General features: G+C 34.9%; 2 protein-coding genes across 2 annotated transcripts; both read right to left on the bottom strand.

Moving 5' to 3' along the window:
• Positions 1–17,742: 17,742 nt before the first annotated feature.
• LOC142622909 (protein RSI-1-like) lies at positions 17,743–18,673 on the bottom strand. The gene is made up of 3 exons (XM_075796473.1): positions 18,497–18,673; positions 18,303–18,324; positions 17,743–18,179 (listed from the first exon to the last, which is right to left on the bottom strand). The coding sequence occupies exons 1-3, from the start codon at positions 18,572–18,574 to the stop codon at positions 17,998–18,000; spliced, it is 282 nt and encodes a 93-aa protein (XP_075652588.1). The 5' UTR covers positions 18,575–18,673; the 3' UTR covers positions 17,743–17,997.
• Positions 18,674–37,964: 19,291 nt separating this feature from the next.
• Positions 37,965–44,854, bottom strand: LOC142615369 (uncharacterized). Its single transcript, XM_075788124.1, has 10 exons — positions 44,125–44,854; positions 43,853–43,990; positions 43,227–43,415; positions 40,217–40,354; positions 39,974–40,095; positions 39,701–39,833; positions 39,487–39,616; positions 39,299–39,378; positions 39,056–39,190; positions 37,965–38,541 (listed from the first exon to the last, which is right to left on the bottom strand). Exons 1-10 carry the CDS (start codon positions 44,653–44,655, stop codon positions 38,311–38,313), a joined length of 1,827 nt encoding a protein of 608 aa, XP_075644239.1. The 5' UTR covers positions 44,656–44,854; the 3' UTR covers positions 37,965–38,310.
• Between the last annotated feature and the right edge of the window lie 20,133 nt (positions 44,855–64,987).

Below are 64,987 nucleotides of genomic sequence, written 5' to 3'. Positions count from 1 at the left end.
GGTCAATATGCAATTAAGGAAGAATAAGTCTTGTGCCACATAAAGTGGCACAACAAATGCCACATAAAATGGCACAACAAATGTCACAACTTGCTCATGTAGCGAGTTGTGATTGGTGGAGGGGTGAAATTATAAGGGATATTTATAAAGGATATTTGGGGATGATCAATATGCAATTAAGGAAGAATAAGTTTTGTGCCACATAAAGTGACACAACAAATGCCACGACTCGCCCATGTGGTGAGTTGTGGTTGGTGGAGGGGTGAAATTATAAGGGATATTTGGAGATGAACAATATGAAATTAAGGAAAAATAAGTCTTGTGGCACAACAAATGCCACAACTCGCCCATGTGGCGAGTTATGATTGGTGGAGTGGTGAAATTATAAGGGATATTTAGGGATGACCAATATCCAATTAAAGAAGAATAAGTCTTGTGCCACATAAAGTGGCACAACAAATGCCACAACTCGCCCATGTGGCGAGTTGTGATTGGTGGAGGGGTAAAATTATAAGGGATATTTAGGGATGACCAATATCCAATTAAAGAAGAATAAGTCTTGTGCCACATAAAGTGGCACAACAAATGCCACAACTCGCCCATGTGGTGAGTTGCGGTTGGTGGAGGGGTGTCTCACATGGACCCACCAGCATCCTCCACCAATATTGATATGACTTTAATAAAAACTTACTATAATTTATTTTTCATATTTTGGTTAAATTATTCTTAAAAGTGTAGCAATATACCTAGAAAGTTGTATATTGTCGCATTGACTTGATTGCTCTTAAGAAATTATGTAGAATTCAACTTTCTTCTTCTATTATTTTAATTATTTACAATTTGAATTCATGCTAAAAACCTATGATTTGAAACTATGAAAGAGTCAAGTATTAAAGGAAAAAAGATTAGTAGAGGGATTGAGCATTAGGAATTTAATGTCATCAGAAAATATTATATATATTAGTTATTTAAATTTAACCGGTTTTTTGGAGTTTAAATATCATTAGAAAAATAAATTTGATTTGATCTTAAAATTCACCATGAGTTAAGTTTCAAGGAAATATCATATTTATCTGTGTTTTTTTTTTCTTCAAAATTTAATGTTTAGCTCCTTTTATATATATATATATATATATATATATATATATATATATATATATATATATAACATATTTATCTTTTTTCAAGGGGCAAATTTTTTTTTTTTATTAATCAAGGAGGATAAACTAAACTAAATACTTATTATTATAATAATAGGTACGAGCTTTAGGGGAGGTTGGGGCAATTGCTCCCCAACCTCTGTCAATGGGCATACCCACATAGTCATCCATGCACAACGCCTCTTAAATATCAGTCTTTTAGGCCACCTTTTGAGTCTTAAAGCATGTCACTCGAAAGATTTATGATCGATCTACACAATGCCAAAAGAATCAAGCAAAGCAAAGCCTCCACAAGGCTTTTGCGAGTATCATATTTTGTCCGTCATCATTTTACGTGCAAAAATTCCAATTTCAATCTAAAACTGTAAAAAATAATTTAATTTCTCCCAATTGAATGTTGGATTAATCAATTTTAAAGGTCCAGAGTCAAAATAACCAAAATGCCCTTTGTTGACCTAACTTTGACTAAGTTAACTGATGGTCAAACTATTCAAAATCTCACCCTAATCACTAAGGGCTCGTTTGGATTGGTTATCACTCAATACTCAGTACTCAAAACTCATCACTCAAACTTAAAACCCATAACCCATAACTCAAACCTCACTTTTTCTCAAAAACTCAAAAACATCTGTTTGGTTTAACAAGCCAATCATATATCTCACCTTTTTAACCCAACTTTTTGCCAAAATTGTGGACCCCACCCACTACATAGTGGTTCACTAACAGCTACCCGCGTCCCCTACTTCTATACTACACAGTGGTTCATTTTATCCCATAAAAAAACCCATTAAACGCATCTCACAGTACCCATTCATCCAAGGTTCTTCCCTCACCTCCCACATCATTGCACGCGTAAATCATCCAAGGTTCTCTTCATTTTAATCTTCTTTCCTTTTTCAATTTCACTTTCCTTTTTCAACTTCACAATACCCATTTAAGGCACCTCTTTCAATTTCACTTTCCTTTTTCAATTTCACAATACCTATCTGCAGAAAACAGAGAGACCCATCACTTATCTCCTTATCAAGTGATGAGGACACAATTTACTGTTTAATTGTTGTAATTTATTATTTTTGGTATTTTTATGTAAAAACGTTATTTTAGGTTTAGGTGATTTAATTCCTTGTTTTTAGGTGCATTTAATGCTTTTTAGGTCAAACTTGATTCCTGATATGGTAAGGTATCAATTAGGAGTTATTTCAGAATATATTTTCTTGTCTGTCAAGTTTTGTGGAGTCCTTAAATAGGCTCTGAAGTCTGTAAACGTTTTTGGAGATTATTATTGAATAAAATTCAGAAAAGGTGAGGCTTTGCTCTCTTTTGGTTCTTCAAGAACTGTGAACTTATCAAGAATTCTTCCTTGTGGCGTTCAAACTTTATACCTTTGGTTCGTGATTCTTTATAATCATTGGGTCAAGGTCAACTTATACCTTTGGTTCGCGTTTCTCTTATAAACGTTGGGTCAGGGTTTCTATCATAAATCTGATTTTTAGCTTTCCTGGGTTAAATATTCCAATATTTTTGTTGGGTCTCAAAGCGTGTCGATTGAGGTTCGCATCATTTGGTATCAGAGCACAGGTTCTAAAATCAGTTTTCTATCATTTTATCTTTTGTTTCCTGTTATCATCCAAAAAAAAAAAAAAGTGAAAAAAAAAAACTTGAAAAAAAAAAGAGATGGTAATTATTGAGAGCATTGTGGATGATTCAATTGAGGTCAAATATGAGGATGAGTCCACAACTCACAATCCTCAAGTCTCAGTTGATTTGTTGAAGATGACTATTCAAATTGTTGATTTTCTTGGAGTAGAAAATTTTAATTTTATTATCAACCCTTTGTTGATTGATGTTGCAAATAAATTGAAAGTAGATGAGAAGAAATTTTCTGCTACACTTTATGAAGGATTCAAGTTTCATAACAGGATCAAGTCATTAAAGCATTCGAAGTATTTGTTTATTTGGAGTGGAAGATTTCAAATTTCAAAGATGAACTCGAGGACGAGTTTGTTTCAAGTGGAGGGGTCTGATGAGGACACAATTTACTGTTTAATTGTTGTAATTTATTATTTTTGGTATTTTTATGTAAAAACGTTATTTTAGGTTTAGGTGATTTAATTCCTTGTTTTTAGGTGCATTTAATGCTTTTTAGGTCAAACTTGATTCCTGATATGGTAAGGTATCAATTAGGAGTTATTTCAGAATATATTTTCTTGTCTGTCAAGTTTTGTGGAGTCCTTAAATAGGCTCTGAAGTCTGTAAACGTTTTTGGAGATTATTATTGAATAAAATTCAGAAAAGGTGAGGCTTTGCTCTCTTTTGGTTCTTCAAGAACTGTGAACTTATCAAGGATTCTTCCTTGTGGCGTTCAAACTTTATACCTTTGGTTCGTGATTCTTTATAATCATTGGGTCAAGGTCAACTTATACCTTTGGTTCGCGTTTCTCTTATAAACGTTGGGTCAGGGTTTCTATCATAAATCTGATTTTTAGCTTTCCTGGGTTAAATATTCCAATATTTTTGTTGGGTCTCAAAGCGTGTCGATTGAGGTTCGCATCATCAAGATTGCAGACCCATCTTCAACAAAGTTCAAAACTTCTATTCTTCTCTAGCAAAAGTCAAAGACCATCTCTACCTCCATCACCACCACTAACGGCAAACCCAAAATTGACCACCATAAACACCACCAATAGCCACACAAAATTCAACCATCAAACACACTCATAACCAAAAAGCCAAACCCACCAACATACAAATGTACAGAAAACCCAAAACCAAACCCAAACCCACAAACATAGCAAACCCAACTCAAATCTGAGCCTTCACAGGTGGAATTTGAAGCTGGAGACACCGAAGTTCGTTGTGAGGAGTGGTCGAGATTCAGATTGCTGGAGTCATTCAGATCGAGATTCGTTCTTCGTCATCGTCGGGATTCAGATTTAGGTTTGAGGTTTGAGGTTTGAGTGGTTCAGTGATGGCTTGTGGTAGCAGTTTGTAGAGGAGTAGTGAAGGCTCTGTGTAGAAGAAAAAATGAAGAATGAAGAGATGAGGAGAATAGAAAGAAAAATAAAAAGAAAGAAAAGAGAGTCTGAGACAGAGAGAGCTATTGGGTGCAAGCTACTGGCATGACATGACAAGACAAAGATGTGGGTCCCATAAGTTGAATGAAATTACCATATTGCCAATGAGTTTCAGTTTTAAAGTTTTGAAAAAACCAAAAACCTATTTTCATTTTCCATCACCCACATCCATTTTTTTGAGTATATGAGTCTTGAAAACAGTGATTCAAAACTAAGCCAAACAAATGGTCATCTGTGGGACCCACTCGGTTTGGATGATAGATCATTTTCATCCCATCCAAACAAGCTCTAAATTTCATCATTTTACATCAAAATCCATATTGCAAAACATTTTCCCAAGTTTGATCACGGTCAACTCGGGTTTGACCAAATATCTGATTGTTCAATCATGATCAATTCAAGTTCATATCAAAGATATTTTGAATTCAATTTTAAAATGACTACTTAAGAGATCATATCAGACTTAAAATGAGCACTATGTCACGAAAATACTAAAAAAAGTGTTCAACACTTAGGGTGAGTTTGGTTGGGCTTTTTGAAAAAGTGCATAATGAAAAAGTTGAGTTTTTAAAAAGTGCATAATGAAAAAGTGATTTTTCAAAAAGCTGAGTGTTTGGTAAAAGCTGTTAAAAAGTGCTTTTTAAAAAAGCCGAGTGTTTGGCTAGCATTTATAAAAGTTACAGTTTAAGAGATAAATTACCAAAAAGGACAATGTATATATAAGGGAGTTTATTTCATACTTAAATCAACTACTTCATATACTTAAATCAATTTTACTCTTTCTAAAAAATTTTGTTTTTTTTCTCATCAATATTAGCTAATAATAACTTACTACTTAAGATTTATTGTGAAAGTATTGTGAAAATATTGTGATAAAAATTAATACTGATTAAAATTTGAACGTACTATTAAAATTATTTTTTTCTCTTTCTATAAAAATTATTTTTTTCTCACCAATATTATTTAATAATAACTTACCACTTAAGATTTATTGTGAAAATATTGTGATAAAAATTAATACTGATTAAAATTTGAACGTACTATTAAAATTATTTTTTTTTCTTTCTATAAAAATTATTTTTTTCTCACCAATATTTACTAATAATAATTTACCACTTAAAATTTATTGTAAAAATATTGTAATAACATTCTCTTCTTTTTCTTTCCTTTTTTTTTATCTTTTTTTTCTCCTCCACATGTTACTGCATTTCCTTATCTTTCCCTTTTTTTTTTCCACTCTTTTTTTCTCCCCCACCCACGTATAACTCCTTTCCTTTATTTCCTTCTTTCCTCACTTTTCCCAACCACTTCTCCCATTCTCTAAAGCATTCCACAGAGCTCTCCAACTTCCTCTTGTATTTTTTTTTTTTTTCCTTCTTCTTCTTCTGCAAGAACTCATCCGTCCACAGAGGTACTCCCATCTCTTTTTTCATCTTTTTTCTTTATTTCTTTATTTCGTATTTCCTTCTTTATTCTTTTTTTTCACACTCCATAGAAGATGATGATGAAGAAGATGAAGATGAAGATGATTCAAACATAAGGATTTTGGGATTTTGGGTTTGATTTTGAGTTGATTTTTTTTTTTAGTTGATTTTGGGTTTGATTTTGGATTTTGAGTTGATTTTTTTTTTGTGGATTTTGGGTTTGATTTTGAGTTGGGTTTGGGATGGGTTTTCTAATGGGATTTGAGTTGATTTTAAGTGATTTTGTGTTGATCATATTAGAGAAATAAATTTTTTTTTTTAAAAAAAAACTGAGGAAGAGGTAGAACGCGCACTGGCTTTTGGCAAAATGGACCGGAGGAGCTCCATAAGGGATTGCGCATTTTATGCCTTAACTGAAAACGCAACTTTTGAAAAAAGTTGCGTTTTGGGCTGAACCAAACACGCATAAAGGTCTGACTTTTTGAAAAAGTGGCGTTTTGGGCTCAAAACGTTGAACCAAACGGGCACTTAGTCAGTTTTGAGAATAGGTGATCATAAGTTTGATAATAATTTAATCTTGATTAAATTATAATCAAGCAACCATCAATTGGCCCAAAGAAGGAGTCATTTGAAATATCTCATGATGAATCCAAGTTTGGCATACTTGGATTGGAAAATTTTCCACTTGAACAAAAAGAATTTGCAAAAATATCAAAATATAATCTGTGAATAAAAACTTGATTTTGACACTATATCCAAAGCATCTAGTTTGCCAAACATGAAAATTGGAAACAGAAAGTGGATAGCTTTAGAAAATATACATCATGATATTTTCAACAGGGCCTCATTTGAACAAACATAGGTGGAAAAGACAGAAAAGTAAAGTCACTAAGATAGGAAATTTTTTGCAAAACCCATGAAAATTGAGTAGAGGTGCTCTCTTTATGTTTGGATTTTTCATGGCTCATGAAAATTGGATACAAAATGTTGGTACTTTCATGAAGTAGAAGTGATTATCTACATCCTTGAAGAAACAACATCTTAAGATTAGGTCCAAATTTTGGGAAAATGGGCATTTGCCCCTAATTTATAAACTATGAAGCAAAATGCCCATATTTTGAAATTATTTAGTAAAATGCTCTTATTTTTTAAACTCAATATCCTTAAAATCAAAGTTTATGCATATTTTTAAGTAAAACTCGACATTAGCAATGTCGAGTTCCCCTTAAATTTTCAAAAAAATTGAAGTGGCAAAATATGCATAGAACTTGATATTGCCACCTATAACTTGACTTTATTAAAATCAAGTTTCAAAACAGGGGTATTTTACTAAATAGTTTTAAACACATGGGCATTTTGCTGCATAGTTTATAAATTAGGAACAAATACCCATTTTACCCCCAGATTTTAAGATAATACTTGTACAAAATTGATAAAAATCAACTTTGAGGACCCATTTCATTTGAACCAGCCAACATTCCAAGACTATTAACTTTTTGCACAACGCACTAAATGAGGCCAAAAATGGCCAAATACCACCATTTTCAGAAATTTGTAGCAAAAATACACTATTTTGGAACTAAATAGGGAAATACCACTTTTCTAGAACTCGAGTTCCAAATGGTACTCGAGTTTATGAAACTCGAGTTCCTCATTAGTTCTGCCACCGTGGCACTGCTGAGCTGGAATTTGTGCGATTAAAAAAAATAATATGGAACTCGAGCTTGGTAAACTCGAGTTCCATGCAAAAAAGTATTCGAGAATACCAGGCTCGAGTACCCATTATAAATAAAATTATATTTATGTTTATTTCTACGGTACTCGAGCTCACCAAACTCGAGTACCTTGTAAGGAACTCAAGTTTAGTAAACTCGAGTTCCTTATAACTTTTTTTTTTTTTTGGATAATTGACAAATAAACATGAACATAAAAATAAGTAGCCTTTATATGTTTTTATTTATTTAAATAGAAGCATTGTAAAATATAGATATTTTAATTTCAAAATATGAATTAATTTCTACATTAATTAAAATTGTTCATTGTTTTCTCATAAAAATTGTTCACTGTTTTCTGCATAAACTATTTCTAGCATTCTGCATAAAAAAAATTTCTGTTCAGCATTATTTAAAAAATTGTTCACTCTCTTTTTTGCGTAAATTATTCTTTGTTCACTATTTAAAAAATTGTTCACTGTTTTCTCATAAAACACCTAGTAAAATCGTGTTTTCTAAATTTAAACGCCAAATTTGAATGTTTTTTTATGTATGAGTTTCACAATAATTGAATCTATTTTTCTGTATTGATAAAATATATTTCTACATTAATAAAATTTGCTCTCTGCACATCATGTTTACTGTATATTCGAATCTGCTTACTGCATTCATAAAATCCGTTTTCTGCATTAATTAAAACTGTTCATTGTTTTCTCATAAAAATTATTCATTGTTTTCTGCATAAACTATTTCTACGATTTTGCATAAAATTATTTTCTGTTCAACATTATTTAAAAAATTGTTCACTCTCTTTTCTGCGTAAATTATTTTCTGTTCACTATTTAAAAAATTGTTCACTGTTTTCTCATAAAACACCTAGTGAAATCGTGTTTTCTAAATTTAAATGCCAAATTTTAATGCTTTTTCATGTTTGAATTTCACAATAATCGAATATATTTTTCTGCATTGATAAAATCTATTTCTACATTAATAAAATTTTCTCTCTACACATCATGTTTAATGTATATTCGAATCTGCTTACTGCATTCATAAAATCTGTTTTCTGCATTAATTAAAACTGTTCATTGTTTTCTGATAAAAATTGTTCACTGTTTTCTGGGGAGTAGTGACCTTAAAATCACCCGGTGGGGTTTTTACCGTGTTAGTTTTCCCCATTCGAAAAAAAATCATCGTGTCAATTTAATTTCCGCTGCACTTAGTTTAATTGGTGATTTGTTAGTGCTACCACGCGTTTTGCATGTTAATTTGATTAATTAATAAATTTGGCGAATTAATCAATTAATTAATTACTATGGGTCAATACATTTTTGGCTTATCACATTTTGTTAAAAGTACAAAATCGTGAAAATTCATGAGAAAAATGTGTACATTAGATGTACAGATCGTTCAAATTTGTAAAAAACAAAATTTATTCGTTGAATGTATAAAATCTGGAAAGTACAAAATAAAATTGTGTAAATTAGATGTACAGATAGTCTGAATTTGTTGAAAAGTTTGAATTCGTTAAATGTACAAAATTGTGAAAATTAAATGGAAAACTATGTACTAATGTATTGATCATCCGAATTTGTTGAAAAATTTGAAATCGTTGAATGAACAAAATTGTGTAAACTCAATGAAAAATCAAAGAACGTACCAAATCGTAGAGTAGCACATGCAGCACTGTGAACACCAGTGTAGCAATGGTGGACATTAACAACAACGTCTAATGTTCGTAGGTAGAAATTTTTGGAAATCATCATTACTTGAATCTGAGAAGTCTGAAATATCTCTTTCATCATCTAAACGCAGTAACTTCATTAATAGACTTGATGGCTCGCTCTTGCGCCTTCCTCTTTAGATGCTTCCTAGCTTTTTGGAATGCATGAAAACGGTCTAATCGCCTTTGCATTTGATTGTTCTCTTGTTCAAGACGAGCAAGTATGTTGGCAGGTTCATTTCTGGGTAACTCGGCTGAGCGTGCCTTAGGAACTCGTAGCCCATGCCATTGACAATACACCTCCAACTCACACCTTTTCTCGTATAGGGTTGACCGTGATGGTTTTGCTACGATGAACTCTATTGCGGTGGTATCTGTACTTAGTTTTGTAGGTTTGTCGACCATGATGTGCCCGACGCTTCCAAAACTCTCGTACGTGTATATTGGCATATTAAGGAAATCTCTCTTCTTTCCAACCCATCTCCCTCCATAGTGGTCTGTGTATGTCTGTAGTTGTTGATCTGCTGGAACTTGTGATAATCCATTTGTTGAAGTATATCCAAACTTGTTTCACATTATACGATTTGATGTTGAGGCGTTGCGACTCATAGCTTAGTCAATCTACGAAGTTAGTGGGGTAGAAATAAGATCATTATTGTGGTGCATTTATAATCTCATTTCATATTGCAAGCATTATAATTTCAGTTATTAGGGCTTGTCATGTCAATACAGGCTAGAAAAACACTACATGAACAAGATTTTAAATGTTCCCAATGTCACAGTGAAATTTGAAGATATGGGCGGTAGTTGCAGTGTTCTTGAACAGAACATCATATTTAATTGACACAGTGCTATGTCCCTGGCACTAGGGTATGATTATTCATATATTTAAGTATTCACGTGAATGTGGATGATATGACTAGACAGTGTGTGAAATCGTGCTGAGCTGTTGAGCAGCACGTGTGAAACAGTGGCGTCTGTTAGCGCATGTGATTTGTATGACTACAGTTGATGCTACAGTAGTAGGCTGGTGACATGTCTTCAAAAAATTACTCATGCCATAGTTGGTGCTACATCATGTTTACTGTTTATTCAAATCTGCTAACTGCATTCATAAAATCTGTTTTTTAAATTAATTAAAATTGTTCACTGTTTTCTCATAAAAATTGTTTACTGTTTTCTGCATAAACTATTTTTAGCATTCTACATAAAATTATTTTCCTGTTCAACATTATTTGAAAAATTGTTCACTGTTTTTTCTGCATAAATTATTCACTGTTCATTAGGTGTTTTATGATCCGGATGTTCTAATACCAATGACTACCTAGGAAAGAGCACATCAGTAATATGGAAGCATAAACAATGATAAAATAGATAATAAAGAGAGTAAATAGAAAAATAGATATATTCAAAATAAGGTTAAAATGGAGTATGGAATATGAAAATAGAAACTAGTAAAATCTTACTTGAATAAAAACTTCAGTTTTTGATAAACTTGAAAACAAACTGCTGTCTTTGATACAAGCTTGAAAATAAAACTGTCTGAAGAGAAAGGTTACAAGATTACAAGAGGGGGAGAGAGTACAAAAGTCTTTCTAAGGGAGAGGGAAGGCTATTACAAAATGTTAGGACATATGTGTTTCCCTTGTTTAGAACATATGTCACTCATTATTTATGTTATTGGCTAATTCTTTGTCAAAACGCACTTTACTTGTAATTAGGTAAAATTAGGATGAGGTTAATGCTTCAAGAAATAAGGTTTCAAGATCAAGTGTTAAAGCCATGAAGTCTGTCCAAGAAATAAGTTGAGAAGTGTTTTTCATTAAAGCTTGACAGCTGCATCTATCGAGCTTTAAGAAGCTGTTCTAGCCCCGAGGCTTGACAGCTGCTCGACAGCACCTCGACACCTATAGCTGTCGAGATTTAAGAAAAACAGATTCCTAGTTCTATTTTAATTCTAATCCGTGGATGTGTCTTTGGGCCTTCTTTTCTCCTAACCCTAGACATATAAAATGACTGTTTTAAGGGCCATCAAAGTGTGGCAAGTTGCACAAGCATTGAGAATTCCTTGTTCATGCAAATTGTAACTCGAGACGAAGTTCTTGCCCTAGTTCATCTTTCTTGTGAAGAAGTTGCTGTGTCTTTGCACCATAGGGTTTTGTGACCAAGCATCTTCTTGATCTTCATTGTGTGGATAAATTGAAGAACTTTGCAGCCAACAAATCTTCTCTAGTTGGTGATTGAAGTCGCGTACTGGGATCTGCGCAATTGGTTAGTCACGCACTTGGGAGCTGTGCATCAAAAGGAGAAATTGTCACTACAGAACAAGTCCAATTGGGTATTGCGGTAAAATTTCAATTGTAGGTTGGTAAGGTACTTGGGATTCCTTTACTTGTAACCGCTTGTTGTGATAATAGTAGAGTTTCAGGAGTGGTGACCTTAAAATCATCTGGTGGAGTTTTTGCCGTGTAGGTTTTCCCCATTCGTAAACAAATCACCGTGTCATTTATTTTTCGCTATATACTTTATTTTATTGGTGATTTGTTTGTCCTACCATGCGTTTGCATGTTAATTTGATTAATTAATAAACTTGGCTAATTAATCAATTAATCCATCACAAGGGGTCAATACGTTTTTGGCCTATAACAAAAGGCTTTCTAAAACTTGGAACTTAAAAGCTTAGAATCTTAGAAATTTAGAAACTTGTCTTCTGTCTTCATAGTCCGCCTCTTTTATAAGTGAAATGAGCCATGGTAAAGTAACCTGAATAGGTAAATTTAAGTCAAGTTAATCTGTCGGTGGTATGGACATTAATACTGATGATTAATAGTCTGTCTGCGTCTGTCTAAGAATCTTTCAGATCTCGGGAATCTATCAGATCTCTTTTTACGCATGCTAGTAAACAGTAGTAACTTTTGAACATCTGCCTGTATCTGTCTGGACTGTCTTGATTTGTTTGGAAGCTATTCACGCGTGCTGATGAATAGCGATCTGTCGCCAGTGAAATAGTGATTTGTCACCAGTTAATAGTGATCTATCACCAGTTAATAGTGATTTGTCGCCAGTGCATAGTGATCTATCGCCAGTGAATAGTGATCTATCTGTCTGTCTTTCAATTTGTATCATTCTAGGATCCTTAAAAATCTTTCTTTTCCCAAATAGCCTCCTTGCTGAAGGTATTGGACCATATACAGCTATCCTGTTTGTGTAACTATATAAGTAGAAGCCTCTGTCTAATTCTTTCTGTATCTCATAATTCTTATTACTCATGAAATTAGACTATTCTTGAGCCAAAGTATCCGGATCATTAAGTGGTAAATAAGTATCTCCTATATACTAGTTGTATTCAAGGATACAACCCCAATTATGAATAAGAACCAAAATGTGTCCTAGCCGAGCTTCCATATAATAACTATTGTCCCAAGCTGGAAGAGTACTCCAGATAGTGATCTTCATATAATTAAGTCCTTCAATCTGTGCGGCTACTTCTTGGATGACTTTGGGAAATAAACTAATCTGAATTCCAAAAGTTATGATTAATTTGCTGATAAACCCTGCTTCTAGCATTTCAGATAACCATAAAGTATCACGAATTACTGGATCTTCTATCTCCGTATTGATAAGTAATCCCAGATAGGGATTGTATTTGTCTCCTATTCCTTCATAAAGCTTCTCCAAAACTTTCATACCATATAGCTTTATGAGATAGCCATATGTCGTCTGTCATGTCTTCTGTTCTGATAAATGTTGTAGAGACTAATACTTTGAAAAGGTACATCCATCTATCATAAGAACTTGTTATGGCTTTATGGGTTAGTACATTCTGTTGGATTTCAGGGGGTAAGGTTCTAATAGCAAGTCTCGTTTTTTGCTAAATCTTAGGGTGGAGTTTTGAAAAGCTTGTTCCCATAAGATAGCTTTTAGGAGACTATGATTCTGTCTTTGTGGAGCCTGAATCTCCAACCTCCTTGCCAGGGAGTTGACAACTAGATGCTTCAATAAATGCACTGGTGTTAACAAGATGTAATTCCAAAGTCTTTCTATCAATGTCCTTTTGTAAAGTCCTTTTAAAATGTTTTATAAGAAAATCATCTTTAAAATTTAAAGCATATATAATAAAACAAACTTTTTCTGTACACCTTTGTGCTCTTGCTGAGTAGTGGTATAAGAGTAGCCATGATGATCAGGGTGACTAGAATTCAAAAACTTTACAAATTCTACCATTATTCTATCTATGTGACAATGAACAATTTATGCAGTGAACAGAGAATAATTTATGCAGAAAAGAGAGTGAACAATTTTTTAAATAATGCTAAACATAAAATAATTTTATGTAGAATGCTAGAAATAGTTTATACAGAAAACAGTGAACAATTTTTATGGGAAAACAATTAACAGTTTTAATTAATGCAGAAAACAGATTTTATAAATGCAGTAAGCAGATTTGAATATATAGTAAACATGATGTGCAGAAAGCAAATTTTATTAATGTGGAAATAGATTTTATCAATGCAGAAAAATAAATTCGATTATTATGAAGTTCATAGATAAAAAAGCATTCAGATTTGGCGTTTAAATTTAGAAAATACGATTTCACTAGGTGTTTTATGAAAAAACAGTGAACAATTTTTTAAATAGTGAATAGAAAATAATTTACGCAGAAAAGAAAGTGAATAATTTTGTAAATAATGCTGAACATAAAATAATTTTATGCAAAATGCTAGAAATAGTTTATGCAGAAAACAATGAACAATTTTTATGAGAAAACAATGAACAGTTTTAACTAATGCAGAAAACAAATTTTATGAATGCAGTAATTAGATTCGAATATACAGTAAACATGATGTGCGGAGAGCAAATTTTATTAATGTAGAAATAGATTTTATCAATGCAAAAAAATAGATTTGATTATTGTGAAATTCATACATAAAAAAATATTCAAATTTGGCGTTTAAATTTAGAAAACACGATTTCACTAGGTGTTTTATGAGAAAACAGTGAACAATTTTTTAAATAATGATCAAAAAATAATTTACGCAGAAAAAAGAGTGAACAATTTTTTTAATAATGCTGAACATAAAATAATTTTATGCAAAATCGTAGAAATAGTTTATGCATATAGTTTATGTCAAAGTTATGTCACCAAAATTAAGCTTCTGCCTCACCAAAATTTATGTCAAAGTATTACTAATTAATTATTGTCATGTTTTGATAGGATAAATGCATTTATTATCATGTATTAATTGTCACCAGGAATTTTTTTGAGGGTGTTCTTTAAGATGCTTAAATTATACAATCTAATAAAAAGAGAAATTCATATATTAACAATAACAATAATAAAAAAACACACAAATACATAAAGTTTACAATTGTCTTCTACGAGTTTTCATATTTTGAAATCATTGCATGATAGTTTCATTATCAATACTACAAGCTATATCTCTTTTAATGTACACAACCAAGCAATCATTTATCCACTGAATGTAGAACAAATTATGGAGGAAAATTTAATTTTATTGGCGTAAAAAAAAACTGAGGGTGTTCCCAAATTTTTTTTTAAGGGTACGGTAGACTTTTTTTATTTGATAAACACACACACACACACACACACACACACACACACACACATATATAGGATAAGGGGGATGAGATAAGGGAATACACTCGCACGCCAACACCAAAACTGCATGCGGCAGTTAGTGTCGCGGAGCAAGTGATAAACTCCTTTTCAATATCACACTTTACCGATGTGGGATGACTCGACAACACTGAGTATCTTTTTTTTATATTTATTTGAGAAACACACACACACACACACACACACACACACACATATATAGGGAAAGGGGGATGAGATAAGGGAATATACTCACACGTCAACATCAAAACTGCATGCGGCAGTTAGTGTCGCGGAGCAAGTGATAAAATTTTAAATTATTATATATATAGAAAAATTTCAAGGTCAGGGTGGTCCTGGGACCACCCTGGCCTTAAGGTGGTCCCCCCCTGGATTATGATGGAGTTTTCAAGCAGTACATTTACCCCAAGGCCAATGGCACAAGTGCTGGAGGGTGGCTTCTGGCATGGTCAATTATATCCTATGAAGCATGGGTGCGTTTCCAGATTCGGGTGCGGGTACCGGTGCGGGTGCGGGACTCGGCAATTTTTGAAAAAATAGGGTGCGGGTGTGGCGGGGTGCGGCGATTAAAAAATTATTAAAAATATTTTTATTTATATATTTTATATATTGCTAAGCATTCTTTTATATATAATAATAATAGAAAATTCATATTATAATAATAATAATAATAATAATAATAATAATAATAATAATAATAATAATAATAATAAGAGAAAAATAAATAGATAGTAATAAGTACACAAAAAATTTTGACACTTATTATTGACAGATCTATTAAAATAGATGAGACTTCTCATAAATAAATTTAAAAAAATGTGGCTTAATGACTCACGTATTTGGTCAGCCCAAAAATAAGTGAAGCTTCTCCTAAAAAAAAGAGAGAGAGAGAGAGAGAGAAAGAGGAAAGATGGGCTTTCACGTGTTTGGTCACTGGTCAGAGAGGCACAAAAAAAAAAAGCCCTTTAAGTTGGTCTTATCAAAAAAAGAGAAACAGAACTCTTCGAAAAGGATAAAAAAAAGAAACAGAACAGAAAAAGAAACGGAGCAGAAGACGCGAAGAAGACGAAGCGAAGAAGACGGAGAAGCAAAGATACGATTTCAGTCCACCGGCGTATCAATATCCAGTCCAGTCCACCGGTTTTTTCGGTTTCAGTTTTTTTTTTCCCTCACCGGCCAATTTCCTTTTTCCGGCCGAAACACACCGATATTCGGCCGATACGATCCGAATCAGCGCGCGTCGGAGCCGAATCGGCGTGAGTTGGCGCAAATCCGGAAACGAAAAAAAAACTCAGACGCGGCACCAACGCCCGAGCAGCCGCGTCGGTGGCCGCACCCCGCGTCGGGCCGTGTCGGACTCCGGTGCGGCACCCTCCCAGCCGCGTCGGTGCTTCCTAGATTATATCTAACATTACTTTAGATATATGCCAAGCCTTCTCACTAAATGGTGGCGCAGCCTTGTGAATATATTCAATAGCTATTGCACAATAGGTGATCATCAAGAACCAATCTGCAACTGTCTACCAGGTTATGCTGATCTGGATCCTAATAATAAGATAAAAGAATGCAAGCAAAACTTTGCTCCACAAACTTGTGATGAGGGATTGGAGCAGTTAGATCAACATTTCTATATCACAGAGATAATCAACATGGATTGTCCACCCAATGCCTATGATTATCAAATAGTCAGTAGTGAGGATGCATGCTGAAGGTGGTTCAGGAACAGAGAAAGTTGAGTGTTTTTGAGTTTTTTTTTCTGCCGGCAACCTGTGGAGGTGGTAGAGGAGAAAGAGAGAGACACATAAATGAAAGAGGGAGTCAAATGTAAACTTTTTTTTGGGTTTAAAGATAAGTTTAAAAAGGTAATAAATGAAGGTAATTAATTAGATTCTAATCGGAATATTTGTAATAATTATATATATACATATAGAGAGAGAGAGAGAGAGCTCTTTCGTATCCCATATAAAATTAAAGTTAAAAATTTTAAATTGAAGTTGAAATTTAATAAAATTAGGACACACATTTTATGCTAAGAAAGAACGGGTTCCATGCTAGTGACTCTCTCAAAACCAACTTTGATGGGGCAATTTTTGAGGATTCTGATGAGGCGGGTATCAGAGTGGTGATTCAAAATTGTCATGACGATGTTATGGCGGTCTTGTTAGAAAAAATTACAAAGTCTTCTTCTGCGGTTATCCTGAAATTTAATAAAATTAGGACACATTTCACAAGCGCCACACTACACTGTTTGAAACTCACAAGATACTTCCTGGCTAATTCAGCAATTATATCCAAAGGCACAACCGATTCGTTTATGCATTTGGAGAGAAATAAGTAATTATTTGTCTAATCACTCAAGCAACAAGTTAAAATTTTTAATTATTTTAATGTTAAATATCTGTGTTTCCTCTTTTTTTTTTTTTTTTTGAAGCCATGTTTCCTCTTTCAAATGAGATACAATATAACTGAAGTTGATTTTCAAAATATACTTGGATTATATGATAATTTCTTACAAAAAATTTTCAAAATGTAGTATGCATTGTGTGAGATATTGGCTAATAAAAATTGAGGATGGAAATAAGTTTGTTTTAAAGACATTGATTAGTAGGAGAATGTCCTACTTTGTAGGTATTTTACGTGGAGTTGGAGATATATTTTTACTAGATTATTCTCAAGTTTTTTTTCCCTATTAAACGTATTCTATGGGTATTTTTGAACCACATAAAAGTCTAGTCTAAAGAGGAGAATTCTTTTAGAAAAATGTCTTATTTTTTAGGCATTTTACATAGAGTTGGAGATTGTTTTGTTCCTATTAAATATAGGGTCTAAAGATATTTTTAAACTACATAAAAATCTTACCTTAGGGCATTTGTTAATTAAACATTTTAGGAAAGTTATGATACCATTTTTATAGAAAATATAAAAAGTTGTCGCAATTTTTTTCCCCATAAAAAAGTTTCTAAAATTATTCTTAAATCAATAAGAGTCCATTGTCTTTCCACGTAAAGGTATGCTAGGTCCAAATGTCATAGAGAAATAATTAATTAAGTCTTTTCTTAAAAAGCCAATATAAAAATGAGGCGGCAACCAGGTATACATCTTGCAATAGTGCCCCCTTCGCAACAGATGAAGGAAACAAATAACTCCCATCACTATATGGGTAAAGATCTACTACCATCAGATCTTAGGTAGCATAGATTGTCTCTGCAAGAGAACAATTGTGCCATCACTGCTATCCGATTATGCTATTACTATCGTATATAAGAATTTCAAGGGCACTTGGGTCCTCCTTCCTTGGTCTTCCAGTTATTGTAGCAAGGGCAAACTTGCTTGTTGCCATAAGTGCCAGGAGGAACACAGAGGCACTTGGAGCAGCACTTTAGGCAGAAAAACATGCATGGCTTCTTGTGTGAAGTTGCCGAGCAACGATAGGTACACTTTGGCTTGCAATCTGTATGTCACAATTAGAGAATTACTGTTCATCAGATCACTTAAAATCATGTACTTCTTCATAAGAATAACAAAATTAGTAGAATGTGTTTCATTTGAGCACAAGAACTGTACAAATATGTACCTGAAGGACGAAGCTTTGTAGCCTGTTTCATGAAATATATACACATTAGAATTTGACACAAGCATAAATAAACCATTTAGAGTAACAAAATATGAAAAACAAGAGACTGTGTACGGACACACAAGCGTGCAAACAACTATAAACGTGAGTTGAAGACACGATTTCAAAAAACAAAAGCGAGAAAAGTGTTGTACCTCAGCAATGTCAGAGAATGTGATTAAGAGAAGTAAAGAGAGCAGCAACAAGAGAGAGGTGTACGGACGTCCTGCCATATCTATAGAAGCTGCTTAAACTCTAGTGCTAAACTAATGAAGTAATAATTTTCTCACAAAGCGCAATGAGAGATGTTGTTGAAGCAATGAAATTATAAGGGATATTTATAAAGGGATATTTGGGGATGATCGATATGCAATTAAGGAAAGGAATAGAAGAGTAGAACGGCGTTATTTGAGGCGTGAAATTGGGGTGATTTGTGGGCACCTAAAAATCCCATGTGGGGGGTCCTAGAAATATTGAGCGTTATATGCGGTGTGTTTGTCTTGTTTCTTTGGTTTGCTTTTGTCAACTTTAACATGTTAGAACTGTCCTTTAAACTAATTTCTTTCCTTTCTTGATTCTCACAAAAAAAAAAAAAAATCAATCTTTCTTTTCTTAATTACTTTTATTCAAACTCCTCCATTTTTTTTCCTCTATTGGTAAAAGAATGTTTTAATTTGTATAGATATACATCTTTAAGTGGAATAATAGAATTTTTTCAACATCTTCATTTGAAACACCAAAAAAAACATTTTAACCTAAACATTATTGACTTATAAAGAGTGATGCTAAAAATAAAATATTTTTAATAATTATTTTCATGATTTATTAAATTATGATTGGAACAATATTACCCATAAATATTGTAAGCTTTATGCGATGAAACTTGTAATATCTTAATCATTTTTTAACACATTACTAATATCACTTTATTATATACTACTTACAACACATCTCATTATTCTCAAACACACAAAAAAAAATACAATAATGAATAAACCAATGAACTTATTATGTTAAAGGCAATTAAAGAGTTAGTGCTCGAAGTTTGGTTGAGGATCAGTTTGGATTGATTTTTTTATTTTAAATTTTTTAATCCATTTGTCTAAGAAGAAGGTTTTAAAACTTTATATTTTTATCCGTTTTTCAACAAATAAAAATTTCAGATTTCAGAGAACAATAAAATAAAAATTCTAAACGTGACTCTTTGCGTGTGCGAGGTTTGTTACTTGTTTAACTTTTTTTTAATAGTATGTGATGTGAATGTGATCTGTGTATCTAATGTTCGATGTCGTACGGTTGCGATGACATGTGAGGGAACGTGGCCTTCAATCCTCATGATTGTATATCACTCACCCATTAATACTGTAATCATAATAAAATGATAATTAAGTTTCTTTTTTGGGTAGAAAATGATAATAAAGTAGGGTAGCTACCGCAACACCTTTGCACTTCACCGTTTTTTTTTATTTACTTATCACGGGATCATGTACTATTATTGGATTATTATTCATGTCAGAGTCATTCTAGGGGCTAATAAAATATTTGGATGAGATTACTTAACATTAAATTGGCCAATATGAAAGTCTATCATGAAGAAAAATTGGGCAAATGTGCCAATGAAAATGTCAATGTCAACTAGCTACAAACCACAAAGTTCTCAGCCAAAAAAAGGCTACAAACCACAAAGAAACTTGATTAATTTACTTGAATTGAAAAAACTTTCAATATACAAACTAAACCATAGGATCAACAAAGAGAGTTTGATGATCAAAGATTTCACTTTTGTCACGGAAATGAAAGATATAAGCTTCTTATTTTGAATTTTTGTTAATACATAAATCCATGGTTCTTTTCTTCTTTCTCTATTTCTCTCTTTATTTTTTGGTGGGTAATTGTCGTCTAAATTCTTCTTCTTCTTCTTTATTTTTTGGGCAAATTGTTGTCGTCTAAATTTTATGCGTCCACTTCACATTGAGACTTTTCTAATTTCTATAACCAGCTCAAGTCTAATGTTTCACGAAAACAATCAATGTTTTTCTAAGAAAGTGACAACACACTTTTTGCTTATAAACGCAGTTGTGTCCAAATATGCTTATAAGTAAGCCCTTCCGTTGGGAGCATAATCAGGGAATTAAGAAGCTCAAATAGAGGGCATATGACAACCAGCAATTAAGCATGAAGTTAGGCAAACCTTGCCTAACTTCAATCCCAAATGGTACCTATTTCTTCAAAAATTGCAAACAATTTTAGGAAAAATGAAAAGAACATAATTGTCCATTTCTTGTTTAATTTACTTATTCCCACAATCAAGAACCGAACCTTATGACACATTCACACAAGACATTGTTGGGATGGGAGAACCAAGGCTCAATCACCCTCTTCCACTTGTTATAAGCATAAATAAATAAACAAATAAAAATTAGGCAGTCCCACACTCCTTACACGTGCTAGTTATCAAAACTTCATAATAGTTTAACCTGTAGTATCAAGATGAATAAGCGTGGGTTTGGATTGCGTTGGAATGAAAAAATTGTGTTTTGCTAAAAAAATGATTGGTCTCATGGTACTGTTCATGCATTTTTTAATACTATTCATGGGCCCTACTGCACTTTTTGATACTATTCATGAACCCTACTATACCATTTCAACTAACTTTTAGTACAATTAATTTTTACCTTTATCTACAGTACTTTCAGTAATAAGTTTTTAATTTTAGTAAAATAAACGGTATCCAAACACATCCTAAGAAATTTTAAAATTTTGCAAGATTTAGATATGGAGTCTCTTTCAAATATATTGATGGTGACTTATATCAACTATTACTATTAGAGATGCAAACAGAAAATGTCTACAGCTGTTAGCCAACAAAACACATTTCCTCTTCTACCAAACTTTGAAACCTCAAACTTTAGCTCTTTATTTATGTTATTTATGTTGGAAAATATAACTATGAAAAAACAAGTTTTGATTCAACAATTAGCAGTAGCAAAAATTTAAAGAAAGAGTTTAGAAAGATCTCACAAAACTATAGAATCACATAATGAAATTATCCATAAAAGTTTATTTGTGCCGCCTAGAATAGACTTAAGTGGGAATGGGTCTCTTGGCCAAACAACTCTCAGAATTAGACTATAGTAACAATTTTTAAAATGGATACACTCCCAACCACGAAGAACCAAAAATAACCTTATATTCGCCTTTCCTTAAACCCAAAACCATCAGTAGTAAATCTGTGGGAGAAAAAGAAGAAGAGCAAAATAGAGAGGTAGGGAGTGAGAGCAGAGCAAAGAACTTAAGAGAAATAAGAGATTTGTTATGGTTATAAAAGCCGAAGGGGAGGGCTAGATTGAACGGTTGATGTGCATTCCAATGGGCCAAAGCCTAATGGCTACTAAGCACAGCAAATGACCAACAAGTTAAAAAGAAACAAAGAAAAAATGAGAGGGCTGAACCAAATGGTCACTGTGCACTCCAACGGGCCAAAGCCCAAGATCCACTAAGCACAATAACTGCCCAACAGGCTGAAAATAAATTCAACAATAGAAATCCTAAAAATTATCAATAGCAAAAATTTAAAGAGAGCATTAAAAAAGGTCTTACAATGCTATAAAATCACACAATGAAGTTGTCCTTAAAAGATTATTTGTACCACCCAGAGTAAAAAACTAGATGTGAGTGACTTTCATGGCTGAACAACCCCCAAGATTAGACTATAGTGACAATTTTTAAGAAGCATGCACTCCTACTCACAGAAAACCAAGAACAACCTTATATTTGTCTTTCTGTAAACCCAAAACCAAGAGTAGAAAAATGTATAGGAGAAGAAAAAGAAGAGTAAAGGAGCAGAACAAAGAGTGAATGCAGAGCAAAGAGCTTAAGAGGAATAAGAGGTTTGTTAGGATTACAAAAGCCGAAGAAGAGGGCTAGACCAAATGGTCACTATGCACTCCAACGAGCCAAAGTCCAACGGCCATTGAGCACAACAAATGCCCAACGGGCTGAAAAGAAAGAGAGAGAAAAAGGATATGGTAGGACTAATAACTCATTGTGCACTCGAACGAGTCAAAGCCCAATGGTTACTGAGCATAATAAATGCCCAACGGACAAAAAATTTTTTTTTTTTTTTTTTTTTTTTTAGAATTGACAAAAAATAATTTTTTTTATTTTTTATTTTTAGAATTGACAAAAAATAAATTCAACAATAGAATTCCTAAATGTTAGAAATAGCAAAAATTTAAAGAGAGAATTTAGAAAAATCTCACAAAATTATAGAATCACGCAATAGCATTGTCATTAAAAGATGATTTGTGCCACCTGAAATGAGTCTTTTAGTAGAACGACTCCCTAGAATTAGACTATAGCAGCAATGTTAGAGATGGATGCACTCCCAACCACAAAGAACCAATAACAACCTCATATTTGCCTTTCCTTAAACCTAAAACCAAGAGCAGAAAAATTTGTGGGAAAAGGGAAGAAGAGTAGAGGAGCATAATAGAATGGCAAAGAGTGAGAGCAAAGCAAAGAGCTTGAGAGAAATAAGAGACTTGCTAGTGTTATAAAAGCAAAAGGAGAGGGCTAGACCGAACGATCGTTGTGCACTCCAACAGGCCAAAGCCCAATGGCCACTAAGCATAATAAGTGCCCAATCAATTGAAAAGAAAGAAAGACAAATGAGATGGCTGGACCAAATGGTCATTGTGCACTCCAACGGGCCAAAGCCCAACGACCAATAAGCATAATAAATGCCCAAGTTTAAAAGAAATTCAACAATAGAAACCCTAAAAATTATCAATATCAAAAATGTAAAGAGTAAGTTAGAAATATCTCACAAAGCTAAATTATGCAATGACATTGCCCTTAAAGAATGATTCGTAAAGGATGATTCGTAAAGGGGCGAAACCATGCTTGACATTGGGGGCACTAAGGCCCTGACAAAAATTTTAAAAATTAAGTAGTAGTAGGTAAATATATGGACTCACAAATATTTTATGAAGACTTGGCCTCCACAAAAAAATAATATTTTATAAATACTTGGCCTCCACAAGAAAAAATTGGACCCTGATATACATTTGTGGTCTCTTTCTCCTTTCCTAAATCACACTATTCTTTTTTTTTTAAGCTTTTACTTTTACTCTTTTAGCATTGGCTTCCTTTGGAAGCTTCAGCACCATAATTCATCCACTCTTTCTCCCTTTACAAATCTAAGAATTGTGTGTGGTTGTGTGTGCATATGTCGTGTGGTACTTTGAGTTTTTTTTTTTTTTTTGAATTGTGAATCAACGTGATAGTTTAGTCTCGACACCCCCAAAGTAAAATTCATGGTTCCGCCCTTGGATTCGTACCATTCGGATTAGAACTCAATGTGAATTGCTTCCATGGTCAAATAACGCCCAAGATTACAGTGGCGACGCCACTCAGAAGCCAGGGTGTTCCTAGGAACACCCTAGCTTGATTTTTTTTATATATATATATATATAATAATTGAATTTTTTTTATTTGTTTACCCTAAAAAAAAAATAGGAACAACCTCAAGCAATATTAGGAACACCCTCAAAAATTTTATGCCAAACAAATTTTGAACTAAAAGGCATGTAGAGGCAAGGGTGTGTGCACACATAAGGTGTCTGCTAATGCACAGTGGGGTGTGTGCTAGACTCCTAATAGTTAGTAAAAAAAATGAATGAAGCAACTAAACACCAATAATTAATAATTTAATTAACTTAATACATTATAAAAGACAAACAAATTAAATTATGTTAGGCTAAACAAAAATTAATAATTTAATGAAACAATAATACAACAAATTATAGTTTATAAAAGACAAAAAAATTTATAAAACAACTAAACAACAATAATTAATAATTTTATTAATATTTCAAATGAACTTATAGTTTATTGTACCGGTACCTTTGTTCATTAATTTATTTTCTTTTTATTTTTATTTTTTTTCCTTTTGAGGTTTTTCAGTGTACCGAATGCAAATTTGTTTTGGTTTTAAGAATTTTTTTTTTTAAGTACAAACTTCATGCTTGCCAAATTTTGAATTTCAGCCGATATTTACCAAAATGTTCCAAAACACCCACAATAGACCGAAATGACCCAAAATTTTTTCTAAGTGGAATAGGAACACCCTTGACAAAATTCCTGGAGTCGCCACTACAAGATTAGACTATAGCAACAATCTTCAAAATAGATGCACTCTCATTCATGAAGAACCTAGAACAACCTTATATTTGCCTTTCCTTAAACCCAGAGCAGAAAAATTTGTGGGAGAAGAAGAAGAAGAGCAGAGGAGCTGAACAAAGAGGCAGAGAGTGAGAGCAAAGCTAAGAGTTTAAAAGAAATAAAAGGTCTCTTTGGGTTATAAAAGTAGAAGGAAATGGATAGACCAAATAATCATTGTGCACTCCTATGAGCCAAAGGCCAATTGCCACTAAACACAATAAATGCCCAACCGGTTGAAAAGAAAGAGAGAAAAAATGATAGGGCTAGACTAAACAGTCGCTGCACACTCCAACGAGCCAAGGCCCAACAAATACTAAGCAAAATAAATGCCCAACAGGCTAAAAATAAATTCAACATTAGAAACCCTAAATATTAACAATAGAAAAAAATTTAAGATTTAGAAAGATCTTACAAAGCAATAGAATCACACAATGGTGTTGTCCATATAGGTTGATTCTTGTGACCTAAAGTAGAACTCGATGCGAATGACTTTCACGGCCAAACAACTCCCTAGGATTTGATTATAGCAACAATCCTCGAGATGGGTGCACTCCTATTCACAAAAAAACCAAAAAACAACCTTATATTAGCCTTCCCTTAAACCCAAAACGAAGAGGAGAAAAATCTGTGGGAGAAGAAGAAGAATAGCAGAGGGATAGAACAAAGATGGAGAGTAAAGCAAAGAGCTTAAGATCAATTAGAGGTCTTTTAGGGTTATAAAAGTCAAAGAATAGGGCTGGACCAAATAGTCACTGTGCACTCTAATGGGCCAAAGCACCATGGCCACTAAGCTCAACAAATGCCTAACAAGCTAAAAAGAAAGAAAGAAAGAAAGAAAGAAGGCAAGAGATGGACCAAATGATCATTGTGCACTCGAATGGGCCAAAGCCCCACTGCCACTGAGAACAATAAATATCCAATAAGCACCCGAAACAAAACTTTTTAAATTTATCATGTGCCCGTATTACGCCAAGCCGATCACATAAGTGTGTCATGTCATATGGACAAGCCCAAGTCCAACACAATGCCCGCTACTTCAAGCTAAAGATTGCTCACTCCTAGTCAATGTGGCACAAGAAACAAAAAGAAAAAAGTGTTTGAAACACATTCACCCACGCCAACAATTTCTAGCCCTTTCCAATTTATGGTAGCTGCTTGCACTATGATGATGCAAAGAAAATCAGTAGACTGGATGTTTCAAGCTTCAAAAAGCTAGCAACTGTTTTGAAGGCCTGAAAAAGAAAGAACAAGTAATCAAAAGTGACCAGGGTGGACTGGCCGAAAACTTCCCAATGCCAAAGTTAGTTTCTCTCTCAAATTCTGGAGTTCCAACTTTTTAGGAATTGTCAAAAACGTACCTTTGTTTGGTCTGAAGGGGAGTTTATGTAGTGCGTCCTAGAAACGATTATTGGATTTGTAACTTCCCCTATATTTTAGGAGGTTCGGGGGTTCAAGAATAACTTCCATAACCGCTATGGGAGTTATGTCTTCTTGCATAGCTGTTGTTGGAAGTTACGTGTTTAAAAAGTTGTAAAAATGAGCCTAGATCTTTCTCATACCTTGGAAAAATAGCATGTGCTTCCATCGCCAGCTTTTGTAGGCAAATCCATGTTTGGGAATTTCCAAAGTTTCGGGGAGTTGTCCAGGAGCTTTCCCGATGGACAACCCTTGTTCCATGGACGGTCATCCTGGTATGGACAACCCCCTTGTGAGGGACATTCCTTCCACTCTGGACGCCTTAAGGACGAGTTGGAGTTAGACTTTTAGTTTACCATCAGTTGCCCCCTTGTCCAAAGATCGTCCAGAGCATTGGAGGATCTACTGTTGTTCTTTGGACGCATGCCTCTGTGTTAGTGGTCATATATTATTCCATGTGCCACAATCTCAATGGTCGAATCTTATTGTCTCAGATTGTGCCACGCGTCATAATTTCATTGGCAATTTGTCATGTCAATTTAAGTTTTCGAGGAAAATGCCATGTGGCGCTTCGTGGTTGGTCACGTCGTTTCATATACCATTTTTCAACGCCTATAAATAGTGGAATTCCTCTCGTACCCTTTGCATTTCTCGAATTTTCTTCTTTGACATCCCTCGTCCATCGCCTCGTCTAGAAGTATTCCAGCGTCCTTAGCAATCCTTCTTCTAGAGCCAGGTAATCTCCTTATCCCCTTTCTTAGGTTCTTCAAATTTCGGCATGTCTAAGTTTGTCGTTTCCTCGTCTAGCGATAGTGTAGAGAAAGCTATAGACAAGTATCGTGACTCTAGCTATAGTGGTTCTAGTAGTGATAGCAGTAGTAGTAGTAGTGGGGATACCGAGGAATACACATCTGGGGTCCATGGGATTCCTTTAGAGGTCTTTCAAGAACACCTTAGGACGAGGGCAGCCTCTGGGTCTCTGGCTGGCACCTCAACAAGTGTTCCTCCATTCGATCCTGTAGACAAAGTAGAGACCATATATAGCTGTGTTGTAGGTATCCCCTCCAAGACGGACGAGAAGAGATTAATTGCCCTTAGGAGCTAGTACCAAATCCTTGATGAGCTCAACCCTAGGTTAGCCGTCCATGGGGAATGATGTTGCCAGCCTCATTTTGGGATTGACATTTATGAGGCCTATCTTCTAGGGGGTCTTAGGTTACCTTTGAATGCCTTCGCTAAAGAAATACTTACTGGGCTAAGCTTAGGAGTTTGCCAATTTAACCCTAATGCATGGAGACTTGTCGTCTCTATGCAAATTTTGTGGAGGGAAGTGTTTGAAGGGAACCGTCCTCTTACGGTGGACGAGTTTCTTTACTATTATAAGCCTTCGAAAGTTAACCAATCCCTTGGTTTTTTCCAATTCACAGCCAGAGGGAGAGATTTTAGGTTAATTAAATCCTTGGTCACCTCAGAAAGGAACTGGAAGACGGAGTTTTTCTTCGTCTCTAGTTTTTGGGCTGGACATCCTATCGAGATTGGCAAGGATCCTTTTGCCCCCTATACAAGAGAGTTAGGGACCTTCGTCCTGAAGGTATGCCTTCTATGTTTATTTTATCATCAATATTTTCTTATTTCATTCCTGCAGTCATCTGACAATTTTTCATTCTTTTCTTCTTTTTTTTTAGGTGTTAAACGTCCATCTTTGAATAAGTTTTACCTTGACCGCGTCCATAAGTCTCGTCTATATACTAACAGGGCTTTCCATTATTTAGTCAGTCTTCAATGTCTTGCCATTTGGGGACTTAGTCCCGATCGTCCAAAGAAGCTTTATTTCACGAACTCACTGTTTGCAGGCGTAAGTTTTTCATCCTTTTTTTTTAAAGGGTTCATACTTTTATTACCTCTTGGATGACTAAGTCTTTACCTTCAGGGATGGCAACCATGAAAGAGAACAAAGGCAAGGAGATTGTGGACAAGGCAAGCAAGCAGGAGGTTGAAAATCAGCCTCGTCTAGCTGTTGGTGATAAGAGAAATATATCAAAAGCTGTCGACTTGGAGAATCTCCCCAGTTGTTGTAAGGAGAAGAGGGCAAAACACAGGTCGTCCAGGGCTGGGGTTGTTACACTTGTCTTCCTATTCCCCCTCCGTCTCAACAGCTGTCCATCCAAATCCAAGATGTAGATTCGTTCAAGCTTGCTCGCACCCCATCGTCCAAAACCACTGCACCTACCTCGTCCCAGCCTCCCCAAAAGGTCCCTACGAACATCGTCGAAAACGAGGATTTGGCTTGGGAGAGATTTGAGAAGGTCGTGATTGGCGAGGATGTGGCCATATGCTATGACATGTCCTTGAGAGAATTTGAGCACTCAGGTGTTCATGATCTTTTCAAGGTAATGAAAACAAACTTCTCCTTCATTTTTACCTCGTCCGTGTTGTCAGCATCATATGCTTTACTTATTTGTTGTTTTAACAAAAATTTCTGACTACTCGTGTAGGCTATATCGAAGTTCATCACCGTGTTCAAACAAGCTACAGAGCTGGATAAGACGAGGATCTTACTAGAAAAAAGGATCAAGGAAGTCAAGGACGACTGCAAGGGTTGGGCTGAAATAGCAGCCAAGGCCAAGGACGAGACTAAAGGGCTGCGAAGGCAAAAATAGCAAATTAGCCATTACTTTCCAACTATATAGTTAGCAGTTACTGTTTACAAACTATATATTTTTACTAGCATCTCAAGTCTTGAAGGCTCGATTTTGGGCCTAAAAATCGAGTTTTTGAGGGTCGATTTTTAATGTCTAATGTGGCATTTTTTCCACGTGGAATATACCTGGAAATCGAGTCTCTAAGACTCGATTTACAAACCCAAAAAAAAAATCTAAGTCTTTTACCATTCATTCCTTGAAATACACAACAACCATTAAAATCCATCCACTACCATGGGAAGATCAAGACTGAGCAGAACCCAGCACGCACAAAAAAAAAAAAAAAAAAAAACCAATGCCCCCAGATCCACGGCTACCTGGGTCGCGCGACCTGGGCGCGCAGCGGCCTGGGTTGCGTGGCCTGGGTCTCGCGACATGGGTCGTACGGACCTAGGTCGCACGAACCTGGGGTGCGGCGGCCTGGGTCGCACGACTTGGGCGCGACGGCCTGGGTCGCGCGAACTGGGTCCGGCGGCCTGGGTCAGCGTGGGTCGGCGATGGCTGGGCTTGTGCAAATCAACGTGGAGGAGGAAGAAAGAAGCAGATGGAGAGGTAGTGAGAAGAGAATCATGATGACTAGATGTGAAGCGCAGAAAAAATAAGGAGAAAAGAAGAATAGATATATGATATAAATTGAGTCTTAGAGACTCGATTTCCAACTAGACGCCACGTGAAAAATATGCCACATCAGACGGAATTAGACCATAAAAATCGACCCTCAAAGACTCGATTTATAGGCCCAAAATCAAGTCTTTTAGACTCGAGATGCTAGTAAAAAATATAGTTTGTAAACAGTAACTGCTAACTATATAGTTAGAAGGTAATGGCTAATTTGCTATTTTTGCCGGCTGCGAAACCTCGTCAAGGAGCTAAAAGCTAATATTGTGGAAAAGGACACTCGTCTTGATCACCTCCAGAAAAAGACTGACGAGCTGAGCAGTTCTCTTGAAAAAGCCAAAGAAGGTGCCGTGGAGGAGTTCAAAGCTTCTAAGCAACTGATTAACTTGTTAGACGCCAATTATGCAGCTGGGTTTGAAGACTTCCGTATGGACGCTAAGGAGAAGCTTCCTGACTTTGACTTCAGCTCCATTAAACTTCAACTTGGCAGCGCTGGTAGCTCTTTCCTTTAGATGAGTTCTAAAGATATCAACATTGAAGACGATGCCACAACTAAGCCAGCCCAGGACGAGTCTAAGACTGGAGAAGATTCCTCAGCAAAAGCATGAAAATTTGACCAGTTTACTACTTTTCTCTTTTTTTTTATGAGGTTCGTTGTTTTAGGACCATTTTAAGATTTATTTGAGTACATTTCACTCGTCCAAAGTACTTTGGATGAGTTTCCAAACAATTGTCTTTTGAGGCTTTTACTTCGTAAGGATTTTTGGACGATGGTCGTCTACCCTTTTTAAACTTTGATGAATGAATGCCTATTTTTATCCATTATTGACTGTTATTGCATGGACAAGTTCACTCGTTTCTTTTTACGTTCAACATACTTGTTATTCTTTAATTTTTCAAGTGAAGCTCGTCCTATAAATGATTGGTTTTCCAGTTCTTTCTCTCGTCCATAGGTTGGACAGTTTACCTCCGTCTTTAGACGTGACATCTCCAGCATTCAACTCGTCCATGATGTTGGATAGCCTTGGCTAGGTACGTTCATCCATGGGTTTGAATATTTATATATTTATATGGATGCAATCCTTCATCCATTTCCTGGGCGTTCATGCTTGAGGTTAGGTTTAATTTCATCTTTTAGACGAGTATAAACTTTCTCGTCCATAAATTAGACGAGCATGCCTTAGCATATTTTTTCTTGCTTTATCCTTACTTTGAGGAAAGCTTATAAATGTTGTTTTATCCTTACTTTGAGGAAAGCTTATAAACGTTACATCTCCACGTCTAGAGATTTTCGTTCATCATAGGCCTTGGCCTTCTTGTGGGCAAAATTATGAGAATCAGATTCATGCATTAAATACATCGAAAATCCAAACCATATTTATTATATAAACATCGTCCACAAATATGGCACACGTTTAGAAGCTAGTGCCTCAGGAAATTAAAATATTTATACAAGTACACTACCTCGTCTTTCACAAATTTGCCTGTAAACAGTGCAAAAGTTTAGGAACTAGTGCACTTTTTATTTTTAAAACACGCAATAGTAGTAGTAAAAACACATAATAATAGTAAACATGAGTAAACACATAGACCACAGCTATAATCTTGTCCATAACTCTCGTCCATGGTACTTCTTGTCCAAGCTCACCCTTTATTGATAGTACCTCCTTAGATGCTCCACGTTCCAAGAGTGTTCTAACTTCCGTCCGTCCAGAGCTTCCAAGTAGTACGACCCCTGCCTCTTGCAGTTGATTACCCTATAAGGTCCTTCCCAATTGGGTCCTAATTTTCCATGAGCTGGGTTCTTAGTTGCCAAGGACACCCTTTTAAGGACGAGGTCCCCAATGTTGATATGTCTGGGTTTCACCATGGCATCATACTACTTGGCTATAAGATTTTTGTATCTTGCTGTCCTTTGCTCTGCATCCATCCTTACCTCATCAATGAGATCGAGGTCAAGACGAAGTTGTTCTTCATTTTCTTTCTCTTGGTACTTCATCACTCGAAGGTTAACCATATAAACTTCCGCAGGTATGACTACTTCACTTCCATAGGCTAGCTTGAAAGGGGTTTATCCTGTCGGGGTCCTCACAGTCATCTTGTAGACCCAAAGAACACCTGGTAACTTGTCCGGCCATACCCCCTTTGCCCCTCAAGCCGAGTCTTGATGATTTTCAACAATGATCGGTTTACTACTTTTGCCTGTCCGTTTGTTTGTGGGTGAGAGGATGAGGAATAGTGATTCTTGATTCCAAATTGCTCACAAAAGTCTCTGAAATGTGTGTTGTCAAACTGTCGTCCATTATCAGACACTAGTACTCTAGGTACCTCGAACCTACATACAATGTTCTTCCAAACAAAATTTTTAACATTTTGCTGAGTAATTTTTGCGAGAGGTTCGGCCTCTACCAACTTGGTAAAGTAGTCGATCCCTACTTCTAGATATTTCATTTGTTTGGTTCCTAGTGGGAAGGAACCTAAAATATCCAGTCTCCATTGTGAAAAGGGCCATGGGGCCATCATTGGGGTCTGGTACTCCAAAGGCTGTCTGTGAATGTTGCTAAAGCGCTGACACTAAGCACACACCTTGACATAAGCCTTAGCATCTGCTTGAATAATTGGCCAGTAATAGCCTGCACAGACGACCTTGTGGACTAGCGACCTTGCTCCCGAGTGATTTCCACATGCTTCTTCATGGACCTCCCTCAGTACATAGTTTGACTCATCTGGAGCTAGGTACCTTAAGTAAGGTTGAGAAAAACCTCGTTTGTATAGTACTTCGTCAATTGTATAGTATTTGGCAGCCCTGACCCTCAACTTCCTAGCCTCGCCCTTATCTTCTAGAAGCCTTCCATCCTTGAGTTAAGTTACTATTGGACTCATCCAATTTTCTCTCCCCTATCTGTTGTATCTCTAGAAGGTCTATGCTCGGCATGTATTGGATTTTGTCATACTTGTCCATAATTCCTCCTGTCGAAGCTACTCGCGCCAAGGCATCTACTTCCATGTTTTCCTCCCTCGGGAGTTGAACAAATCTGGTTTTTTAAACTTTTGGACAAGCCGCATCACTTTGTTAAGGTATTTCTTCATTTGATCTTCCTTAGTTTCACACATCCCATTCACTTGATTAATAACTAATTGAGAGTCCCCCTTGACTATTATTGACTCCGCCCCTGAAAACTTAGCCAATTCTAGTCCTTTGAGGAGAGCTTCATATTCAGCTTCGTTGTTGGTGGTTTAGTATTGTAGACAGGCTGTGTATTCCAACTTGTCACCCTCTAGGGACTTTAGTATGACTCCAATCCCCCCTGTGTATAATGTGGACAAGCCATCTACATTGATAACCCACCTTTGAGTCTCTACGTCTAGCTCATCCTGACTGGGAGTGAACTCCACAATGAAGTCTGCCAATGCTTGTGCCTTTATCGCACTCCTTGGTTGGTACCTAACATCGAACTCACTAAGCTCCACAGCCCATTGAATTAATTGCCCTGCGGCTTCCAACTTGTTCATTGCCTTTTTTAGGGGATGATCTGTTAGGACGTTGATAACATGAGCTTGAAAATAATGTCTTAGTTTCCTAGAAGTTGTGATCAAAACAAAGACTAGCTTCTCTATCATTGGATATTGTCCTTCCGCTCCTCTCAGCGTCCTACTCATATAATAAACTGGCTTCTGAATCCACCCTTTTTCTCTAATTAGTGCCGAGCTTACTGCATGTGGGGACACCGCCAAGTACAAATATAACTCTTCACCAGGTACGAACGGACTTAGCAGAGGTGCCGTGTTGAGGTAAGCCTTAAGGTCTTGGAAGGCCTTCTAACACTCGTCCGTCCACTCGAATGCTTTTCTAAGAATCTTAAAAAATGGGAAACACTTGTCAAAAGGTTTCAAGATGAACTTATTAAGGGCGGCGACTCATCCGGTGAGAGATTGGACCTCTTTGACATTCTTCGGTGGCTCCATATTCAATATCACCTAGATTTTGTCGGGATTTGCCTCAATTCCTCTATATGAAACCATGAACCCCAAAAACTTCCCAGACGAAACTCCGAAAGCACACTTGCTTGGATTCAACTTCATGTTATACCGCCTAAGTGTACAAAGGTTTCTTGAAGGTCGTCCAAATGCTTCTCCTCATCCAAGCTCTTTACCAGCACGTCATCTACGTAAACCTCCACATTCCATCCGATTCGTGGACGAAACATGTGGTTAATAAGTCTTTGGTAAGTTGCCATTCTTTAAACCAAAAGGCATTACCTCATAGCAGAATAACCCTTGGCTAGTAATGAAGGAAGTCTTCTCTTGATCTACCTCGTCCATCTTTATTAGGTTGTAGCCTGAAAAGGAGTCCATGAATCTCAGCAACTTATGACCCGCTGTTGAATCCACCAACTGGTCAATGGTGGCAGTGGATAACTGTCCTTAGGGCAAGCTTTGTTTAAATTAGTAAAGTCCATGCACATCCTCCACTTGGCATTGGCCTTCTTGACCATAACCACATTAGGCAACCAGTCTGGATGATAGACTTTCCAGATAAATTTTGCCATGAGCAACTTATGGACTTCTTCTTTAATGGCCTCATCTCGTTCAGGAGCAAAAACTCTTTTCTTTTGTCATACAGGCTTGGAGGACGGGTACACATTTAGACGATGGGTAATGACACTTGGGTCGATACTTGGCATATCCTCATGACTCCATGAGAACACGTCAAGGCTTTTCTTCAAAAACTGGATCAATGTCTGCTTTGCCTTCTTTTCCATACTCGCCCCAATTCTAGCTAACTTTTTGGGACTGTTCTAATCCAAAGGAATGTCTTCTAGTACTTCGGTAGGCCCTGCAGTAATTCTTCTCACTCATCGTCTACACATGCTCGTCCATAGCCAGCATGGCTAAATAGCATTCTCTGGCGGCTAGTTGATCTCCTTGTACTTAGCCCACTCCATACTCAGTCGGAAACTTGACAAACAAATGGTAGGTAGAAGTCATCGCCTTCCAACTATTTAAAGTCGGCCTCCCAATGATGGCATTGTATGATGATGAACAATTAACAATAAAGAAGTTTACCTCTTTAGTTATTTGTTGTAGGTACGCCCCGACTACTACAAGTAATGTAATGGTGCCCACAGGTTGCACTTTCATCCCTCCAAATCCCACCAAGGGCAAATTCACTGGACGGAGCTGATCTCGTCCTAGCCTTATTTGTTGAAAGGCGGGGTAATACAAGATGTCCGTTGAGCTGTCATTATCTACTAAGACCCTTCTGGTAGTATAATCAGCAATGAGCAAAGTAATGACGATTGCGTCATCATGTGGGTGGTAAACTCTTTCGGCATCCTGGTCCATGAACGTAATGGCTTGCTTGTCAGCTCCCCTCGTCATTGGAGATTGTCTAGACACTTGGACGTTTTGCACCACCTTTAGGTATGTCTTCCTTGACTTGGATGATTGAGCTGTTGAAGTTCCCCCTATAATAACTCTTATTTCACCAAGTAAGGGTCTTGATGATTCCTCCACTTTTGCTTTCAACTTCTCGTCCTTGTGGTCTTGTCCAAGGAAATTCCTCAACTTTCCTTGCCTGATGAGATTCCCTATCTGCTGCTTCAAATCAAAACACTCGTCTGTATCATGCCCATGGTCTCTATGGAAGCGACAATACTTGTTCCTATTGCACTTGTTAGGATCTCCTTTCATTTTCTCTGGCCACTTCAAGGACAGGTCATCCTTGATTTGCATAAGCATTTGCTCAAGTGGCGTATTCAAGAGAGTGTATTGCTAATTCCTCACTAAAGAACTTGCCTTCTTGCTGTCTCTATCTTTCTTCTGTCCTGCCCGAGCCTTCCTTGGACAAGACCCTGATCAGGATGACGCAAGATATCTGCTTCTATTTGCTCTGCTCTCTTCCTCTTCTTGGCTATGATTGCATCCTCCGCATTCATAAAATTTTGGGCTGAATGGACGAGTTCAGCCATGGTTTGTGGCTTTTGCTCGTAAAGTTTATGAATAAATAAATCAGAGTTGACCCCATTGTGGAAGGCGGCCAATAGCAACTTGTCATCCATATCGTCCACCGTCAAGGCTTCTCTGTTGAACCGGGTAATGAAGGACCGCAAACTTTCATTTTTCCCTTATTCTATAGTTAGCAAACTAGAAGAAGAACACTTGTGACGTTGTCCTCCAATAAAATTATTGACGAACAACTTACTCAACTCTTCGAACGAACCCACAGTGTTTGGGAGAATTTTGCTAAACCACACCTACGCTGGCCCTTTGAGGGTGGTAGGAAACGCTTTGCATATAATCTCGTCTGGAACCCCCTAGAGGTGCATGGTAGTTTTGAAGGTGACGATATGATCACATGGGTCACGCGTTCCATCATATGAATCCAAGGAAGGCATCTTGAACTTCAAGGGTAGGGGATGACTATTGATGGAAGCCATGAAAGGAGGGTCCATTCGGTGTACTAAGTCATCCACGGGGTTCGCCCTCCTCATGTTCTCCCTCATTTCTTCCATAGCTTTTCTCATCTGGTCAATCTCCCTCTCCAAGTGCGGTACTCTTCTTGAAGCAGTACCCCTTGACTGATTCCCGGGCTCAGCGTTTTCTCCTCTACCTTCTTGACTCTAGGCTTGCCCTTCCGTGTGTCTTTCATGGTGCTGCCTCCTTAGATTAATCTCCCTATTCAACTCTTAATTCTGATGAGTTAATTTCGCCATGGTGGCAGCCATGGACTGTATATGTTGAATGAAAGGCGGTTGCACGACAGATGCTGACTAACGATCTCAGTGGGGATTGCTAGAAGTATCCCTACTCTCCTCATGGCCTGGGCTGGTAGCCCTTGATCTTGGCCGAACCATACAGCCTTTTGTCGAGGAAAGACCAATTGTTAACACCAGAAATCGAATTGAGACTTCTATTTCCCACAGACGACGCCAACTGATAATGCGAGAAAAATCAATAAACTAGATGCTTCTGGCTTCAAAGGGCTAGCGACTGTTTTGAAGGCCTGAAAATGAAAGAACAAGTGATCAAAGGTGACCAGGGTGGACTGGCCAAGAACCCTCCGATGCCAAAGTTAGTTTCTCTCTCAAATTCTGGAGTTCCAACTTTTTTGGAATTGTCAAAAACGTACCTTTGTCTAGTCTGAAGGGGTGTTTATATAGTACACCCTAGAAATGGTTATTGAATTTGTAACTTCCCCTATATTTTAGGAGGTTCAGGAGTTCAAGAATAACTTCCACAACCGCCATGAGAATTATGTCTTTTTGCATAATTGTCGTTGGAAGTTACGTGTTTAAAGAGTTGTAAAAATGAGCCTGGATCTTTCTCGCGCCTTGAAAAAACAGCATGTACTTCCATCGCCAGCTTTCGTAGGCAAATCCACGTTTGGGAATTTCCAAAGTGTCGGGGGGTTGTCTAGGAGCTTTCTTGATGGACGACCCTCGTTCCATGGACGGTCATCCTGGTATGGACGACCCCCTTGTGAGGTATGTTCCTTCCGCTCTAGACACCTTAAGGATGGAGTTAGACTTTCAGTTTACCATCACACTCTATTAAAGTTTGTTCCTCCATTATGTCCTAATCGTCTAGTTGACACTTACTATACACCTAATTTAAAAGGTTGCATGGAAAGATGGTTGTCCCTTGTCTGGTCCAGAACCCCTGTAAGATGGATTTACATGCAAACTAAATCCTCACTTTCCCTATGGCCTTTAAGTCTAGCCCAGCATTTTATAATCGAAAGACTTTCGACCCTAATTGGCTAATTCAATCCTGTGACAAAATTTGCTTTCCAAGAGGTCAACTAAGGTGTCGATAGAATAAAAATTTTCAATAGTATCAGATGAAACCCTCAATATAAGATCTATGCCTTGAAATGAAATTTGGTGTTGTAAAATGTCGGTATGGAAGGCCAAGTGAATGAATGGCTCAGCATTTTCAAAGACCACTGGGAAATATTCTTCCAAGTTGCAAAGCTTGATACCATAATCAGAAGTCCAGACTGAGGCTCTTGGGCCCAAATTCCAGGATTAAAAGATGGCTTTACCACCACAAGAAAATCAAGAACAAGGCCTGCCAGCTATCACGTCGGCAATTTTGGCCGCTGATAGGCCAAGATAATTGTCAAGTACTCAAGCATTTGATTATCACTGGCTCAATATTTTAGCAATTAGCCTAAATGCCAGGGCATGTGTCCCAACAGTGCTGCTACGAAAGGCCTCAAGGCTCCAATGAAAAATGTGTTTCCACCAAGGAGAAAAGCAGGTTGCCATAGATGGCTCTAGTTTTGCTGCAAAGAAAGCTCAACCTTTCCGTAAAACTGAAGGTGCAGGTGCAGGTGCAGCTAATTGTTGTCCCAGCAAGCTGCCTAGAAAGTGATACCTCTTTAAAAACCATAGACGCACCTTTTGCACCCTTGCTCTTCTCCAGCTATCTCCCCTCAATCCAGACATAAAAGGTTAATGTGCTGCCAAGAAAGTATAACCTAGTGTAAAGCTATACTTCCTTCACACAACCCAGGATTTTCACAAAGACCTCATAACAATCTGACTGCCAGAAAATTTAACCAAGAAAGAAGTGTATGGAATTGGAACTCCTGTCAAGCATATATTGATTTCGCCATTCATTTCCATCTGTGTATAGGCACTTTGCATGTTCAAAATTTAACAGAAAAGAAAGCCACTATAAATTAGTCATTATGAAAGGAAAACAAGTCATTGACCTGTCCCACAACTGACAACCAGACACATCAACACTCTGTAAATGATCAGCCCACCCACGCATGTTGGGGGGGTGGCTGCTGCTCCTATTCTGATTTCACTAAAACCCAACAGAATTTAGTCACGATATTGAAATAAAATTACTCATCCTCGGGGCCCATTTTGTTACAGGCCATCCTGCAGAACTGAACTATACCGGACATAGTTAATCCTATATGGCAATAGTGTGCACCATGTACTGCTTGTAAATGGTGCTTGTAAACTCTGCATGAGTGAACTCGGAACATTTCAAGGGAAGTTCAACATTTCTGAAAGTTTCTTGTAGTCCCAAGATTCCAAGCTTTGGGTTTGGGACATAATAGCAGCACCTACAGCCAGTACAACTGACACAAAGATCATGCTCTTCATGCATCCATGTCCCTGTGACAATTGCCTCAAAATCACCTTGCAGTACTTGTCTGCATCCTTCAACAATTCATGGTGAGTAGCAGCATCTCCCTTTGCCAATTCTTTTTCATTCTATATAGCCACAAAAATGAACATGTGAGCAACAGTACTAGTTTACTTTCACTTACATGTAATCAGCCATTATTATAGTGAATTACTTTTAATCAGATAAATCCCAAAGTCAAAAGATCTTTCAAGTCAAAATAATACCAGACGAACTCAGTATATGGAATCATAGGCAGAAGAAAATTGGACCATCCAACATAATCCTTAAGATGGTAATCGCAACAACAAAGGTTGACATAAGGCTCTTATTTATCCAAAAACATAAAAAGAAAAAGGAGGTTGATAAGAGTCTTAAGTGCTTTTTACTTCCCTCAGCCTCTTTGGGTGAAGGGAGGGAGAGCCATGGAGGTCTGCTTGGAGGTTGAAGGAGAAGGTAAGAAACATGCTGCTACTCTAGGCCCATATCTTTAGAGTTTACTATGTTATCAACAAGCAGAAAAAACATAGAATTATGTGACAGGGATTTCAATGTCCTCAAACCAACATACTATCCTCTCTATAATATCTGAAAAAGGTTTACCTTCTGCTTAAAGCTCTGAAGAGTTTCCCTCAAAGTGTCCCAGGTAGGATGTTTTGCAGACCGCTCCTTCCATTCCTCAGACAGCTTTCTCAGAATAACAACACTAGCTTCAAGATTATCCAAATAAAGCACATCCTGTTTCCAAAGCAAAGACACAAGATTCAATAATACGTGCATAATTAGGGATAACAGTTTCGAATTAGAAAAGGAAAAAGGCGTAAATGGTAAGATTTAAATGCTCACCCATTGCTTGTAACATTCAGGGTTATGGGTCAAACACCAAATAAAAATATCAACTGCTTCCCTTGATAGCTCAGGGATGCCTGCAGGTGAGTTTCTCAGTCAAGCTCAGGAACAAGGTCATAATCCTAGATTCATGTACTTTTAGTAGTCTATATAAATAAAGTTGTCTATTATGAGTTTGTCGCTACCTTCTCCAGCAGTCTTGAGTGTAATTTCCAAAATCTGCTGTACAACTTGCCTCATTCCTTTGCTTCCTGGAGGACCAGCAAGGGCAACCTCTTTCAAAGTTGGATAAACAGCTTCAAACCTTTCAGTTGCCTAAGCAAAACAAAGATTACAAATACATTAAAAAATTACATACCATAAGGAAATATGCAGCAAATCTCTCTTAAAAATACCCACCTTTAGCCGGGCTGATGATGCTGGGAAGGTGAATCTCATCAAAAGCTCAAGAGATAATGGTGGTACCACACGCTCCCCTTTTCTGAGAGCACCATTTAATAGAATGGTCCGAGCTTTTGGGGACGATAAAATTCTAGTTTCAAGGGGTGAAAAAAAAAAGTAAGGAGAAGATGAAGCTCCATAATTAGGAATGTAGATATGAATTAGATCCAAAAAGGAAAATACGTATAAGATAACAAATAGAAGTTATTTTCATTCTCAAATGTGTCTAACCTCTCCACCAATTGTAAAATCAAGTCTCTGGACAGTGGATTACAGCCTGACTTGCTACCCAGTATAGGCAGGAGAAAGTAAACCCACATGTACAACCCAACAACTATATCTCCTTGAGATGCCTATAAAAACCAAAACCCAATTCCTGGCTTAAAATTCCTATTATATTAGTTTAAAAGATAATAATAATAACAAGAATGATTAATAGTAGGAATATTAATTTTCCACTGTCACCACATTCACCTGAGCAATAACCCAAACGGTTACTGGAAGCTTATCCTGTCCTTGATATTTTGGACTTTCCTTAATTATAGGCAATAAACTGATCAACACATCTGGTTTTCCTCGCAGTGCCATTGCTAGAACAACAAACATGGCAACCTGCAGTTCCAATATCATATAAATTTTACATTAATTACTCACTAAGCCGACCATAAGATCTATAAATTGTTAAGTTAGAAGCATCTAAATAAAAATCACAAGCTCAAAGTATTGCGTAGACCTTTTAAGAGTCATTTCATGTGCACTGACACAACTCAATAATAAGGGGATAAGTCACCATTTCCAACCACTATAAGGGTCCTCAATATCACTATTGTTTTGAGAAAGAGAACCTCAGGAATATTAATTTTAAAGAGAAACATGTGACAGTCAAAGGTGACTGAGTCAAGTATTGAATCTCCAAAACACAGACATGAAAAAATAAATACCATATTTTTATGGATACTTTTATGAAAATTTATAAAATTGTTACATAAGCTTTAATGAAATAAAGAATCAATTTCAATAAAGGGATGAGAGGAAAAGGTAGGAGGTAAGAGTATTTATTTTTGAGAATTAGAAAGCCAAACATGCCTGTCTACTTAAGTTGTTCCTTTACCATTTCTTTTTAAAAATAAATTCTGCCAAAATTAAAAGCAGCAGAGACTAAAATTTGAAGAAGAAACAAGAAACTGGACCAACCACCAACTTGACCCTTTTCTATTCTTTGTTTAACCTTAGAGAAGCCAGCATATATGGTGTTTGAGTGATTCAGATGATAAAGGTTATGTAAATCCAACTGCAACTCTATGCAATAAACATATTTCGAAGCAGGGTAACATATCCAATAACTACTTTATGCAATGAATATTACGGAAAAATTGTTGATTATTTAATTAAACATATATCTTATCAAACTAACTATTTAACATATACTTTTTTTTGATAGGTAATAGATATTTTCATTAATAAAAAAGTACATCATGTTCACGATGATGAACAGACTGTACTTGAAACAAATACAAAAAAAAAATCACAGAGAAACAGAAACAGATTGAAGGAAATCAAATACGGAAATACATTGAAGACTTCAAAAGATTAATAGATTTCTCAACATCCTCAAAAGTGCGGGTATTTCGTTCCCTCCAAATAGCCACATCAAACAGACTAATTTAACATATACATTAATATTGATAATGGTGATTATAAGAAGAAAAACGAAAGCTTTAGATGCTACTCCAAAACACAATTGTTGACAATTCTAGCCAAAGAAAAAAGGGGGAATGCAACACAACCAAACCACATAACAGTCCCACTCATGGAATAGCAATTTTGTTTGCAATTCTAACTTGTGAAACAAATATTCCCATTATTTACAATAAATATTAGTGTTATTAACTTATTATCAAACCTATTAGGTAATAAAGAAATGTTTTGCTGCAGTATAGAGATATAGATTATCATGACACACAAATCCTGTTGCGACAAATCAGTCTAACGAAATCAGTAGCCTATTATTCCTGTAAGAAAGGTCTAATTGATCTTAAATTCATAGATTGCAAGGTTGGGGGAAAACAAAGACTCTCAATCTGCATTATCACAATTTATTCATGTTCCACTAGGTAGTTTCATCAAACACTAGTAGTCTTCCTTCAAAAACTCTAGTGAGGTTTGGGCTTGTGGGGACTAGTGCTGCTACAACTATGAACACAAGCAAGTTAACCATCCTTCTATAACACCGTATATGCTTACTTGTGAACTTCATTTGTATTTAGATTCGACTGAGACTGTGGACCTAAACATTTGCTTCAATTGCAAGTTTAGTAAATCTTTGAGCTACAGGCTTACAGCACTAAGCCAAGCAAGGTTAAGGCAAATCCCAACATAAGAGTAACCTGTGTGAATGATGCCAATGCTTTAACATCTGAAGATGGCACATAGAGTAGGACAGAGCACACCAAATGATTGACTGAATGGGTTTTTATTTTGGGCAGGGGAAATAAGAGAGGGAGGCTAACCCAACCTTCTCTCCCTTCCAATACAATTGAGGTAGTTAGGTAACGAGTCTAATGTCAAGAAATCAATCTTTTCCTTAATAAGTACATTAATGGGTTAAACGGTTAACACATAGATATCTAAATTAAGATTCCTCATTCTTGATTAAGATAATTGTAATGTCAATTACCTAATTATAACCAACATAGATGCGGTTTCTACTTAATCAGCATGTTCAGTGACATAGTTGGCTACTTCAATTTAAACAATCAAAGAAACCAGAAAATCAATATAAAGACTACCACTCTTTTGCCTAGTAATTGCATGCGAATACAACTGCTTAAAGCCACAGATGCCATTTAGCCTGACAACCAATATGACAATAATCAATATGGAATCAACTGAAGGGAATTTGGATAAAGGAATCCCTATTCCCACTTTATAATCTTTTTGGAGTTCCCATTAAACCTTAAATTAAGGTAGCTTCTCCAAAATGCTACAAGACAACTGGCACATCTCCTTATAAAAATTCTAACGAGGTAAATGTTGTTAAGCCACTTACAATGGCTTCCATCATCAACTAAAATAGGTCGTACCTAGTGCATAAAGCTTCCATCATCAACTAATTTTCAAAATTTAGAACAAGCCTCATGTGTTCTATTAAGAGCACCCCTTAGAACACTAACAGAATGCTCCAACTGAGAACTGGGGAAACATGTGACACGTCAAATTCCTTGCATAATGGGCAAACATCAGTGGTTTGTCCAACAGAAATCCCCCCATGTTTGGGGATTGTAAGGTCCAACATCTCATGTCTTTGTGGAGAGATAACTCTGATGCCATACTCTTAACATTTAGTACATTTTCTCTCCTACAATTTTGTGCAAACCAAAGCATTTGATATGCAAGAGTTAAAATAAACTACAGAACACCAAGCTCTCATATGCAACAAGAAACATAATTGAATCAAAAAGGCCGGATCTGATAGTAAACCTACCTGGGACTTTGATGATGCTTGCTGAACTGCCTTTTTGGATCCCTTGGCAGCTGCTTGATGAGTAACAAGTTCACCAAGAATGTTATCCAATGACCATAACACAAAGGACCCAAGTGCCTCAGAAGGCTGTTTGCGGATCCAATCAACAGATGTCTTATAAACATCTTCGGATATATGGGAAAGAGGAATCTGTGGGAAAACCAAAAATGAAGACTAAAATCAAATATACCATTTGAGATTTCAGTTTAGAAAAAAGAACACAATGAATAGTAATGATTAGACTGTTCAAAAGTAAAGGAAATCAGTAACCAAACAGAATCATAGGAAACGGACAAATAGGGATTAGAAAATACATTTCAGATCAAGCAAAAAGAACACTTTTACTGAGCATCAAAGAATATATCTCAAAGAGGAGCATCGTCATACATTCTATCATTATAACTTCATATTCAAACTTAAATTGCATCATAACATACCTTAGTTCCATCAGATAATCAAATCTCAAATGAATAGTTCACCATTTTCACCACACACCACATTCAAATTTCACATTTTTATTGTTATCATAACACAAAAATTTAAAGCGAATTAATACGATAGTGAAAACTGAAGCCAAAAAAACTCACATCAACGAGCTTTGCAACAGTGGACTCTTTGAATGTCTTCAACCACGGAAATTGAGACGCGCTCACCGATGAGAATGCGCGCCCGAAGTAATCCGCTAATCGCATTAGCTGTATATCTTGTTGCGCTTCGTACGAAGCCTAAACAAATTTTTGAAAAACGCTTTCTTTTATCAAATCGTGAACGAAATTGAATTCAAAATCTACGAATCAACCAATAGATCACAGAGTGTGAATCAGAAAAGAAAATTTTTGAACAATTCAGTAACGCTTACGGAGATATCAATGAGAAAAGCACCGAGATCAGAGGCGTCGATCTTAGACGCGGCTTCAGCCACGGTCACCTTAGGCTTCTTCGGCTTTTTCGGCTTCTTAGGCTTCACCTCACCATTTTCGGCCACGGCCGCGCCGGAGACCTCTCCGTCGCTGTCGTCGTCATCGTAATCAGAATGCCGCTTCGATCCGTCGACGGCAACTGCGGCATCGGCGGCGAGCCGAGCCTCGGCCAAACGACGCCGGCGCTCCTCGGAGTGCTTCTCGATGGACCGGAATACATCGCCGGAAGCAGCGCCGTTAGGTCGCCGGGAAAGAAGATCAGCCGAATTAGTATCCTCCGGCGAAGACTTCGTCGGTTTTTTATTCCGCTTCTGATACGACACCGTTTTCCATCCGAATTCGTCGTCGTTTTGACTCTTCTTGGTGGCGGCGGTGCTGGTGGTGGTGTGATTTTTTTTGTTCCTAAAGGCTTGATCTTCTTCCTCTTGTTCTCTGAGAATCGCTTCGATTATAGCTGAATTTTCGTCCATAGTTTCAAAAATAAAAAAATAAATAACACTCTCACTCAGTCTCTCTAGCTTTTCTTAACTCTCCTAAACTGTGAGTTTCGGTTCGGTACTGTAGGTCTCGTTCACGTCGACGACAATGAGAACGAGAGAGAGAAGTGTAGATGTATATATAATGAGTGAGGGGAAAGGCAGGTGGGTCGGGCTTTGAAGAAGAGGACACAGAAAGGAAGTCTCTGTGTAAAAGGACACGTGTGTTTCGGACTTCTTTTTCCTTTTTTTCCTGTTTTCACTTTATCCTCTTCTTTAAATAACCAAATTGCCATCAACTCACCAAATTTCTTTATCTCAACCCCTATCTAATAATTCTAATCTAAACTAAATTCTATGGATGTAAATATGTGATAAGCGTTCAAATTGTTTTCGCGTTTTATTGGATGTGAATATGTGATAAGTGTTTGACATGTTTTCACATTTTAACTATTAGATCATTGGATCCAAGTCATTTCCATCTATAACTATATCTAATATAAAAATGGAAACTCTTTATCATTTTATTTATCTTTGTTTTTCAATTATTCAAAAAAATGATTTTTTTTTTTTTGAGAATAAAAAAAATGATATTTTTTAATATTAAAATCTTTTTTTAGAAGAAAGACATTGAAACTTTATTAAAATAAGCTGAATAACCTAAATACAAAAATAAATTATGGGAGAACATCTTCCATCCACACAAAGATAATAATAAAAAGTCTTGGACATTTATCGCATGTGGAGCCAAACAATAAGCTACTTTATCATGGAAGTTTACATTTTTCCAACTCATCATTCTAATATATCAATTCAGGATAATACTTTCTATAATTTATTCCCGGTTATAATTTATTTATTTTTGTTAGCAGAATCCTCCCTTGCTAGAACCTTACTATATCATATATTACCATGCACTATATAATAAAATTTGGGCCTTAGGAATATACCCTCATTAATTATCAAATTAGCATAGTAGCTACTATCTAAAAAAATAGTATACTAGCTTGTTAATTGTTTTTTATTTTTATTTTTTTAGTAAAACTCTAATACCTAATCAAGAAATTTAAAACTCTACTCCTACTAAAATTTTATCACCAAAATTTTCAAAAACAATAATATTTATTTTAATTATTTTGATCATCTAAGAGGCACTTTTTTTATTTTTTACATTAAATCAAACAAATTTATTTAAATGATTGAATAAATAGTCTAATATATAAATATAATCATAATAAATAGTATTTAATAGTAATAATAATTGATATAATTATTAAATTTCGTATTTAGAAGAAAAAAATAGACAAAATATAGCAATATTTTGTTAAGGAGCTCCAAATTAATTTGGAATTATCTTTTCCTACCATGCCAATTTATAAAACTATCTATGTATAATATTGTTTAAACAAATCACTCGACACATAATGGATTAGAGAAATATAACTATAAACAATTTGGAAAAAAAAAAAAATTCTTCTGTTAAACTTTACTTTGTCAGCCGTGGCTACCAACTAATTTAGATTAGAATTTTGCAGGATTGTCTTTTGACTTGTGCTATGTTATGTTTAATGTGATCGCATAATAAGTGGGGTCTCATTGTCTTTGGCCCTCACTGAAAATTGTATAATCCTTTTATTTAATTCTTTTTCCTGTCATATGGTTAGTGATATAGATGAAACATGAAAGATTGAAAGGAACGCGACAATGAAAGATGGACTGCTTCTAAATATGACATGTTGATTGTCTGTTCATATTTTAGGAAATACTGGCTGGATAAATAACATCTTTTAAAAATAAATAATAAGTATTAATTGACATTTATTGCTTTCTAAAAGAAAAAAGCAACATTTATAGGAAAATTAAACAACCTATTGAAATTTGCAGTTCCTGTTTTCTAAATTTATGGATATAGATACCAACTGTGATAGCAGCAATCAATTAATGTCATGACTAGGTCTCGTTCACGTCGACGACAATGAGAGCGAGAGAGAGAAGTGTAGATGTATATATAATGAGTGAGGGGAAAGGCAGGTGGGTCGGGCTTTGAAGAAGAGGACACAGAAAGGAAGTCTCTGTGTAAAAGGACACGTGTGTTTCGGACTTCTTTTTCCTTTTCTCCCTGTTTTCACCTTATCCTCTTCTTTAAATAACCAAATTGCCATCAACTCACCAAATTTCCATATCTCAACCCATATCTAATAATTCTAATCTAAACTAAATTCTATGGATGTAAATATGTGATAAGTGTTTAAATTGTTTTCGCGTTTTATTGGATGTGAATATGTGAGAAGTGTTTGACATGTTTTCGCATTTTAACTATTCGATCATTGGATCCAAGTCATTTCCATCTATAACTATATCTAATATAAAAATGGAAACTCTTTATCATTTTATTTATCTTTGTTTTACAATTATCCAAAAAAATTGATTTTTTTTTTTTGAGAATAAAAAAAATGATATTTTTTAATATTAAAATTTTTTTTAGAAGAAAGACATTGAAACTTTATTAAAATAAGCTGAGCAACCTAAATACAAAAATAAATTATGGGAGAACATCTTCCATCCACAAAAAAATAATAATAAAAAGTCTTGGACATTTATCGCATGCGGAGCCAAACAATGAGCTACTTTATCATGGAAGTTTACATTTTTCCAACTCATCGTTCTAATATATCTATTCAAGATAATACTTTCTATAATTTATTCTCAGTTATAATTTATTTATTTTTGTTAGCAGAATCCTCCCTTGCTAGAACCTTACTATATCATATATTACCATTCACTATATAATAAAATTTGGGCCTTAGGAATATACCCTCATTAATTATCAAATTAGCATAGGAGCTACTATCTAAAAAAATAGTATAGTAGCTTGTTAATTTTTTTTTTTTTTTTTATAGTAAAACTCTAATACCTAATCAAGAAATTTAAAACTCTACTCCTACTAAAATTTTATTAACAAAATTTTCAAAAACAATAATATTTATTTTAATTATTTTGATCATCTAAGAGGCACTTTTTTATTTTTTACATTAAATCAAACAAATTTATTTAAATGATTGAATAAATAGTCTAATATATAAATATAATCATAATAGATAGTATTTAATAGTAATAATAATTGATATAATTATTAAATTTCGTATTTAGAAGAAAAAAATAGACAAAATATAGCAATATTTTGTTAAGGATAAAGTTTAGCTCCAAATTAATTTGGAATTATCTTTTCCTACCATGCCAATTTATAAAACTATCTATGTATAATATTGTTTAAACAAATCACTTGACACTTAATGGATTAGAGAAATATAACTCTAAACAATTTGGAATAAAAATTTTTCTTCCGTTAAACTTTACTTTGTCAGCCGTGGCTACCAACTAATTTAGATTAGAATTTTGCAGGATTGTCTTTTGACTTGTGCTATGTTATGTTTAATGTGATCGCATGATAAGTGGGGTCTCATTGTCTTTGGCCCTCACTGAAAATTGTATAATCCTTTTATTTAATTCTTTTTCCTGTCATATGGTTAGTGATATAGATGAAACATGAAAGATTGAAAGGAACGCGACAATGAAAGATGGACTGCTTCTAAATATGATATGTTGATTGCCTGTTCATATTTTAGGAAATACTGGCTGGATAAATAACATCTTTTAAAAATAAATAATAAGTATTAAGTGACATTTATTGCTTTCTAAAAGAAAAAAGCAATACTTATAGGAAAATTAAACAACCTATTGAAATTTGCAGTTCCTGTTTTCTAAATTTATGGATATAGATACCAACTGTGATAGCAGCAATCAATGTCATGACTAGGCTCCCAGGATATATATATATATATATATATTGACATGAATTTTTTTTTTTAGAGATAATTACAAGATGCTACTAATTCTGCAGTTTGAACCATTTTCCTCCTAGACCCCCGAGCACTTTGTGTATGAAAAGTTGTCAATTCAGTTACAAGACCTTTGGTTATTGACATAAAAGTTATGTGTAATGACTATCCTTCTCTTTTTAACAGTCTATTGGCAGATTTTAAAATTAGTTCCTTCCATTCAATCGACCACAAATAATTCTTCCCTAATAAGATTGGATTTGAAGCTCAGATTCAGAAAAGTAAGATCTAGAACACTAGCATTTGAGGGTATAAACACCTCCAGTTGCTCTTTTACAACCTAAGTTACCCAAAATTCATTCCATCCGAATTTGTAAAGTTAAAAAAATTTGCAACCTATGAATAGTAAGTAAGGTTTGCATATATGCAACCTTACTATTCATAGGTTGTGAAAAAATATTATTTTAATATGTGGTTGTGTGTGAAGAGAAAAAGTGAATGATGGAAAAAGAGAGAATAATACTTTTTATTATTTTATTAGGTAGTTTAAATTATTTAATTAGGTTGTATGTTAAAATAAAAACTGGAATATAGAGTGAATTATAAAATGAGTTGGTGAAATAGATAAAATAGTGTTTAAAGATGCAAAATAAGTTTTTTTTTTTTTTCTACAACCCCGAATGTTAATGCTTTAAAAGAGAGACACAGTTGTTACTATGTTAGAGAACATGAAAAGTTGAGAATGCTAATTGCTCTATTTTGATTTTTGAGAAAAATGCCAAAACAATTTTTAATTTTTTCTTTTTTAACTCTGGGATTTTGATTTTGGAGTTTGGAGACACTGGAATGTATCCAATGTTAAAGAAGCTACAAGATGCAGCATTGTTGACATTTACGACATCATAATTTGAAGAAAAAAAAAAATGAGGGTAAAAGTGGAATAGAAGAAGACCCGATATGATCGAGGATTTTTGTTTCTTTGTTTTCCGTGGGGCCCACCAAAGCCCACTGGAGAGAGTATCATTTTCCTGTTGGCTCATGTCGATCTAACTACAAAGATCACTAATTCAGCGACCAAAAAAAAAACTACAAATTAAGATCACTCTCTCTCTCTCTCTCTCTCTCTCTCTCTCTCTCATAACTCATAGTCAGAAGTCATAACTCAGATCCGTTTCGCAACACTGCTGCCTATCCTGATTCCCTCTATTTAATGCTTAGCCCCACTTATTACAAAAATGATAAAACCCCACCACCGCAATACCACTTTTTTTCTTTTTTCTTTTTTCTTGAATAATGTAATATCACTTTTGTTGTGTTTTTAAAATAGAAAAAATTTCTCTCTAAATTAATTTGGAGAGAAATTTTTTAAATTTATCAAATATTTTTATATTGAGTGTAAAATTTGAAAATCTAATCGTTGGATTGCATGTTCTTATTATATTATTCATGCTTACAAAATTTCAAGAAAATCAAAAATCAATTGCTATGTCATCAAACAAATATTAAAATTTTAAGTTTTTGTAATCTAAAATTATGTATAAAAAATAAATTTATTAATTAAATAGTAAATAAAATTCGATTTGAACGAAATTTGATATGCATGTTAAAAACATAAGGAACATGAAATTCAACAGTTAAATTTTCAAAATTCACACTTAAAAAAAAGATATATGCTAAGTTTAAAAAAAAAAATTTCAAACTAATTTGAAGAGAAACTTTGTTCTTCTAGGATCTACCATGCCATACAAGTTTCGTACTTATTAATAATGAATTGGACGAGTGATTAACTTCTAACCATATAGGCTTTAAGTTTTTTGAATTATGCACTATCTTTATATATTATATAATTTATTATATTAATTATTTAATTAGAGAGTTCCAAAAAGTGGTGTTTCTCTCCCCCAAGGACGGGTGGTAAGTAAGTGGTAACAGAACTTATTCTCATAACGACAATTCCATTAACCATGCTTAAGCATGCTATTTAATCCAACGGTTTGAAAATGGGTACCACTTTTATATTACATTATTACTGAACATTGGATTAGGATTGGGATGGGATGGTGTCGTATTATCTAACATGGAAGAGGTATGGACCCAGAGACCGTGAGAGGGGCCACATATAAAACTAGTACCAATAAGGAAAGAAGTTTTGCACGTGTTATCTACTGCTTTATTAAAAACACAATTTACACCACAAATTTCTCTTACCATGACAAAATGTTGACATCAAATAGACTTGAAGAAGAACAATGAAATGAAAGAAAGCAAACTGGTGTTTGTTTGAGAGGAAAGTAAAGGAAGTAGATGAAGCTATATTTCTTTTGTTTAGTTGTAACAAAAGTGAGGGAGAGGGCGGGTGCAAGTAACACCAACCTGGGATCCACCATTAAAAATATTATTATCCCATCTGATTTGGATGGAAACTAGGAGGAACTTGTAAAGCTTTTTTAAAAATTACTCTTCTAACAGGTAATTTTATACCTCAAGATTATTTTTCTATCTTCTTTTTCTTTTGAAAACCAAATAAGTGAAAGATGTCCCACCCTTCCCCCCCCCCCCCTCTATTTTTGTCTCTTCCCTTGTTCTTATCTTTTCCCTACTACCCTCCCCCAAGTGCAACCAAACTTTCTTTTTTGTTATTGTATACTTTTTGTTTCTTATGCAGCTGGAGAAAACCAACCCCCCCCCCCCCCCCCAAAAAAAAAAAAGAGAGAAAGAGAGAAAAGGGAATCGGGTTCATTTCCCAATCCCAATATTTACATTTTAATTCTACTTCATTACTAATTTTTTGATGGAATCTATTGGTAAGTATGAATTCATATGGGGAAAACTTTTCCTGGAAAAGATTGAGGATTGAATCCGGAAAAGATTAAAAATTGAATCCAATCATGACATTCCAATATTGGATAAAATTAACATATCATTCACAATTTATTTGCAGGCTGTTGCTAATTAAACGAAGCCGCACTCTTTCCTCTTGACATAATATAATAAGTGCAATTTTCTTTTCAAAAATATTTGGGAGGTAAGTGATAGCCCAGTAATAATGTCTAGGGGTGTGTATGGACCAGGTTGAAAGGGAGTCCAAATCTTCTATCTCATCTTTCCTGCTCCATTCCATGCTCCACCAATATATATTTGCCATATGTACACCTATTTAAAGTCAAATCTAATTTTCAGCCTTTCATTGTTTCAGTTTCCTAATATAAATCAAAAACCAAAAAAGTAAAAAACAAAAACTCAAATAATCCCGACCAGCCACCACCACCGTTCCTTCGCCACCACTACCAACTTCGCCAGCGCTACCTAGAGAAGATCGCCAATGACATCAACGGCTATCCACCACCACTCCTTGTCTTCAAAATCCATGTCTAATATTGGTTTTATGACATCTTGTTGGTGGGTATCCATTACCACCATTCTTCTTCAAATCCATGGTTGGTACCCAAACATGGCAGCTTTGATGGCGTCGCCATCTCTTCCTAGAGGCGCTAAATAAGAGTGGTGGGCCGGTGGTGATTGATGGGGGATGTGTTGGTTTTTTTTTTTTTAAATTCATTTTTGGTAACTGACAACCGGTGGTGGTGGCTGGCTGGCAGTTGACGATGTTGGATCTCCTTTTGGTGGCGCCAACGAAGGTTGTTGACTGTGGTGGTGGTGGTGGTGGTGGAGGAATAGTAATGGTGGTTGTGGGGAAGATTTGAGTTTTTTGATTTATTTTAGGAAACTAAATAATAAAAATCTGAAAATTAAATTTGAAATAAATAGGTGTACATATGGCAAATATTTATTAGTGGAGCATGGAGTGGAGTAAGAAAGATGAGACAGAAGATTTGGACTCGGTTGAAAGATGCTTTCAATCTAACCTACCATGGTTAGGTTGAAAAAAAAATGCAATCCAACTAATCCACGTGCGTCGAGTTGGAACTTGAATCAGGTTGGAATCATGGGTTGGACTTTTTTATTTATTAAAAAAATATTGAGCATTAGAACAGCTACAATTAGTAGTATTACAAGGGCCCCTAACATCTTTCCAAAATTCTAAGCACAACACAATACACAAATGATTAAACCACCACAAATAATCAAACCAAATGCCATTTAAATAATAAGATATCATATAGTTTTAAAAAGAAAACTTTTAGTTGATTCAAAAAAATGATGCTACATAATTTTTGTACATAGCTGAAAAAACTTTTAATAATTTATTGATGCAGAATAATGAAATGGCATAGTATCATTTTTTTTTTTTGAGAAATTTCAACTTTTGGCATCCACTCCTAATGATAGCTCTTTTATTATCAGACTAAGACACCAATCAGTTTTTGGTGTAGGCGGGAATTGAAATCCAGATCTCTTATTCAACCATCAAAGACTTTACCAGTTAAGTTAACTGCAACCTACTAATATCATTTATTGGACAAACTAAACATGTGTGGCAAGCTTATGTGGCACTTAAATATGGACATAGAGGCTGCTAATACAAACTAAATATAAGTTCAGGGTGTAAAATTCAAATTCTGAAATTTCAAGGTATAAAATTCAAATACCCCAAACTTTAGGGGCGTAGTATACACTTTTACCTAATTGAAAAAAAAAAGAAAAAAAAAACACAATCAACTATGATTGGTAGAGACAATGGCTCTCATGCCACCAAGCGACTCATTCTAGACTAACACCTCATCGAGGGAGGTAGGAATCATGGCTATCACACAACCAAGTGGCCAAATCCCATCCACATGGGATCAATGGCCCACATCTCACATTTTTTCACAACATTACTGTCACGACCCAAATCCATGGAACATGAATTTAGATGTATGGAACATGAATTTAGATGCATGACTAACTTGCTGAAATTATATAACTCAATAACATAATTAACCAAAATAAATTGGAACTCCAAAGAAACAATACTCTCAAAAACCTCTGACAAAAAAATATAAACTCCACCAACTGAAAATAATCTCCACTATATAAAACATGAATTACAAAATAAAGGTAACTAAAATCCTATAAGTCTTCAAGTAATACGCTTACAACTTCCACACTCTACCTCACACCTTACAAAGCAATCCAAAGGTTCTATATTCTCAACTACACTTTAATCTGAAAATAGTAATTGATGGGGTGAGTCACACATCTAGTAAGTAATTATACAGAATACACAATGGAATAAAGTCAAGCAAAACACGAGTATTTTGATTTTTCACAAACTCATTCAATGATATCAAAAATAATTATTTCACAAAACATATAATGAATCACTTAATACATATGTAATCACATCTTAAAATCATTTGAAATCGCATACATATAATCAGAACACAGTGTCATATATACACATCACATATTCTCACATACAATCTTGTGAGCAGATACCAACATCAAACCCCTGCTGATGTCAACATATATTCTCACATACAATCTTATGAGTGGATTTACACATATATCTAATCAATTCTAAAAATACTCATCTTGAGTCACATATCACAAAACAAAATATATACAAAATAGAATAATTTTCTTAATATTAACCATTATTCCAGATATAGAGACATATCGAATATCACAATATTGAATTGAAAGGATGCTTGACTCTCTTAGGGAATGAATAAGAACTGAAGAGTTTATATAAATTCTTTTACAATTCTTGAGTAAGTTTGAAAACCCAATTTGCTAAAGGAAGCGTCTTAAATACCATTTGAAAAACAAGTATATGACTTTGAAATCACTTGGTTTTAAACAAACTTAAAGAACAAAAACCTTTTTAGAAAACTTACATTGAAACTCAATTATTTTCGGAAAATAATTTAGTTTAGAAATCATCTTTTAAATAAGATTTGGACATTCAAAACGTTATTTAAAATTCGAAATATCTCTTTAAAACATTATTTAATAGTCAAAATTCCTCTTACAATGATGCAAAAATACTTTTGACAAACTTTAGAAAATATAAGTTTGAAATACAAAACATTTGAAAACTTCTGACTTCTAAGAACCTAATAGACAAAACTTGAGCATATTATGCATAATTACTTACAGCCCTTGAATCACTCTGAAAGTCCAGCTGAAACAACCTCCAAAAATCCTCAAAACACTCTTAAATAAGACCTATAATCAATCATGGAAATTACTTAATATCCTCCGCAAAATATAAAATTTATTGAATTATACAAACTGACTGACTAGGAAAATACTTTGCTGAACTAATAACACTTTTAATACTAAATTAAAGTTTCTCTACCCAATGATATTCTAACCAATAATATTTCCTTGCATTAATCAAAACTCATATTGCCATGAGGAAGGCAGTAGCCAAAATATCATTGACCTAGGATTTAATATAAAACCCCAATAAAAATGTAAGAGCCATATACTTGAATAGAGATTTGTAATCCATGGCTTGTTCTAGAGACACACAGTGGGAAACCTATGATTTAATTATATAACTCCAATGAAAACGTGAAGGCCATATTCATGAATAATATTTTGATCCATGACTTTGTTCATGGATACACACGGTGGCCAAAACTAGGATTATATATATATCCCAACGAAACAACGTTAAAGCCATCCTATAATATATATATACATCCAAAGAAAAACGATAAAGCTATCCTAATATGTATAACTCCAAACGTTGAAGCCATATTCATAATTAAGATTGAAATTCCAAGATTTTGTTCTAAAATACTAACCGTGTGTAGCCTAGTGAAATCGTGTACTGACTACTAGCAATTTAATGTAGTATATATATATATATATATATATATATATACATATCATCCCTTGTTAAACCCAAAGTCCTCAAATTCAACGGGTAACCAATATAAATTACAACACTACCAATAAGCATAAGAGTATAAACGTCAGATCTCTATTTGAATAACACTAATATATAAACATTTTTCCACTGTAATCAATTGACATGACTTAATCTTACCACATTGCCAAAACCATAAATATATCTCAAGGTTTATAAACGGTAAAGTAATCTTAAGAGGGAGTTTTCACCTTGATTTTGTAGCCAAACCTTGTGCCCCTAAACAATTTTGCCTCCTTCTTCTGTCACGCCAGCTCTCTCTCTCCGTTTCAAATTTTCTTTGGCATCCACTTTTACTAAGAAACCCTTCTAATGAAAACCCTGATTTATCTTTTTCTCTACCTTATATTTTAACGCATTAGAGATGTGGGCTTGGTGAGATAGTGGGCTAGAGTTTAAAACCTACTTGAGCTTATCTCTTTAGTCTCCAACAAGCCCATAAAACATCTTCCTACTTTTTTATTTATTTATTATTTTAATTGTGCACTAAAGTATATGCACTAAAACTTTAATTTTCTCACCTATTTGTAGCACCACAAAATTGTCTACTCCCATCTTATTGTGCATGCACATATAGTACTTCAACTTTATATTAAAAATGACAAGGTACGATAGTAATCATAAAAACAAAATTGGGGTATTACAATTACTCTATTGCATTTTATTAATCAAATTTAGATTTTATAAGGATTCTCAATAGAACCTCCTATTTTACACCCTCCATTAGAATCTTGTAACATCATACTGTATGTAAATAATAAAATAGATAGTTACAATTATAATAAATGTCTATTAATAACCATCATAATTAATAAATTCTATATTATAATAAATGCATAATGCTAACTACCATAATTAATAAAGAAGATTATGTTTTATTGAACTTTTATGTGCTCTGTTTAATTGATTAGCAACAATATATATATATATATATATAAACAAAAAATTTTGACTTTTTGTTAGCTTATTCCAATATTTCTACACATGTTTTGAAAGTCCATATTTTTTCACATCATCATTTTAATATAATTTTATAAATGAGTTTAAATTAGATTCGGGGTTCCTTATAAACATCATATATTTACACCATGCTATACACACACACACATATACATATATATATATATATATTGGGAAAAACCATGCAACAAAATCTTGTCACATTATATACTATTTAAATTTTAAAATAGATAGTTAGTTATATATAAATATACAAACATAGGCAAAACGGGGTAGAATTTTTTGAACTGACTCAACTCGAAAAATACCTAACTTGCTTGAACCTAAATTTCTTGACCCAAAGCAAAAACAAGTTGATCCGTGACCCGACTCATTTTTTGTGAGTCAACCAGACCCGACGTGTTCAAAACTTTTTTTTTCACTAAAAAATATTTAGACTACACCCTTGGGTACTAGGTGCGTATATAGTGACATAAGTCACATGACAACCCATTTATTTTGTATATAAAAAAAATGTTAAAATGAAAGGAAAACAAGTAAACAAAGCAAATAGAAAAACATTAAAAATCGGACTAGCAATGAGAGTTCAAGACATTTGATTTGACTATACACTAACAGTAACACTACTAAGTTACTAACACTACTGTCTACTTACACAGAGTAAAAAAACTTAAGATGATGTTACTAAACTAAAAAAAAATAGTCCAAACCAACAAACCTAAGAGTTTTCCATCCCCTCACTCAATGCTCCATGCCTCCACTGCTCCAACTCCTCCAAAATAATCTTTCTACATAAGCTAACTTTATAATTATTTTAAATACAACAATAACATATGCACTTAAGGAGACTGATAACTTGACATGGTCCATGACATTTAGGTTTTTTTTTTTTTGTTACTTTGTGGGAATGGTATTATTAGGGGTATAAACATATAATATATACTCTTTGGTACTCCTTAAGATCTATCTCTCTTTGACTACAAGCATTTTGGTAGTGAATTATTAACATTGAAGACTTTGTCATCATCAATTTATGACTATAAAGAATTTTCGTCATGCTCAAAACTGTCAGAATTGGAATGATATTGACAAGTGGCATTAAGTGTAATTCATTTCTTTGATTGATTTTATTCATTCTCTCTAAAAAGGTTGTTATTGATTTGATTTTGTAATTTTTTTTAAATACTTCGTTGGAATAAGTCAACTCGGCTTGACCTGAAACCAAATTGACCTGCAACTCGATTGACCTGACCCAACCTGCCCGTTTGCCACATCTATACAAACACAATTATAATAATTTCCCATTAATAACTATAATAATTATTGTTGATACTTATTTTTGCGACACATTTCTTACAAGTCCGATTTGGCCGAGCTCAACTTTCTTATGGACTCAATTTATGTATTATATTATATTTTATTCTTTTAAGCATGGCCCAAGCCCATGTGACTAGGGATGAAAATTTAAATCCGACCCGCGGATACAAGAGCTAACCCGACCCTAATGGGCCGGGTTTTACCCGGTCCGATAAAGAATAGGGTCGGGTATGGGTTTTAAAAAAAAAACCCGAAGCGGGTCCGGGTCGAGTCCGGGTTTTATCAAAAAAATCCAGACCCGGCCCGAAACCCGACCCGGATAAATACCCGGTTAAATACCCGGTATACTAAATCACTAAATTACCCCTTATATATATATTTTCTGATTTTGTAAGTTGTAACCCTAACTCTCTACTCTCTACTCACTCCACACACACAGCCGCCTCTCTCACCCAGCCACCCTCAGCCCTCTCGCCTCTTGCCTCAGCACAGCCCTGCCTCAGCCAGCCCTGCCCTCAGCCCGCAGCCATCTCGCCTCAACCCGCAGCCATCTCGCCTCGCGGCCTCTCTCTCTCTCTCAGATCCGTTCATTTCCATCTCGATCTGATTAGGTACGTGCCTTCATTTCCATCTCGATCTGATTTCTCTTCCTCTCTTTCTCTTCATTTCTTTACTCCTTCTCTCTCTCTTTAAAATCTGTAGCTTTTCTGAGTTTCTGAGAATGAATATTGGGGACCTTTAAATGGAAGGGAAAAAGAGGGTAATATGTGAAAACAAGAGTGTGTGAGTTCTGTATGGTGAGTGTGTGAGTCCATAGACTTGGGTGATTCTGTAGCAAACTTTACAATTGATAGTTGGAATTTTGATTTCATTTTCATTGCTGTTGTACACACAAAAACAAACCACGGTCATTGTTGTACAAACAGGTTTTTTGTGCGCTCATCTCTACGATTTGCTGATTTTTAAAATTTTTTTTTGGCTGAAGAATCAAAAATTGTGAGGTAGATTGAGTTGTTATTATTATTATTTATTTTATTTAATTTTTCGATGTTATTTGAATTGTTGAATGCTGGATTGGAAGTAGTCAAAGTCGGCGAAATGTTGCTGTGAATATTCTGCGTTGTGTTTTTTTCTTTTTCGTTTACCCTATTTGTGTATAATTTGTTGCTGTGAAGTTTATTCCATTTTTTAATTCATTGTTGTTGTAGGTTCTTCAACTATGTCTGGTGATTGTGATCTTCAAACAATTCTTGATGATGGGGAGCCTAATGAAGAGGATGGGAGTTGTGTCACAGTTGTGGACGATTAAACATTTTGTAATAATTTAGTAGCCGTTTTAATTTCTTAGACTGGTTAGATTAATTTGTTGGTTTGTAATTATTCTAAACCATTTGCAATTTCTTAGTCTTTTTAATTTGTTGATTTGTGGAGGATAAGACATTTTGTAATTTCTTAGACTTGTGAGATTTATTTTGTAGCTTTTTAAGTAATTTATTGCCATATAAGATGATTTTGGGTGCCATATAATGATATAAATGGAGGTAAATGATTTGGCTACCATATAACAGGGCAAATTTTGGCATTTGGGCCATGTTAAATGGCTTGAATGAGCTTGAATTTAGGGAAAAAAATTTAATGGGTTTCAAATTTTTTTTTTTTTTGGTTGGGCTAAATTTTGGCCCAATAAGTTAAACGGGGCCCGCGGGACCCTCGGGGCCCGGCGGGGCGGTCTGGGCCCCAAGAAAAAAACCCAATTATTATTCGGGTCGGGTCCGGGTTTCGGGTCTTGGCCCGCGGGTCGGGTCCGGGTATGTAAAAACCCGGCCCGAACCCGACCCGTTGCCATTCCTACATGTGACATGAAAGCTCAGATTTGTATTAAAACACAAGAGCTTGTTTAGACCCCAAATTAAAAAAAAAAATTACGGCTAGATTGCTTTTACTCTAACTTATCTAGGTGTGGAACAAAAGTAAATGAAGTGCAAACAACCAATACTACTCTAGTGCATAAACATGAACAACAAACAATAAAAGTAAAGCACAAGAGTAAGGGAAGAGAGATGCAAACACAAGATAACACGCCGATGTGTTATCGAAGAGGAAACTGAAGAACTCGGCAAAAAACCTCTCCGCCGCCCTCCAAGCAGTAAATCGATCCACTAGAGAATAAAATTGGAGTACACGAATAATAAAACACTCTCCAAGCCTAGTCTACCCAATGTACTTGAGCCCTCCAAGCTTCTGCTACCAACAGACTTCTTGGAGTCATGTCTTCTCTAGCTTTCCGGATCTCGCAATACGCCCGATTGCATCCGCCAAGCCTCACCGGCTTCTTTTGGAAAATCCGCAAAGCTTCCCAAGTTCCAAAACACTCTCTACACTCTGAAAATGTGTGAGTTGTGTTTGGGTACAAATCTCCTCTCAAGGTATGACAATGGGAGAGAGAAGGAGAAGAGGCTAGGATGATTTCTCACTAAAGATTAGTAGCTCTCTCTCTATAAGATGGGTGTGTATGTTGTAGAAAACCAATCTAGGATTTTTCTCTCTGAATGACTTCCTTACAAATTCGTGGGTAATGAGGGTATATATAGTATGGGTGAATGGTAAGAAAGTCACACTTAAAAAACTCCAGGCAGAGAGTTTTGCGAGTATCTCGCGAGAATGCCTTACCCGCGAGACACTCGCGAAATCCTCCAAGCTGGCACGACTCTTCAGCTTCCAGCATGTGCTTCTCACATGGCTCTTTTGCGACTTAGCTACTAGCGAGACAGTCGTGAAATCCACTGATTCTTAATTTAAGTTTGAGTCTTCACTAACTTAATACTAAACCCAATACAATAAAATCCCACAAAATACAATGAACAAATTAAAGCAAATACAACACCTTTTATCATGGAATAAAGCCAACATAAACATAGTTGTAAATCACAACTTTACACGACATATTGGGGAAATTGAGGAAATGTGATTTGGAGGGTATGAATCAATTTCTTTCAGACCTTTTGCACGAGCCAGCCTGTGCGTGTTACCAAGTGGGCAAGGAACATTGGTAGCACCTCAGGCTCATGGAGGAGGTCTTGTACCCAAAATTTCCACTCCAAAAGAGTTTTTATTCTCTGGCTGATTGTAGCCCAAAGTTTTTTCCTTAACCCATTTTTGCTTTTAAAGATAGTTGCCTATCATTGGCCAACTCTAGCTGCTGGCTCTCACTTAGGTGAGCCTCCCAATGGTTTGAAACAGCTAAAAAGGAAATCAAAGGGGTTTAGTCAAGCCTTTCCCTTAAGGATGACTAAATTAAACCTTTCTTTTATCTAAATAAAAGCAAACCTGAAAATTACTATTTGCTTTACACCTTGGAGTCCAAAGCCTTTTCTATTGACCAAAAACCAATCAATAAGAGCACCCAAAACTCAATATAAAATCTCACAATCAGATTCAAAACAAATGAACCACGTTCTACTCTTAGAGCAACACCATCAACTCAATATAAAACTCATTTTTCAGCTCAAAAACCAACAAATCACATTTAACCCACAAAATTGAAACTTTAGAGCAAAAGTCTATTTAGCCAGCTAACATTCTCACAATTTTGAAACTTAGGGGTGGAAATATGAATACAGGGAAACCCCCTCTCTTCCTCACAACCTCTATCAATTTCATCTTCTTGCTAACTATGGGTTGAAGTTTTAAACTTTTTTTTTTTTAATGCATTTTCTTGTATTTCAGTTATGTTATTATGATTTCTCTCTTGTTAAAACACCATTTGCCTTTATTCATTATACATTTGGAATTTTGAACTTAATTCTCCACAAATAAACACTTTTAAAGAACTTAATGGGAGATTTTGGCTATTCTCGCATTTTTTGCTCTTGTCACAAAAACGTCCTTGACAATTATCAAATCCATATTTAGGAGGAAAAAATGTGAAAAAGAAGAAGAACTATTTAACTTTACAAATAGTGGATTGAACCTTGAAATTTTTTATAATAAAAAAAACCATTTTAAGCGTGAGGGGGTGATTCAAACTTGAATGTCTACATTAGAAATACAATATGCCTTTTGAACTAAAGGTTATTGGTGATTGAACCTCAAACTTGATTTTCTACGCATCGGATTGTAAATGAGATAAAATATTATGATTTATGAGAGAGAGAGAGAGAGAGAGAGAGAGAGAGACTTATTTATATTCATGTCATGTTGTGAGAGACCACCCTAACCGGGGTGCTCTCAAAAAAGAGATTCGGGTGCTTTTAAGGGCACCTCTCTTTTTGGATAAGTGATGTGGAGTTGTTACTTGATTTTTATACAAAAATAATAATAAATAAATAAATATCACATGATAAAATGCTTCATTGTCATTGATTGAATAAAGAAAAATAAAATTTTGGTAAATTAAACCTTACAAGGCTTTGGGTCTTAGTTACAATCTATGTAAAAGGATACAAAGCTTTTGGCCCTAGTTACAATCTACCAAAAAAAATTTCTTTTTTGAAAAACAAAGCACTAATCTACCTATCCAAAAATCTTAAGCTCGAGGGCTGGTTACGGAATAGGAAGGTGTTAGGCCACTTATTCCGCCCAAATAGAGTCTGGTCTTCTAGACTCTAATGACCAATATACCATTTTTTGCATGAAGTCGAATGATATGTTGAACACACATGACAGACACTTGACAAAAAATTAATTTAAATAAATTTGCCTTATGAATGTGTCCTCTTTTCAAGAAAATTCAAATCTGTTTTTTTGAATAAAAAAATTGTATTTGTAAAGAAAATCAGATCTGTTTTTGTGGATAAAGAAAAATATATTTGTAAAGAAAATCAAATTTGTTTTGTGAATAAGGAAAGAATGAGATTTAAAAAAGTGATTTTATCAAGAAAAACCATATCGATTTTTTTTATGAATAAAAAAAGAAAAAGACTTTTTGAAAGAGGATCCATATTCATGAGATAAATTTATTTTACATGCATCACATAAAAAAAACTACAACCTAACTTTCGATTTCTTGTTTTAAATTTCAAAATCTGCAATTGTGTAACAAAAATCAGATCTGTATTTAATGAAAATACAAATCATTTTTGAGTGTTAAAAAAATCAGATCTGTATTTAATGAAAATACATATCAATTTTGAGAGTTAAAAAAATCAGATATGTATTTAATGAAAACACAAATCAGTTTTGAGAGTTTAAAGAAAATCAGATTTGAAAAATTCAGATCAATCTTTGAATAAAAAAAAAATCATATTTGAATAAATTCATATAAGTTTTTATGTTAAAGAAATCTTTGAAAATTAGCAAATTTTGAAATTTAAGAAAGAAATCACAACATACAATTATCTAAGAACATATTAAAGAAAAATTTCAAACAAAACATGATAATTATATCAAGAACCAGAAATAATAAAACATCTTAAACCTATTCATGCACCATCAACCAAAATTAATAGAGAAAAATAGAAAATGAAAAAAAAAAATAGAATACCTCTTGCATGAGCATGCTCTTCTTAGTGAAAGAATATTTTAGGATTCAAAGAAATTTATTCAACTCTTTGAAGCCTAAACTACTTTGCTTACAAAAAAGAAATTCCTAAGGTAAAAGCCTTTAGAATGTCTTTAACATAAGGGGGAATTGAAAAGAAGAGAAGAGCTAGAAAGAGAGGGGGAGGGGCCAGAAAGTGTAAAAAGTGTCTTCAATTTTGAGAGGCATCCTCTATTTATAAACGTTGAAATGCGTCGAAAAATTAGCTAAATGATCAGATATGAACTGGGACGCGTCCTTATCTCTAAAAAATCGAAAATGGTAAGGTTTATCTCAATCCAGGAGCCCTTGGGCCGAGCCTCGAATTTGTGCCAATCGGCACTTGGGAAGTGCCGATTGACACTTTTCACGTGCCGATTGGCACTCTAAGAGTGTTGAATGACCCTCTTAGGTGTCGGACCCGTGTTTGAGTATTGGTCCACTTTGAACTCCTTTTTTAAGGTTTTTTTTTAGCTGAGACTTGCACTTAGACTCATTTTCAGTCCGTATTCTAAAAATTAAACCCATTTTCTGAATATTTAGGTATTTACAGTAATGATTATCTTGTAGATATATACTCCAAAAAGTATTGATTATCCACACTTTCATTGTAATCTAATTATCCACTTTATTCCCATGCAAGCAAGTCTATTTTTAACACTAACTAACAACTAATCACAAAATTATTTAGAATACACATGAACTAATCACAAAATTAGTTTTAACACACATGAACTAATCACAAAATTAATTTAAATTAATTGTCTAGCCAATCAGAATTAATTTAAATTAATCATGTGTGGTTGGTTCCACCTAAACAAAATGCATGCAGATCGTGCAAACTTGATAATGTGATATCTTTCAATCCGACGGTCTGATTTGGAAATCGGATATACCATCGCGACCGTCAGAACCTCAAAATCATTTTTATGATATGTAATGAATGAATTAATGCATGTGATAGAACTCTAAATTTTGGGTATATGAAAGGTCATTCTAGCCATCTTCCTTGATTAAATTATGGGTACAAAATCTTGTGTCTACACATGTATTTAACAAATAAGTTAGAGAGGTGCTACCACTGCTACGTCCACAACATTTTCATAACAAATTATAGGTGGTTAGTTGTTATTGGTTCAAATTTGAACCTAACGCTAAGATTATTTTTTTACCCCAACAATAACAACCAGTAACAACCTGCCACTTAAGATTTGTTGTAAAAATGTTGTAGACATATCATTTCTCAATAAGTTAAGATTAGTCCAGGTTTAGGCTAGACTATTAAACATACCAAACTCAAACATAATAATGTATTCATGAACAAACTATATTTGTTGACACATATGATTTAAAAAATATATTTATATACACTTGAGATTCATTGTCCATGTTTACAAATAACTTCATAAAAAATTAGTGTATCTATTTACTTAAATGATATAATCTCAACTAGAGTGTGTGTGTGTGTGTATTATTTTTTTGAGATCAAGCCCATGTTTAGGCTTGATTATTAAATAAACCAAATTCAAACATAATAATGTACTCATGAGTAAATTATATTTATTGACGCTTATCATTTTAAAAATATACTTATATAAGCTTGAGATTGTTTGTCCACATTTGTATCTTTAAAAAAAAAAAAACTTGAACCTTTTCTATTTAGGTGCTTACTTCCATTTTTTGTATAAACTTAGTTATAGAAGCCATTTGAACACTAAGGAATTTGCAAAATATTTGAATGATTTAAAATGTTTCCAAGAAAAATTTTAAATTCCTTTTTAAGTCACTGTACAATTGAAATCATATCTTCACATGTAAATGTGTTCATTTTTTAGAGCAAGCCTCATGACACTCCTACTGTATTAC

Source organism: Castanea sativa, chromosome 1, assembly GCF_040712315.1.
Source record: "Castanea sativa cultivar Marrone di Chiusa Pesio chromosome 1, ASM4071231v1".
Classification (NCBI taxonomy): Eukaryota; Viridiplantae; Streptophyta; class Magnoliopsida; order Fagales; family Fagaceae; genus Castanea; species Castanea sativa.
Note: the sequence above shows the minus strand (reverse complement) of the source record. Positions and strands in the feature narration are given on the sequence as shown.

What these genes read in the sequence shown, in the direction of transcription:
- LOC142622909 (XM_075796473.1), bottom strand. Translation starts at nt 18,574, where the DNA reads ATGGCAGGACGTCCGTACACCTCTCTCTTGTTGCTGCTCTCTTTACTT. An exon ending in CATTCTCTGACATTGCTGAG is followed by an intron (nt 18,325 to 18,496) that starts GTACAACACTTT and finishes TTCATGAAACAG; the next exon opens with GCTACAAAGCTTCGTCCTTC. An exon ending in TACAAAGCTTCGTCCTTCAG is followed by an intron (nt 18,180 to 18,302) that starts GTACATATTTGT and finishes TGTGACATACAG; the next exon opens with ATTGCAAGCCAAAGTGTACC.
- LOC142615369 (XM_075788124.1), bottom strand. Translation starts at nt 44,655, where the DNA reads ATGGACGAAAATTCAGCTATAATCGAAGCGATTCTCAGAGAACAAGAG. An exon ending in CTTTTCTCATTGATATCTCC is followed by an intron (nt 43,991 to 44,124) that starts GTAAGCGTTACT and finishes AAATTTGTTTAG; the next exon opens with GCTTCGTACGAAGCGCAACA. An exon ending in CCGTTTGGGTTATTGCTCAG is followed by an intron (nt 40,096 to 40,216) that starts GTGAATGTGGTG and finishes TGGTTTTTATAG; the next exon opens with GCATCTCAAGGAGATATAGT.